This window comes from Mercenaria mercenaria, chromosome 5, assembly GCF_021730395.1.
Source record: "Mercenaria mercenaria strain notata chromosome 5, MADL_Memer_1, whole genome shotgun sequence".
Classification (NCBI taxonomy): domain Eukaryota; kingdom Metazoa; phylum Mollusca; class Bivalvia; order Venerida; family Veneridae; genus Mercenaria; species Mercenaria mercenaria.
In genome coordinates this window covers 2550910-2611857 of record NC_069365.1, presented here as the reverse complement: position 1 = coordinate 2611857, position 60948 = coordinate 2550910, and the positions used below count along the sequence as shown (strand labels likewise).

Here is a 60948-nt window from a genome sequence, read left to right as displayed (position 1 = left end):
GAAATGACCTCACAGAACCAGTGTCTACATAAGTGTGGCAGTTTTAACTTTGACGAATGAAATTAAACCGAGTGTTTTAATCACTAACTCGCTATTTTGCTTTTTATTCATTCCCGTCAATTATGTTATTTAGGGTTTAATTAGATAGTTGTCTGAGTTAATTTGAAAAGCTGGAGGGCTGTATGAATAACTTGTACAAAACAAAAAATGCTCGCGAATAGGTTAACATTTATGTAAACAATAATTGTTATGAGTATAAGTTATAGTTCTTTTAAACTGTACACTACAGAGAACAGTTTCATGAGTTTGTAGAAAATTATAAGATATAATGCAATTTTGTACAACGAGCTATAGATTTACACGCATTCGAGTGAGACACATTCATGCGTTATAGTCCATCTTCCTCCAATTATCAGAACATTTCTCTAGTATCCAGTCAGTCTCTGTATTCATGACACACTGACAACTCTCATCTTGACACTTTTGTTCACTATGTCTGACCATTTCACGTTTTTGAACTTTTTTCAATTTATCTAAAGACATATCGCACAGTTTTCTATATGTATACGGACATAATTTCTTTAAACTTTGTGTACTGACTAAGAGTCAAGTTTAAAACGGAAATATGTTTTAAAAAGCATAGGTACTTGGGCTTGATCTTGAATTATCTGTCCTTGAAAATAGATTTTTTTCAGAAAATGTTTGCCTATATACATATAGAAAACTGTGCGATATGTCTTTAATACATCGCTTGACAGGCATTAATTGCACATGTATTATATGTTAATTAATAGCAATTATACTGCTATGGTGTCTCTTCGTCTGCTTGAACTATTATTTTTTAGTTTCTCTTTAGTCCGTTTCCGGAGAGAAGCAATATTTTAGCATTATCGACGAATAAGCCAGATTCACCTTGCTGTATTTTGTTTTCTATTTGCTATTTCCCAAACCGTAACAAAGCTGTCAAAGATAAAGTAGAAATTAGGTAAAAGCTAACTAACTTATTCAGCCAATGGTCCTATAGTTTAGATGTTTTAAATCTTTATTCCCGTAAATCAAATTTGATAACAATGATCCTGTCATATAGCAGGAAATAGTTAGAATTTGATACTAATTGGAGGTTAGTGGTGGCCAGAATTAGGTTATAGATATAATACCCTGAAATCCCGAAAATAAGCCGGGGCTTATTTTAAATTTTCATAAGGATTTGGTGGCTTATTATCGAGACCGGCTTATTTTTGAGTCCGGCAAACTTTTGAGTACATATATCAGGTAACGGTTTAAAAACCGGCGTATTTTCGAGTACCAAAATACTGCAGATACAGATATCATAGTTTTTGCTTTTGAGTAAAAACATCGACGTCGGTAAATACTTCTGATATACCTGTTTTGTTACAATTTCTTAATGATTATAATCCGATGCTAACAGATAATTACCCATTAAAAAATTTGTCTGGCCTAACAAACAAATACACAAACAAAGATTTAATCGCCCAACAGGTATGAATAACTTACACTATACGTGATAAACACCGCATTGTGTTATCAATTTAACCGATGTACTTAGCGTTTTATTGGCTTTTTTATAATTAATAGAACTAACATGACAAGAAGTGCTTGAGACAGGAATTTTATTGCTTTTAAAGTTTTAATTTGTCCAGGGCTTTAAAAATCAACACAACTTGCATTGTTTTAAGTGGTTTTTATTCCACAGTGTGTTTTATTGCTATTACATGTGGAAATAGATAATTGGTAACTTTTGCTATCTTATATGGTGTCTTAACAAGGTCATTGATACTATTTCTGATACAAAACAAGCGGACGGCTTATTTTTGAGTGCGGCTAATTTATGAGCCCTTTTAAAATTATTCTTTCTTATTGAGGCGACTCTCTGGCTGAACGCGCTCTGCGGATTACATATTACTAAACCCAAGGGTGGAAAAGTGGCGTTGTTGAAACATGCCAAACATCTGATTTGTCACAAAGGTTACAAATTACTAAACCCAAGGGTGGAAAAGTGGCGTTGTTGAAACATGCCAAACATCTGATTTGTCACAAAGGTTAACATACGTCGTTAATTCGAATGCAATAAGGTCAATATGTGAAAACAAACCCCATTGCGACCCTCTCATTGTGCGCAACAAATTCACGCATCGAATGCCCAGATGTCAATCTCACAAGATTTAGGACAGAAACTACTAAATTATAGCCATGAATTACTTGATCAATTACCACTAAGTTTGTTGTGTACGAGGACGTAGACTGTTAGCGCATCAAATCACTACATTAGGATGCTAAAAAAAAATAAAGCGAATAGATTTCTATATGTCAATAAGGTAGAATGGTCTTGTCTTTGCGTCCAATCCTGGGGTTCCACACACTGATGGCCAATATTTAAAACAGACATTGCAACCAAAATTTTACAAGATGATCATTATATAGATGTGCCTTAGAAGGAACGTTTGCTATGCTTTAACTTGTATGTACGTGTATTCATCCATTCATGATAATGTTGAACGTCCAGCCGTCGATGTCCGGAAAGAGTGTATGATTCCTTCCCTCTTTTTCTCGAAAAATGCACGCATTTTTTTGAAGTGATTCCGAAAGTATCATCGGCATTTTGCCATTTGAATAGACTCAGTGTTTGACTTTATTGCAGAACGGAAGCAGTATAAATAGTGGGAACAAATCTGAACCAGATAAAGTTGCTTGATACATCAAGTAAAACAGAATGTTATTATGGTGGGCAGTATAATCAATTTATTTCTTATATCTGAACAGAAAACATCTTTACCGAAAATTTGTAACGTGAATTAATTGTGTAATGTATTTTATTAAGAGCTGTGTTGTGTTTGAGTGAATAAGGATCTCAGTTGTGATTAAAGATAAATAGCTGATAAATAAATGTTTGTATTTCAGTGTTCATGTTCACTTACATTCAACGTTAAAAGGAAATATTGTATATATGAAAAGATGGCGGCAGTAGCAGACGACTTCTGAAAGATTTACACTGAAGAATGGCGGGAAGTTCGCCAATCACTGAGAAGCGAAAAGCACGACGAAGAGATAATATACCTTCTAATGCAAATTGTTAGGGTAAGATTTATGACTCATTTTTTTTTTCATTTTGCCAGGTTTAATTTAATTTAGATATACACCATTCATTATTGTTTGCCATTTACGTGATAAAATTCAAATAGGCACTTTGTAAGTAGTCCTCTATCCATTAAATCCGAATAGCTTGCGCTGGCCCATATTACAAAACAACAACAACAACAACAACAAAACAGCTGTAAAGCCCACTTACTGCATTTATACCAAACTAAGAATAGCCTTATTAGTATTTGAGTTGGCTCAGTTATTTAAAGGTCCAATATTAAGGAAAGTGAACATTTTAATTTCTTTTAAAAAGCACAGAAACTATTTCATTTTATTGGAAAATGAAAGTTGGTATGTAAAAATTCGAAATAAATCGCAGTATATGTACAATTATTTTTCTATGAAGTATGAAGAAAGTTAAAAAGACCTGGGGGTCATTCTGTCGATTCATTGAAATTTCAACATAATACACATACATTTCTTTGAGTTCCAAATACCTTCTGTAAATTTTGACCTGCCAATCTTCCTTATTTAGTGTCTTGCAGAAGTCTATGCACTGGCTATGAAAAAAATTGCCAACTCACTTCCCCTTAGTAATGGACCTTCAACGCCAGTAGGTACAAAACATGTATTACATCTATAATTCTAACTGTAGGTTTTAAAAATTTAACACCTTATTTAGTAACTGCAGCAGCAACTGCTTTAAAACAAAGATTTGAAGTTGGATGTCAATTTACCGATATAACTCTTTTGTGTTTGTTGAATTTCTTACTGTCTAACATTAAAACCTAAAGGTAAACTAAGATCCTGTCTAAAATATTAAGGTGCATAGTATCCAGTGGTACTCCAGTCATATTTCTATAAATCATATTAATTTAATAAAGTTGTCGATGCAAACAGTTTCAGTTATTTCTTCATATTTGCTGAAATTAGTATTTTTTCCCTTGTGGCTGTATTTGAAAAAATATCGAACGTTTTAGAAGATCACCAACAAAGGGTTGTGCAGTAGGTTTAAGATATTTTGCGTTGGCTTAATGTTGACATCACATAATTAACAAAAAGATATTGTTGCTATTTCATTCTGTAATTCTAAAAACACCATACTTTTCTCCAAATTAGTCGTGAACGTTCAGTATGTAGTTGTAGAACCTAAATCGAAAAATCAAAAATTGTTTGTAGATTTATCAAGTTTATCAAGTACATGATGTACATGCATAGGCCCTATGAATACAAATTAACATTTACATGTATAGAAGTATTTTCTTATAGCTTAGCTCTCGAGGTATCTTGGCTTTGTTCGATCTTTCTCCGGTCATGATTGGAATGGAGAGTAAACCAGATGCTCAAATGTTGTCGAAAACTCTATAAACTAATTATGCGTAGAAATAATCAAATTTCCACACCAATGGAAACTTCAACAAATAATGTTAAACGTATGGCAAGATAAAGATAACGTTTTATTATGTTGTTCGTCAGAACGTTTGCATAAAGGATGTTTACTTGTAAATTTCAGGGTGTTTACGATTTCTGTCTAGATGAAACAAAAGATTCGCGCCATAAAAAGAACAAAGAGAAGAAGGCAACAGAGGAACTGACCGAGGTTTTTAGTTTTATCTATTTTCTGTTTTATTAGAGTAGCAGGACATTCTAGCATGACGTAAAATTGTCATCAGCTGCCAGAACGTGATAATTTCGAATACTTATGATTTGTTAATGATGATGTCTGCTTGCAGAGAGACTTGAAGAAATAACATACAAACATATTACGCATTAAGGTAATGGACCAGCAATGACAATAACATACAAACATATTACGCATTAAGGTAATGGACCAGCAATGACAATAACATACAAACATATTTTTTACGCATTAAGGTAATGGACCAGCAATGACAATAACATACAAACATATTACGCATTAAGGTAATGGATCCGTAATGACAATACACAATAACATACAAACATATTACGGATTAAGGTAATGGACCCGCAATGACAATAACATACAAACATATTACGCATTAAGGTAATGGACCAAATGACAATAACATACAAACATATTACGCATTAAGGTAATGGACCAGCAATGACAATAACATACAAACATATTTTTTACGCATTAAGGTAATGGACCCGCAATGACAATAACATACAAACATATTTTTTACGCATTAAGGTAATGGATCCGCAATGACAATAGCATACAAAGATATTACGCATTAAGATAATGGATCCGCAATGACAATAACATACAAACATATTACGCATTAAGGTAATGGACCCGCAATAACATACAAACATATTACGCATTAAGATAATGGATCCGCAATGACAATAACATACAAACATATTACGCATTAAGGTAATGGACCCGAAATGACAATAACATACAAACATATTTTTTACGCATTAAGGTAATGGACCCGCAATGACAATAACATACAAACATATTACGCATTAAGGTAATGGACCCGCAATGACAATAACATACAAACATATTACGCATTAAGGTAATGGACCCGCAATGACAATAACATACAAACATATTACGCATTAAGGTCATGGACCCGCAATGAAAATCGGCATTTTCCGTGCGGTGACGTATTCTCTGAGTGCGGTCTCGACATCCTCCGCTTTTTAAGGAAAGCCAAGTTCTCGTTGAACTTTATTTCGTCCGAAGAATGCCGAAATAACAAACAGGAGTATTTAATGGCACGGAAATAGCCGATTGTTATTGCGGATCCACTACCTTAAATTACCATAGGTTGTTTCCTAACTTTAGTCGTTCTCTCAGATTACGATCACATGATCTCAGACGGTATATTTAAGTTGACAGCAGTGTGTCATTAGATAAGGATATATTAAAACGAAGGAAAACGTACCAGTCTGACCAAACTTTTGGTTCGCAATGGTTGGCTGTCATGATCGTCTTTCGCCCTGTTGTCTGTCCGTCCACTCGTCCACTCTATATATATACGACTTCATCCTTAAAACCCAGGCTAATGTGATTGCTTTTCTTCGTTGGAGCCACTGGGCAAATGTATATTAAACTATATCAAATATATCCTGTAGAGGGTTTGTTGTTTTGATTTTGGCAACATTTCAACAATAAATGTATTTGTATACATCGAAACAGATTTTTAAATGTAAGATATAGAAATAATTAATAGGCAAATAAATTTCAAAACTGGAATTTTGCTGCGCTTCAAATCATTAAATATTTTTTACATTTTTCAGACATACCTTCACCATAAATTGCCACCATCATTCCACAGGGACCATGTGACAAATCCAGTTAGGTTGTTCGTACATCGTTGTATAGAATGTTTGTATCAAATGTGCTTACTGAAACATTCCCCAATCTCTATTCACTGGATCCCCAAGGGAGAGGTCATTGATAAACAGAAGTTTGACATAGAACGTGGTAAAGACGAACATGTATGTGACTGGACAGTGTGGCCTGCAGTTATACATACAGATGGAACTGTATTGAAGAAAGGGGTTGTCATTCCTGTTTAATAAAGCCACAGAATTTATTTTCAGAATGCTAGGTTATGATCGAATTTGAGTCTGCAACACAGTTCAGTTTAATACACAATTAATGAATAATTAGGAGACTAATTTCATTTCCTTGTTGTACAAAGTAAAGCCTTGTTCATAGTAAGCTTTTATTGCCTCGGTATTTTTGAGTTTGTTTTACGATTTGATACTTTGATAAGCTATGTTCAGATGTGCAGCAGACACAATGCAGCGTTAATAAGATCTTGTGTTGTGTTTAGGCATACGTTATATTTGTTTAACCAGTTTTTTGATAATCCTTGTGTAATCTATATGGATACTACGGAAGAGCATTAGTGCCAGATGTGTTTTATTAATTAAATCGAAATGTCGAGATACTTAACTCGAAATTTCGAGATACTAACTCGAAAATTTCAAGTTAATAAGTCGGAATTTCTAGTTGAGAAACTCGAAATTTCGAGTTAATAACAGGAAACTTCGCATTTGTATCTTGCCCTCACATCCGAAAGATCTGTTCGTCTGTTCGTCTATCAAAGGCCAAAAATGTAATGGACGACTTTTGACTCTTCGAAGTGGAATCATCTACGAGCTCTACACAATTCATATATTGTACTCAACATTTATCATGCCATTACTATAACAACTGCCTGATAAATCCTGTCTGAGAAAAGCAGACTTTCTTAGGTCAGTGTCTTGAGAACACTTTGTACTATTTAAACCTATGATTAAATCCAAGGACATCAGATTGTGTCCATTTTGCATTTAAAAATTATTACGCCGTCATAGATCTAGTCATACGACACTGAAATAGGTCTTTAAAGTCCCAAAATATAAAAAAAAGCGGAAAAAACAACAAATGCTAACCTTGTGTTTTGTAACCACATCTCTGTTTTGCTGAACACGAAAGAATAATTTCAATTTGTTGCCAAGTGAAATTTTATCCGAAGTTCAGTTGCTAGACGTATACCCATTCTTACCAAGCAAACGTTTGAAGTGATTTAAATACACACGTCATAACGCCGTTTGGCAGAAAAATAGGCAGTACCGTTTCACCTACCGTTGATTTTATTCCATGAAAGTCCATTCCAGATACAATATTCCATAATGCAAGTGCAGAGAGCTAAAATCCTGAACAAACGCTTTGCATGAGTCATTTTCCGTTTTCTTCGAGCGTTTCCGTTATAAAAACATTTTTATGGTAATTGCAAATATGGTAGGCATACGCTATACATTAGTGACATTGTCTCACGTACCTATTAAAAGCGCGTTTATGAAAATATTGGCGTAAATGTCTTTTAGCAGTTATTCTAAAAAACAAGATTGCGTCATTTTGAAGAAAAAAAAACAGAAAAAAAAAGAAGTCCGGCAAAACAGCAAAATTTGGTCCACACCTACTTTTGCACTTTATTTCGGATAATGGTATGATAAAAGTTGTTAATAGATTATGGCATGATAAATAGAATAACAGGTTACTGTCTTTTGAGACAGGGATTTCTCAGACTCGGCTAGATATGGTCCGGAAGGAGCTCGTCAAGCCTCGCTCCTTCCAGGACCATATCTAGCCTCGTCTGAGAAACCCTTTCTCAAAAGACAGTAACCTGTTATTCTCTATGTAGCGATCTGAATATGTATGACCTACCCCATAGCGTCTAGAGGTACTCCAGATTTCAAACTGTATCCAGGATATATACCTTAATTTACATGTATTATATGTTCAGATGGTAGGGGCTCAAACTATGTCAAAAGTGTTCCAGATATGGTCAAAATAGTGAAATATTCTAAGTTTGATAACTTTCCGGTCACCTTTATGGCCTCTCCTCAAAATCTAGATCCATCCAGGTACCCAATCTTGGTCAGACTCATTACTACACGTTCATGTAGGGTATGTCTATATTTCCTTGCCATAAGGGTTAAAACTAGTTGAAAACCCTCCAGACTTAAACATGGTTTAAATAGTGATATTTTTATGAGAAAACGCTGCCCGGTCACCTTAATCATGTGACCTTGTAGGACTACCTGATGGATACACCAAGTACCTAATCTTGGTCAGGACCTATACATCAACGTAAACTATTGTAGTTAGTAACTCGAAATTTCGACTTAACTCTAAATTTCGACTTAGTAACTTGAAATTTCGAGTTAATAATTAACATACACCTGGCACTAATGCTCTTCCTTTGGATACAGAATAACGTCCAAATGCGAAAAAGACACACACAGGTTAACGATGATATTTTATAACCATCGGCATTCTTGATAAAAAAAATGTTGTGTCCGTTCTGTGCGGCGGTTTTACTAAAGAGAGAGGGAGAAAAGTATGTCAGTTATATTACTGAAAGTTGGCATTGTTATAAAGGACCAAAATGTTATTATAAACATTTTATGTTTTATTTCTTTTGCAACCTCAAAAAGATATAGCTGCCGTGGCAACACATTATACATAAGACGAAAACTTAAAAGAGATGTTTCATGAGTTATGGTCCATGCAATGTAGATAATATGAAGAATGTAGTAATTAAGAACTTATATATCCCAATTTATTTTTCTGACTTTACAATTATTACTTCATAGCGTTAGACGGCATAGCGGCGCGCTGTGAAAGAAGTCAACAGAAATCAGGCAAATATTTGATGGATATCATCAAGGACGTACATAGCAATTCTTGATAACGTGTTAGAATCGAAATAATATATCCCAAACAGTGACTTGCTCGGGAATGAAATCATTGTTCGTCGTTCAGATGCTTCGCCCTCGTGCTATAATTCATTCGTATCTAAACTCTAAACATTGATTTTATTCAATGACAAATCACTGTTTGGGATATTTTATTTCTTAAATAACATACATTTTTTCAACCTTCTTTGTTTAATAGGAAAACAAATCGGGTCGTGTTAGAATATCAATTAATGCTAAACGTTCAAATAAAAATGTTGGTTCAGTGCTTAGTTGTGTCATGCAAACGTTTTGATACTCGAAATGGTTTATTCAAGGCACGATTTACTCTTCTAGAGTCCATGAGAGGTGGACAAATCTTGCTTCAAGCTACCTGCACAATCGAGCTAAAATTACAGTGATATAGTCTAGTCAGCCGATCGAGCACACGTAAATGCCTCATAAGTTCCTTAAACAAAGTGACCTTTGCTGGACTGTTGTATTTAAAGGTCTGTAACCTAAAGCTTCTGTGGTATTGTTATTGCGAATGTCTAACACGATATTAATGCCGTATCGTCGTACAGCCGGTACCGGTACCACGACCACACGATGATGTTGCGGGTACGGAAACGTTTATGGGCCTCGCAATGTCGTGTTAGATAACGCAGATTTCGACATATTTTCGCGAGAAATCAACATATTATCACAACAAGTCGATATATCTTATTGACATGTTGCATTCCTTTTTTCAATGTTTAATCATTTTTACTCGAGATCCGCGTAAGCTGTAATGATATCTCGACATATTATGTCGATATAAACCATCCCTTTCTTGATTTTCAAACGCAAGTTCTCGTCTTAACCCGACTATATATAAACAAATTTTTTCAAAGACAGTGACCAGGGGCGTAGGAAAGGTGAGGTTGGGTTAAGGATTCAGTATGTATGCGTGGATCTTGGGTCTCGTCAAGCAGAGTTTTGTTTGTTTGTTTTGGATTTAACACCGTTTTTCAACAGTATTTCAGTTATGTAACGGCGGGCAGTTAACCTAACCAGGGTTCCTGGATTCTGTACCAGTACAAACCTGTTCTCCGCAAGTAGCTGCCAACTTCCCCACATGAATCAGAGGTGGAGGACGAATGATTTCAGACTCAATGTCTTTTATCAAATCGTCACGGAGAACATACGCCTCGCCCAGGGCTCGAACTCACGACCCCACGTTCCGTAGATCTGCGCTCTCCCTACTGAGCTAAGCTGGCGGACTGTCAAGCAGAGTAAACAATGAACATAAATATAAAATAAAAACGTATAGTAATTCCAGAATAAAATGCGGATTCACTGTGTATAGGCAGTTTACGAGTACTTAGGCACCAAATATTCACTCGGCGGATCATTTGCCTTTCTATAAAGGGACTCGGTAAAGCTGCTAGTTATAGCAAGACTAAAAATTTATTTCTGGTTTACGGCAATTTGTAAGTGCTTTAATGCTACTCGTTGACAGATAGTATGAAGCAGAGAATAACTGCATACACAGTCTGGTTTGTCTGTGAACAAATAACATATCACTAGTACATAACACATTTTTATAAACATTTTCTGAGAAAATTAAAAATTAAAACAACCTCACAGTAAAATATCCACAGTTTTACTTTCACAACAGACGTCCGTCAGATGTTGTGAAAGAGAAGCAATTCTTTGAAAATTATTTTTTCTATTTCTATGGATTTCGTAAATGAACACCAAGAAACCTTTGTATTAAATAGCAAAAATGATGTTTTTCATAAAGCAGATCTAGGTTCAACATGGATTTCATAAGAAAAAGTAAATATTCAAATTAAATGAAAATACAATGATTATGTTTTATGAATGGATTTCATTAAAAAACGTCCGAAAATAACAACAATGTTTTTAATTAAAAATATAAATAAGTTCATCTAGAATACAGTCGGATTTCCTTAAAAAGGTGATTAAAGGAAATGAATAAATAAAATGTTGATGTTTTTATATGAAGAAAATTAAGACTGCTTGGATATCCTAAAATATCTGTAGCATTGCATTTGACGGACCAATGTGTTTGTAACACTGTCTGCTATCTGTCACCTCACATGGATTAGGAACTTACATACTATAAGTGGTCAACTTTAATAGTGTATACTTTTATTCATGGCAGGAAATATGGAACTTGTTTTTGTGTACATTCATATATCTTTTGTGTGTTGTCAGAATTCAAAGGAATCATGGTAACGTTACTGCGGTTTTTAGGAACCGCTTTTTAGGACATTGCGCTCCCAAAAATTGCAAACTAAGTGCTGTAATTGTTAAAGTACAGTTTAAACTTCACTACGGTCACTTTATATTGGTGGTAAGCCAGGCTTCTAGGAACAGGGTCAGTGCAACAATTCCCAAAATAATTTCCAAAATTGCGTTTATTTTACTAATTAAACTTCCAACTATTTAATTTGTCTTACTATCATGGTATTGAAAATGCCCGCCCAATATGAAAATACTTTCTACGGGCCTGTAAACCCAAATTTCATATTTCTAAAGAGAGCAATTACTATGTAGGGATAACGCATGTTTTTCGTGTTATAACGTTTGCAGAATCCCTAGGGATTGTTTGGTGCCCGAGCCTGTAGGGCGAGGGTACCAACGTATCCCGAGGAATTCTGAAGATGTTATAACACGAAATGAACATGCGCTAACGCTATTCTAGCGAAAAACGCGGAAAAACCCTAATAAATGAATACATTCTACCTCAACGTCATTAAATTTCCATGAAAAGCGCGGGAATATCTGAGTTGGTTTTTCACGTTGACGTCATTTCCATTTGAATTATTCGTTTGGAGCCGTAATACGTTTACGCTTTGCCACGGAACGCGCATATATAAAAAGGTGTTATAACAGCACGTGAGCGCGAACATCTCTCTGTTAACACACGTCTTTTCTCTTGTTAAAACACCCCCAAAAAGTGACAAGAACAGCAGTTTTATGCTAGAATATATTACGAGAACTCACTTTAGTAAATCAAGAAAGGGGCGTTTTATATCGTCATAGTATGTCGAGATATCTTTATAGCTTTCACGGATCTCGAGAAAAAATGATTAAACATTGGAAAAATGAATGCAATATGTCAATAAAATATATCGACTTGTTGTGATAATATTTCCGTATGCGGGATAGTAATGTCGTACTTTCGATTTTCACAGCAGGACAACAATGATAACGTATGGTGGCATACTTCTGCCACGAGATAGCTAGGAAGGTATCACGATAATTTTCTAACTTGCCGGGAAATGTGTACATTATTTCTGAAAACATTTCAGCAGTAAATAATATTTTCTAGATATCTTTATTCATTTCCTGAAAATATTTTAGCGCAAAATTTCGCGTTAATGCTTGGAACTGCCACGAGATGCTCGGTAACTATCACTATAATGTTTTAAACTTTCCAGCAAAGCTGTGCATTTTTTCTGAAAACATTATCACAATAAATTCTCGATATACCTTTTATTTCCAGGAAACTTTAGGCTGTTGCGATAAACTTTTCAGAAAAGTTCGAAATATCAAGATAATTTCTGAAGGTATCGAGAAAGGTAATCTAGCTAATAAATGGCAGTTGTGGGCACTTACACAAAAAGTATCGAGAAAATAATGTAAATTATCGCAATAATATTTCCAAGAAACCTTCCACTATTGAGATAATCTTTTCAGAAAAATTCGCTTTATCAAGATAATCTTTTGAAGTATTGCGATAGCTACTTAGCTATCTCGTGGCAGAAATATGCCACCATACTAACATGATGCGATATCATGACGTCATGAATACGACTACACTACATTACGAAAAGAGAATGCGATATAAATGCCATTCTGTCGCATCGTGTTATCGCTGTACAGTCCTGACCTCGACAGTGCGACAGCACGTTGACCCTATCGGAACACCGTACCACAACGATTGCGTGTTTTGACTGAGTTTTTGGTCGTTCACTGCAATCAATTTTTATGACTTAACTCTTATTTTCATTGTACAAACGGCTAATACTTATTCAATCCTGCTCAATATTTAGGAGAGAACCGTCTCTAATGTTGTTAAACCTTGTGACACGATGGATAGATGGATGGATGAAATACTTGTAAATACTTATAGCATTTTCAATTGCGGACGGAGTACGGACGGAAGCGAGGATGGAAGCAGTGACGGACGAAAAGCCGGACGGACAACACCAAAACAATATCCCTTTTCCTTCGGCGGGAGATAATAATTTGTCAAATTGAACTGAAGTCGTTCATGTTCAAGGTTAGACAGCTCTTAATTCCAGACATCTAATGAAAGCGTACAAGTCTTCAATAGGTCTAGACAATTAATGACATAGCAATGAAATGTCCTTATTAGGATTGCGTGAGCCTGTAGACTAATAACGTCGTCTTGAACATCATGTCAAGTCGAACAGTAATAACAGTTTGGCAATGCAATCACTTACTGCAGAATCATCGTTGAAAATTGGAAATTTGTCTTGTTTGTATGAATATTTTGAAGTAATTAAAAGATCAAATGAGAACACTTTAATGCAATGTTTATATTCATGTGCTCGTAAAGTAAAAGTGAATTGATTGTATATATGTACTTGGAAAGATAGCAGACGGAAAAAAATGGCGGTAAAATGGCGGTCGTTATTTAATAACTGATGAAAAATTCAAGAATTTCCAAGATTGATGGCGTTTCACTACAAATTGAGTGAGCACAAGAGCATCAAATAGATACGGTATACAAATTATGACAAATAAAAGAGCAAATAGTCAAAAACATAAACAAAATCAACAGAGAAATGCAAAAAAGGCGAATGTAAACAAACCCCCACCCACTACCTACGAACAAAGAGGGCAAAGTGCGAAAGAAAAAGTACATACAGACACAATGAATAGTGGTAGTGCAAAACATAAAGATAACTCGAGAGACATGAACCCAAATGCTGAGTGTTTTCAATTAAATGCAGCCTTACAAAATTCAATGACTACAAATTTTAATAACAATATGAATAACTGTGAAATGAATTACGGACAACAAACGAGTGACAATGCTACATATATTACATCAAATTCCCTCCAACAAGCCAGAGAGACACTTTATTTCCAGCCTTTACCCCCCTATCAACCCAATAGAAATGACCAAACTAATTCTGAAATGAGCCAAAGTCCAAATCAGTATTATCAGATGAGACCAATGCAAAGCAATGTTTCAATTAACAGTTTATCAATGAATGACACCACAGGAGCCCAAAAAACAAATGCAAATATGTCCCAAAAAAAACAAAGTGCATCAGAACAGTGCAACACAGAACAAGACATCTGATGATACACCACAATGGGTAAAAACAATGATGAGTGAAATGAACAATCAATTTAAAATGATACATTTCCAATTTGAAACTCAAAACCAAAAATGGAAATCAATGGAAGAAAATATGCAGAGACAAAATAGTATAATAACAAATACTGAACACAAAATGCAACACTTTGAAAGTTTAGATTCAAGTGTAAAATCAATGAAAATCCAAATAAATTCTATGGACTCTTCAATCAAAGGCAATCAAAAGAAAGTGGAAGAGATGGAGGCATCAGTAAAGTTCACTGATATTATCTGTGAAAATATAAATAAGAACAATGAATCAACACAACAAGACATAGAATACCTCACAAAAGAACTGAAAAGTGAAATTTCAAACATGAATAAAAAACAATATGATCAAAATGAGACAATACTTGACATTCAGACAAGAAGTATGAGTCATAATCTCATATTCATGGGGATAGAAGAACCAACCTTACAGGAAGAAGAGCATGAAACACCGGAACAAACTTTAACAGATTTCCTGGATGAACACATGGGTATTAAGAGATATTTTGATTTTCATTCTGTACACAGGATTGGAGACAAAAGACAAGATAAAGAAAATCCAAGACCAATAATAGCAAATTTTGTGAACTAGAAAGATAAAGAGAGAGAGAGAGAGAGTGAAATATTCAGGTAATGTGCTGAAAGGTAAAAAGATCAGTGTAGTTGAGCAATTCCCGAAAGAAATAGAGGATAGTAGGAAAAAATTATATCCAGTCATGAGAAAAGCAAAAGAAAATAAACAGAACAAAGTGAGACTTGTAAAAGATAGGCTATACATAAACAATGTCCAATATGAACCTACAGAATTAGATGAAATAGAGTCAAGACATCAATTTGATCAAAATAAAGCACATGTGAGAAAAAACTGGAGAAATGAGGAAAGATATAGTGCACCAAGACAAAGAATATATGAGTATGATCATTATAGACGATCAAAAACCTACTATCAAACCAAGAGAAAGGAAAGTACACAAAATGCCACACCCATACCAAGCTTTGAAACACTAAACAGGTTTGGAACACTCATTCGAAAATGATAGTGAATGGCCACCAATAAATGTTAATAGAGAAAAGAAGAAGGCTACATCACCATTAGACAGAGAAATCTTAACAAAAAAGCAAAATGAAAGTAGTGAAAAGTCAAATTCAGATAGTGAAAGTGAAAAGAGTGTTATAGATATTGATTCACAAGATAAAAATGTACCTGATCATGCATCAGGTTTTCTAGATCATGACAGTCAAGGGAGCAAAGATGAACACAATACCAATAGAAACAGCACAAGAAAAGAAAAAATAGATACCAGAGAGACTCAGCAAAGAGACAGCAGTGACACAGCAGAATCTTCACAGAATATAAATGGCAATCAATAGCATGTAACAGAGAACAATTTAGAATATCAAATAAATGGTGAACTGAACATATTAGGTGTAAATGTTTGTGGTTTAAAATCAAAGTTAAACTGTCCAGAATTTATTGACTTTATCAATAGATATGACATAATTGGGCTACAAGAGACAAAGTTAGGTGATATTGACAATGTAAACATAGATGGTTACTCAGTATTTACTTCAAACAGAAAGTCAATTGCTAGGTATAGATCAGGAGGAATTGCATTACTTGTTAAAAATGTGTTATCAAATCAAATAGAAATTTTAGGCAGTGACAGTAAATTGATACTTTTGTTCAGATTTAAAAATGAAAATGTGCAAAATAGTATAGAAATAACTTGTGGTATTATATATATTCCACCTATAAGAACAAGATATGCACATGATGATCCATTTCTAGAATTGCAGTTAGAAATAGACAAATATAATGGCAAAATTTTTTTGTTGTTTGGAGACTTTAATTCCAGAATTAGTGATGGAAAAGACTATACTGAGATAGACAATTTTATTTATGACCTATATGGCAATAATGAAGCTGTAGAAGAAAACAAAGCAATGTTTGAGAAATTTGAACAATTCAATGTTCCTCTTGACAGACATAATATTGATAGTGTAAGTAATGAATATGGTACACAACTGTTGGAATTTTGTAAAAGTAATGACCTATTTATTCTAAATGGCAGGCTCAGTCCTGACTATGTAAGATGTAAAACAACATGTAAAGGAAAGAGTGTTGTAGATTACTTTATAACAAATGTGGAATGCTTTGAATTTTTGAAATCACTGTTTGTTCATGATTTTTGTTCATTATATTCTGATGTACACAGCCCTGTTTCACTGTGCTTGAATCTGCAACATATAATTGAAACTGAACAATTAAATTTAGAGTATAGTGAACCTGTATTAAATACATGGAAAGAGGGTGCAAATGATATATTCTTTGAAAATATGAATATGAGAGATGTTGCTAGAATTTACAATAGATTATGTACAGTATGTGAAACTGATGAACCTACACAACTTGATGTTGATACAATTGTAAATGATATTAACTTTGTATTTGAAAATTGTTGTAAAGAAACATTTGGGTATAAGGTTCCTCATTTTGTATCAAACAACAGTAAAAAGAAAAAATGGTTTAATGCAAACTGTAGAAATATGAGAAATAAATACCATAATGCAAGAAAATTGTATAATAGATATAAAACTGAGGAAACAAAAAATGTTTTGAAACAAGTCAGTAAAGAATACAAAACAACAATCTCAAAACGTGTAGGTCTTTACAAACAAAACAAAATAAAGTCACTGAGAGATAGTAAATATAAAAATAGTAGAGAGTTTTGGAAGATAATTAATTCAGTTGATAAAAAAATACCTGAAACTACTACCCTAGATAAATTGTACAACTTTTTTAAAAATGCAAATGGTAACACATTTGACAGAGAGGAAGATATAGATGTTGACCCCCCAGATAGTACAAATGAGGATATTAATTTACCCATTACAGAAAATGAAATTTTAAATGCTATGAAAACTTTAAAAAACAACAAAAGTCCAGGTATTGATAATATTGTAAATGAGCATATAAAAAGTACCATTGACTGTATGTTGCCTATATATGTCAAGTTATTTAATCTGATTTTTGATACATCTGTCATACCTGAAAGCTGGACAAGTGGAAATATACCAATATATAAACAAAAGGGAGATAAAACAAAACCTGAAAACTACAGACATATTACTTTATTAAGTTGTGTTGGTAAATTATTTACCGCTATCACAAATAATAGATTGAATAAATATGTAGAAGAATATAATGTTATTAATAATTGCCAGGCTGGATTTAGAAAGAATTTTTCAACTATTGATAACTTATTTGTTTTACAATGTCTGACTGATTTGTTAAAAGCCAGTAAGAAGAAATTGTGCTGTGCTTTTATAGATTTTAAACAAGCTTTTGATTCAGTATGGAGACAAGGATTATGGCATAAACTTTTAAAGTATAATATCAATGGAAAGTGTTTTAATCTATTAAAAAATATGTATGCAAATATCAAGTCAAGGGTTGTTACCAAAGGTGGTGCATTATTGTTTTTTCCATGCTTAACAGGTGTAAGACAAGGAGAAAACTTGTCCCCTCTTCTATTCTCATTATACTTAAATGATCTGGAGGGTTTTTTTAAATGAAAATAGAGCAAAAAGTGTACATAGTATTGCACAGACAGATGGGTTTTACCAATTTTTAGAAATATTCATTATATTATATGCTGATGACACAGTTATTGTTAGTGAAAATGAAACTGATCTGCAAAATAGTTTAAATGTTTTTGAAAACTACTGCAAGCAGTGGAAATTAACTGTAAACGTCAGCAAAACAAAATATTGTTAATAGGTACAAGAAGAAGAAGTTATAATCACAGATTTGTATTCAATGGTCAAGAATTAGAGATAGTTAATGAATACAAATACTTGGGTATATATGTTTCAAGAAGTGGTAGCAACCTAGCAGCCAAAAAACACATTGCTGAGCAGACTAACAAAGCAATGTTTTCACTTTTAAGGAAAATAAGAGTGCTTAATTTACCCATAGATTTACAAGTTGACATTTTTAGTAAAACAATTAGACCAATATTATTATATGGGTGTGAAATATGGGGTTTTGGAAATTTGGATATAGTAGAAAGAGTACAGCTAAAATTCTTCAAACTTATTTTGAATCTCAAAAAAAGCACACCATCAAATATGTTATATGGAGAACTAGGAATTATGCCTTTAGAAGTAGAAATAAAAAGCAGAATTGTTGCTTTTTGGAGTAGATTACATAATGTTGAATGTAACAAATTGTCTAGTAAGCTCTATCTTAATATGTTTGTTAATCAGACTCAAGTTAAATCCAAGTGGCTTGAAAATGTTAAAAATTTAATTGTATCAAATGGTTATGCATATTTATGGAACTTGTTTGCTGATGTAAATGCCAAATGGTTAGCATCGACATTTAAACAGAAAATTAAAGACCAATATATGCAAAATTGGAATGATGCTATTTCACAAATGTCTAGTGCAAATTGTTATAAGCTTGTCAAGGCAAATTTTACACAAAGTAAAGTAAATATATAAAATTGTTGCCTAAGAAATATTGTAAAACAATGGTAGCCTTTTATGTAGGAACCACAGGTTACCAATAGAGGTAGGGAGATGGCATAGTATTCCCTTATCAGACAGAAAATGTCAGTTATGTAATCAAAATATTGGAGATGAGTTCCATTATGTCTTAGAATGCAAACATTTTGTAGATGATAGAAGGAGACTTATTAAAAGATACTATTTTAGATATCCAAATGTACTGAAATATAATCAATTGTTCAATAGTGATAATAAGTTTGAATTAATTAAACTTTGTCAGTTCCTCGATATTATAAAGAGAAATGTAAAAGCTAGTTACAATTAGCCATACATATGAAATGTATAAAAATGTATAAATGTACATATGTATATGTAAAAGCAATATTTATGTTGCAGTTGTATTAGAAATGCAAATGATATTATTTAATTATATAATTAAATGTAAATAATATGTAAATGCTGTATAGGCATGCATGTACAAAGTTTTCTTACATTTCGTTTCGGTAAGATCACTTGTGAGACTACATTGACTTGCCTAATCTTATACCACAAAGTCACTTTACTTAACAAAAAATATCTTATTAACAATAACTAAGAAATGTAAGAAGAAACCAAGACCGACAAGTTCAATTATCCCAAATATCGAGCATTTCTATCTCCGACTTAGTCCTCCACCAGAAATATGTACCACATAAAAACCTCCATCTGTAAATACATGCATGCGTATACATTTGAAATTTGGTTACCATCTATTGTACTATTGTCAAATAGCACATGACATGCTGTATATAGCCATATATTAATGCAAGCCAATTTGCTTGAATGATGTAAAAATTTACATACACTTTGTAAACGGACCGTAGACAGAATCAGGCATCATTTCAACAGTTTGAAATATTTTAACATCACAACAATAAGCACATAAATTAAAACTACTTACCAGCTTACACTGTGAGGTAAAATAACCAGTAGCCAGTCTGACAGCAAAGCAACCGCATATCCATTGTCAAATATCCGCACCAGTCAAATATAATATCCAAACACACTTATTAGAATACATAGTTGGACAACGCAAGTACAAAGTTCTCTCAATATATAAAGCACCACAGCATAATAAGAATACTAGATAGATGACATTAAACACACATCGCTTATAAGCCAATCACGGATATAATTTAACAACATCCTTCACCCTTCCTTCATAATATCCAAACTGAAGTTACACACTTTCAAAATAACACACAGGAACGGCAAGTCCAATCTTGTGTATCAGCTTAACATAAACTACAAAAAAGCATGTAATCCATGCATCACGCACAACTAACCATAAAATTTAAATATACACATCATAGCAAGATTTCTTTCATGTAAAATTGAAATAGAGTTACAATTAAATTTTAATCTGCTTTCCAAAGTATTATATAAATTTGAATGAACCACCCAAAGCTATTATTCATGAACAAAAGACAGACGGTCAGTATTTTTACAAGAGATGTCACTTTTAGACAGTCTGAAATATACACAATTTCGTGCCAAATACTAGATTCAAACCAATCTGTAATTCGACAAAACAAATATATCTGGTCAAATTAATTATTCCAATAACATAAATCCGAAATTTGCATACCGATGATTGCTAAAATAGTAAAAGATAAATACACTCAGCTACGGACTCGTGCTGCGTGCGGTGCTGGGTCTGGGGTGGTGAATCTTTTCCACATGCGACATACATATACTGTCCTCATAACACAGATTTATGATTAATAATATTGTAAAAAGAATTGTAAACAATAGATGGTTACGTTTTACTAAAAAATATATCCTGTTTGTTCTCTGTAAATTAGATTTGCCATGTACCGCTGTTTAAAACGTATTACTGTATATATACCTCATGTTTGTATCATGTATGATGCACTGAGTGAATAAATTTGATTTGATTTGATTTAGCAGAAGTAGACAACCTGTTGATGTGATATCTTTATTAGCATGAGGTTGCTGAAATAAATATTTGTACGTCAGTGCTGATTTGGCTTGAGTTTGGTCTTTTTCCGAAAACCTTTACAGTAAATAACATGACTCATGCATTCTCAAACAGTCAAAACGTCACAAATCCGTAACAGTCGACATCAAACTCCTATTTATTCTTTAAAGGTTGTGTGTGTAACATATTTATCTAGGTACTCTCAGTAATGAAATATGGTTAACTAATAAATTTTCCTAAAAATAGTAGTATTTTGTCATTTTGACTGCTCTACTTAGTCATTTTTGCAATGTTTTATAATGTACATTTTACCTATTTTGTAACATTTTCAACATTGGGAGTACCTAGAGAAATATGTTAGACACACAATAATAGAAGAAATAATATCAAAATATTTCTGAAAAAGAAGTTTGATATTTTCTACAAAAAAATAATTTGGACAGCTAAAGTGACGTGATTCAAGAGAAAATGTATTATTTCAAACTGAACAACCTCTCTTCAAAGACACTAAAACTAAGGCGTATGAGACGTGAAAACATAAAACAAAAATTCACCCGGGGGACAGTTTCAAAACACCTTACACGAAAGTATCAAAATTATCCACTTACGCCTTATCCTAACTTGATTTGTTGTATTCTTGCATCCTATTATACTGCACCTGTGATACTAAATTGGAGTCAGTCCTGTTTTGATTTTTATCTTTGAGGAATTTTTATACATCTTCCTTGAAAGTAGTCTGCAGAACGTGTTCGTAGGTTATGTTTATTCAAACAAATTATACTAAAACAGAATAAACCTTAGGAACAAAATAAAATAAAGTAAGCTTGAAAAAAGGTGGAATTCTAATGACATGAAAACCGAGGCTTACGTGTTTACACGTTAAATGAATACTGAGGAATATTTTAGAAATTAGAAACAAATAAGACTAAAAAGTAAATAATATTATTTTACTTTCTACGCTTCTTTAGGATTTTTTAATAGATTTTATTATAAGAGACACAGATTATTTTCGTTTCAGCTGCTTAAATATCATATATTTCTGCCATTCTTCGAAATCTATCAATATTTTGAGATATAAAAGAAAATATCAAACACATGTGCAGGTCATTTTGTTTATTAAATTATTTGATGCAAATTTAGCATCTGATGATACTAGATGTCTGTGTGACATCCACGGCATATCTAGATTGAATTCTGCTATTGCATGAACATATCAGCACATTGACATGTCCCTTGATACAGATATAAACTGCAACATAGCTGAAAATGCATTTCATTTGTATGCCAGGATTACGACAGTCTATATGTCAGGTGGATTTTGCTACAGGCCTTTTTACGATTTGTGCATTCATTTCATTAACCAAGACCACCAGCCGTTATGTTGACAAGGGAAATGTAATAATTGTCTTGTCTCACTGTCCAATCATATATTAGTCTGTAGGAAGTGCGGAATCATGAAAACACAATGATATAAGTCCATACAATATCTAGTCTAATACAACTGAAATTGCACTTTTTGCATTTTAGTGCAATGTAGGCGAAATTTAGTATGTTCAACTCGTTTTAGAAATATATGTTCATCAAACACGGAGGAGGCAACAGTTTTTACACTACAATGGCACCGTAGAGAAAAAATTAAAGTTGTAATCTCAAATGTTTTAGCGTAGGCATGCACTTTATTTATAATTTAGAGCTAAATTAAGTCTCAGTATGGGCAATCATGTATAGATTGATTTTGAAATTCAGATTTATTATTTCTCTTTGCCACATAGCAATCTTCACTTAACGTGATTCATCTGTTCATTGTAATTTCTCTAAATAAGTAGTCTGATAAAATTATACCCAAGAGGGCTGTTTTAATATAACATTCCACACTGTATGTGTATACAGAGGAATTTAAACATTTGTTACACATGCATATATTGCAAAGGTCTTTGCCAACATTTGAAGGAAGCTCATTTTTTCAAAAAGAAATTGACAAAGTTACCTGTAATATAGATATGTAAGAAAATACAATGTAAGTGTATTACAGAAAGTGGCAGACATACGTTTGAAAGACACTATTTAAGACTGAAAATCGAAATAATTAAATCGTTCTAAGGTTTCATATTAGTTCTAGCACATTTGCACAATAATCATTACTACAAATATTTCTACATAACTGTTTCCTGTAAAATTCGTCTTTTGCATTATTTTACCACAGTTGAAATGTGTTTATCTTTTACATTACTATACTTTCCACCTATGATCAGTCTGTTGCACATAGTACGTATTTCTTATGTTTTGCGTTATTATAGTAATGAAACATGTAATTCTGTGCGGTACTCCTCGAAGTTTTGGAATATATTAAATGACGCTGATTGAACAATTCCCTTTTATTAATAAACGAAAACCTACCATTTAAAGTCCGAAATATATCAGATCTTCATATTATAGTACGAAAGTCCTCTTACATGATAATGAAGATGTTCTCGTACATGTGATGTAAAACTTGACTAATACATAAACATTTTTATTTTAAATCCAATTAATTTACTAAACCTACCATTGCTTGTGTTATCTTTGTTTCTGATAACCTTTAGGTTCTGAAAAATCGGACCATTTTCTCATAGTCAAAAAACTCATATTTGTAACGTTTGTAATAGGGCCATGGCATATAGAATGCTTAAAATGTTTTCAAATAATTTTATCTTCATGAATATTAACAAAGCAAAGATAGAAATAGAATGACAATTTTGAATTGTACGAAGGACTGCATATCTGTACAATAGTATGTTACTTGACTATACTCACAACTGTGTCTAAGACTAGGAGAGTTGCAATACAGACATTGGTGTCCCACAATTAAACATAGTTTGCAGAACTAAATTCAGTTAAAGCTATTGATATTTCTACATCTTTAAATTGAAATGTTTACAAAATTCAAAAAGCAGCATTTTCATCATTTTATGATTGATGTCCAGAAATGTTCTGTTATTTCAGAAATGTGTTTGTTCAAACACAAATACAAACTCGTATTATCTGAAAAATAACAGCGGTCCGATATCACTAAGAAGCGTTGTCGTAACTTTGAAGCCTTTCTAGTTTGCTGTTATACAAAACGAACATCATAACTTTCAATGGAAATGAATTATTATTGTTTGCTGTTTTACGTGATGAAATTCAAATAGGCGTTTTTAAGTAGTCTTCTTACCATTAAATCCGAATATCTTGGTGGATTTTCCAACGCTGACTCATATTACAAAACAACAACAACAACAACAACAACAAAACAGCTATAAAACCCATTTACTGCATTTGTAGCAATCCAGGAATAGCGTTGCTAGTATTTGAACAGGTTCAGTTATTTATGGGTATACATTTGTATATTCCAACATCAGTTGATAGAAACATGTATTACATCTTTTATTCCATCTGTTGGTTTAAAAAAGTAACACCTTAGTTTTTTTACTGCAATTTCAATTTTTAGCAAGTGCAGCAGCCACTGTTTAGAAGTTGGATGTCAATTTACCAATATAGCCCTTTTGTATTTACTGAATTTCTTACTGTCTAACATTACAACTTCCAGCTACACTAAGAACCTGTCTCAAATTTAGGTCATAGTATTCAGTGGTACTCAAATCATATTTCTATAAATCATACTAATTCAATAAAGTTGTTGATGCACAAAGTTTCAGTTATTTCTTCAATTTTGCTGAGATTATTATTCTATTCCTTTGTGGCTATATTTGGAAAAACTTTTTAGAAGATCACCAACAAAGAGTTGTTTCAGATATTTTGACTTGGCTTTATGTTGACATTATATAATTAACAAAAAGACATTCACTTATCAAACATGTTGCTATTTCATTCTGTAATTCTAAAAACATCATACTGTTCACCAAATTTAGCATGTAGTTGTAAAATCTAAACGGAACCTTCAACAATTGTTTGAAGATTTAAATGTAGATAGATTTATTATAGAAGTCTGTCTTTTTAGCCTGGTTCTCTGGATGTATTGGCTTTGTTGAATCTTTCTCCGGCCATGATTGGAATGGAGAGTAAACCAGATGCTCAAATTGTGTCGAAAACTATAAACTAATTTTTGTAAGAAATAATCAAATTTCCCTTCCAATGGAGAATACTACAAAGAATGTTAAACACATGGCAAGGGATAGATAACGTTTTATTGTGTTGTTCGTCAGAATGCTTGAATAAAGTATGTTTATTTGTAAATTTCAGGGTGTTTACGATTTCTGTCTAGATGAAACAAAAGATTCGCGCCATAAAAAGAACAAAGAGGACAGGACACCAGAGGAACTGACTGAGGTATTTAGTTTTGATCAAGTGTCTGTTAGACAGCTCTGAAACATGATGCACTGATTACAGTAGCGGGGCATTCTAGCATGAAGTAATTGTCATTAGTTACCAGAACGTCATTATTTCGATGTCTTATAATTTGTTAAAGATGATTTCTGCATCCAGAGAGACTTGAAGTAATAACTTATATGAGTAAAGGGACATGGAAGATAATCGGCATTTTTCGTCAAATATCCACTATTTGCGATCTCGGCTCCTTCGCTTTTTAAGGAAAGCCATGTTTTCGTTTAGCATTATTTCGTCTGGTAAAAGTATTTTGCTGCGCTTCAAATTATTAAAGGATATTCTTTCCTTTTTCAGACGTACCTACATCATAAACTGCCACCATCATTCCATAGGGACCATGTGACAAATCCAGTTAGGTCGTTCGTACATCGTTGTGTAGGATGTTTACATCAAATGTGCTTATTGAAACATTCCCCTCTTTATATTTACTGGATCCCAAAGGGAGAGGTCATTGATAAACAAAAGTTTGACATAGAACGTGGTAAAGACGGACCTGTATGTGACTGGACAGTGTGGCCAGCAGTAGTGCATACTGATGGAACAGTATTGAAGAAAGGGATGGTCATTTCGGTTTAATAAAGTTATAAAATTTTCAGAGTGATTAGTTTTATGATCAAATTTCAGTCCAAGTTTATGCAGTCTGCAGTTCAATCTAATACACAGCAATGAATGAATAGAATAGGAGACTTATTGCTCTTCATTAATGTCGTATCGTCGTACTACTGCGCGAAGGTAATGTTGAACTTTCGATCACGACAGCATGACAACACGATTTGATAACACGGTAACACGATCCGATAGCACGACATCATAAATGCGACAGCATGTACGATATTACGATAAGAGGACGCGATAAAAATGCCTTGCTATCGTATCATGTTGTTGCGCTATTGCATCGTTTTATTGTTCTGTGTCATCATGTAATCATATTGTCGCACCATGTTATCGTAGTACAGTCAACTCGAAAACTCGGAAACTGCTTTTACTGTGTTAAGGATATTACAAAATGTGAGCAAAGGTCGTTTGCTAATTAATAATTATTGAGGTTTGTTGATTCTAACTGAAATACTTCCCGCCCTGGAAAGATTTCTAGTTGATTTACCCACTCTGGCATGGAGATCCCTGCATAAGTTTCGTGCTCTTAAAACTTATATAATGTAATGCATCTACACCATAAAAATAAAATAACCATTTAAAGACAATACAAATAAGAAAACAGATCTGTGAGACTGAAAGAAGGGGAAAATCTGATGACATGAAAATCGAGTTTCACTTGTTTAATGCTGAGACAGAAAAAAATAAGACTGTTAAATAAATGTTGTTATATTTTCTGGTCCTTTTGGATTGCGGGGTACATTCAGTTTTACTACAGAAGAATTCAGCTTAAGCCGGTGCTAAGGTCGAGAGAGGTGTTGTACTTCATTGTCTCCAACGAACAGACTCATTCATATTATTATTTTGCTTGGTTGGATCCTATGCTTCTACAGGATCTTCTAATAAATTTTATCATAAGAGAAACTATTAAAATATCAAAGATTTAACATTACCATCATTTCAACTGCTTAAATATCAAATATTTCAGCCTTTCTTTGAAATTTATTCATATTCCAAGATATAAAAGAAAACATTAAAAAGGTGTGTATCATATTATTTGATACATATGTAACATCTAATGATACTGGTTATGTGTGTGACATCCATGGTATACCAAGATTGAATTTCGCTATTGCATGAACAAATCAACACGTTCAACTCGTTTTAGAAACATGTTTATTAAACACGGAGGAGACATGCGATGGGCACTGTAGAGAAAAAAAGTTAATATCTCTAATAGTGTAAGCGTAGGCATGCACTTTATTTATAACTTAGAGTTGAACTATGGCTGAGTACGATACAATCATGTATAGATTGATTTTGGAATTCAGATTAATTTCTCTGTGCACACATAGGCTTAGCAATCTTCACTTAACGTGATTTATTTGTTCATTGCAATTTCTCTAATTGAGTAGTCTGACAAAATTAGGCCCAAGAGGGCTGTAGGAATGTAACATTTTATACTGCGAGCTTTTCTGTCACTTCTTTATTTCTGCATTGACCAAAAGTATATTAATATCTTTTTTATACAAAATGACACATGTATGTTTATACAAAGGAACTTAAACATTTTTAGACACGAAGACATTGCAAAAGTCTTTGCCAACATTTGAACGAAGTTCACTTTTTCAAATAGAAGATGACAAGGTACCGACAATATAAATATGTAAGAAAATAAAAACAATGTAAATATATTGCAGAAAGAGGTCGAAATAAGTTTGAAAGAAACTACAAAGTGTATTTAAGTTTGAGACTATGCTGGGGGTTCGTTTTGAGGAGGCAGCGCTTTTGGTGCGTAGCACTCCCTGTTTGATATTTTTCTTTGTTTTTTTTTTGAGATACTTATCGTTTTAAAACACTTTTAAAAAGTGCAACGTTTTGCTTGTTTCGTGGAAAGTTCATTTATAAGTTATCATTTTCTTATACATTTTAACAATTGTGACAAACAAGATAGAAACAGTTACTACGTTATAAGTACACATAACATTGACCAATTTCAGTGACTTCATGGAAATGTACAAATGATAACAATATTGATGCTTCACTCAATACAGTTAAGTTGTTTTTAAAATGCCACGAACATGAATCTAATTTATCTTCTACAAAAATGTTTCGATTTATTGGCATTCATTGTTGTGCTTCAGTTTCATGTTTCTTTTAAAACTAAGCAGATTTTAGAGACTATCGTGTTACAGCTTTTACATAGGCTCAACCATGAACATCATTCTAAAGTTCGCATTTACATTCAAGCAAGTAATTTTAAACTAAACAGGTAATGCACGAAGAGACTGGTTCTATTACCACGCCACAAAATTTAACATTAAAAGTTAGTCTCGTTTCAGAATAGCATTATTACTCCAGGAGAAAACCACGCATTGAACGTAGCAGACGCCGTGCTGTCGAAAATGCTGATAATACTGTACTACTTGTCATGACTTGAAATGTTTGAAACTTAATTCATGTAAGTCTTACAAGTTGGATTTACGATTTACGATTGGAGTTTTTCCTCTTTTTTATTCTTTTTTTTTGTGGGGTTGAGGGGAGGGGGGAGTTCACGATTCTGTTTACCTTGCTATCTGTGCAAACAATTGGCAAGCCTGAGAAACAGCTCAGCTATCATTGTTATTTTCTGAATGAAACGGCAACAAAAATCTGGAGGCAAGACGTATGAAATTGCTGCAAACTGTTGAAGCATAAAATAAATCATATAGACCTAAATTCTGCTTAAAAACTGTTTCTTTTTACGTGTCATCAGACTTTAGGAGTGTGCACTGAATGTTCTACATTTCAGTTACCAGTCATTGGAAGTTAAATTCCAAACGACATCTGGCGAGGTCCTCTCAAAATTACCCTCTTTTTAATCTAAGAGGTAGTGTGTCTACAAGACTTCCGAAATGGGGCCAGAGGATGGTAAAATATCAAAATAGAGTACATTGTTACTAGTACGAGAAAAATCATGTAAAACATAAAGTTGTGCTGACTTTCATTGGAAATCAAAGCGAATATTTTACATGTACTTAGCACATTACCGTTATATATTTTCAGCCTGTCTCTTCAATTGATTTTATGAAAACGATAAAAAGATCGGTTCAATGCCACTATATTTTAGGTAAAAATAGCCCAGGCTGTTCTGTAAATCACTGACCTATCAAACATCCAAAATTGTTTGACAGATCGTGCATGAATATTCAGCGTAAGCCTACACTTACACTCAAAGAGGACTGTTGCATATTACATTAACCCTCACATTATAATGAGAGACCACATGTGAACAATGACCCCTTTTATAATCTCACAAAATGGTATAAACAGACAAGCTTTGACTGTATCTCATTTTATTACAAAAATAAAGCATTCCTGATGTGGTTTGTACTGATATCTTCATATCAATGTAAAATTCTGCTATTGCAAGGACATATCCACAGATTGACATTTCCCCTGATACTGGTAGAAACTGCGACTTATTGGAAAAGGCGTTTAATTTGTATGCATGAATTATGACTGTCTAGACAAAACAACCTCCAAATGTCTAAGTCTGATTGATTTTGCCGCAGACCTTTTATGTCCTTTCGCAAAGGCCTCTAACCGTTTTGTTGACCAGGCTATATACTGGCGATGAACTACATAACTTCTGATAAATAATGATATTTTACTATACATACGTATTTCTTTCCTGTACAGTAGAACACAACTGAATAACGCACAAATGTCACATTTTAGTTATAAAATTATGCCACCGAACCATATTTCATTTTCGCGCAAAATGTCCAAATGAGCTGAGGTCGTTCATGTTCAATATCAGATAGTTGATTTAAGACATGTAATTAAAGCGGACAAATTCCCAACAAGTGTCTAGACAAGGGGAGACATCTTTTGTTAGATTTGAGTGATTAGAAATAAACTAGGCCGGATACTGTTGCATGTAGACCAATAGCATCGTCTCAGACATCACGTTTAATCTGTCAGTAATGACTTATTGTCATAAGTAAGACATCTTTGTCTAATGGAGTGTTGCTTCTGATTTACAGGTAAAACGTAATTCTTAGATGAAATGTTACCGTTATAATATTTATGTTTTGTGGTCTAGTGCTCACAAAGTCCCTTTTAAAAGGGTTATACTGATACAATATGACGGCTGCAGGCAGTGTTGGCACTGGTCAAATAAAACAATAACAAAAAAAAAAAAAAAAAAAAAAAAAAAAGAAAAACAAACCAAAAAACAGCATCAAAACAATACCAACATAAGTAATAATTTGTGGGCGAGGATTTCTTACTTTACCTGTCAATAATTTTGAAACATTCAGCATTTCTTTGTAAACATATTTCATAGTCCGAAAGGCTAGTTTAGTTTTTCTTTGGAATGTCTGTGGAAATACGGAGGAAACTGGAATTTTGTTTTAGTAGGAAAAGGACTCCACAGAGGGAGAATCTCAATCAAAATTCTTATTAGCTGTGACAATATTATTGTACTAGATCTATTTCATCTAGAGACAAATGTCTCTAGAACAGAAAAATATGAATCTCGTTGCGGTATAAATGACTGTAATTTCTCTAATCGCACTTCCCCGAATATATTAGACCCAAGAGGGCTGTATGAACATATTATTTCTGACTATCACATGATTTGCTACCTGAGCTTATTTGTCTGCTATTTCCATAATTTTGCACAGACAATGTGTAGAATATAACATCATTCAGTAATAGAAACTCGCATTTGACATACCTATCAACACGTGCTGAGCTTCTAATGTATATTTGTACAGGTGCGTTCAAATAATGTTGTATATGTGCACATATTGCAAAACGCTTTGCTATTATTGAAAAAGGTTAACGCAGTCTATGAATTAAGAGACGAACCGTGACTTAATGGTTTCTATTGAGGTATGGAAGAACCGACATATTTAAAAGGAGGTCGAGGACGAAGACCTCTAAATGTACTTTAATACAAACTCGTTTTTTTTTCATATTCTGTCAAATGAAAATTAGTGAACCTAAGGTTCATGTATTATATCTGTGTATTATGGAGGCAGGAAACGGTCTTCAGAGCTTCTCGGACTACAATCGCCTACTTGACTATCAAAACCACACAAAAAGTCTGCAAGCACACGCCTAGAATTCAAATATTGAAATATATACATCACTGTATCTGTTTCATAACAAACCATAGGCAATACATGTCTTTTACAAGCCCTTAATTTGTGCTCTCTCGGTTGAAAAATTCTGATGACGAAAAGGGCTAAATTTTCCAGTTTTAATCTTCTTTTTGTAAAACTCCCCTTTCAATGATAGCACCAAGTGCTATACGGTTTCTTGCTCCAGTAACACTGTAGAATCTGAAATTAAGCTCAAATATATGTGTCATCCGTACCGTATTTTCACTATTTGAATTTTCCTCAGGCTTCTGCAAAAATGACTGCTCCACTTGAAGTTAGCTCTACCAAGGCATGCATTCGCTTCTGCAAGTCACTACGTCATAATTTCACGTTCAAGGCCGCTCTACTAATTTTTACTCAATAACAAAACACTATTCTTACCAATGAATTTTCAGTTCTAGCAATTATCATTATTTCAAAGTACAAATTAACTATGCACTTTGGTCCGTACATTTCCTCTTATTTATAAATTTGACGGGGCCAGTTCGACACTAACAGATGAAAACTGTTTACTGCCTCCTATATCTACAGTTTTGTTTTCTTTGTTTTCTCTTTCTTTCACATTGCTTTAATTTGTCCACTGCTGTGTACTTCTGGAATACGACAAAAAGGCATGTTAAGGTGGTTGTTTAAATAGCAATAATGTTTTATCTAGATATTGACAAATCGTTGAAGAGTTTTTTCTTTGGATAATATATCCGAGTGTTAAGGTGACTTTTTCTCGTCATTCTCTTACCGGCCATCGCTTCAACCGTTGTATGAAGCCTGTTTTCTTCTTTGTTTAACTGGAAATTAAATCGAATTATGTTAGAACTGTTTTTACAGGCTTGACTATGTTCTCCTGAATCTCTGCAAAGCGCTGCCACTTTACTCTTTCTAGCAGATATTGCATAAAAATAAATATTTTGCTAAAAGCTGCAATGTATATAGACTTTCTATGATACAAATATTAACGAATTTCACGGACAGGTGTTAAGTCTGCCTTTTCAGAACAAAAGTAGACTGTACAATTCATTTCTTTTATCAGATGTGGAAATGCTATATTGTAGACTTCACGTTTGAGTTGCAGATCTCACAACATGTATTAAATTTGAAAATGAATAACACGACTATATTTTCTATGTTTAAGCTTGAAATCCACGTACAATTCTTTTGTCCACAAAGGAGAAGAATTCTGTAGGACTTGTCTTATCATTTCATGCGTTGTTTTGATTAAAGTGTGACATATGTATCAATGTACGTTTGAATAAATATGTTTGAACTAAGATTTTACATGTCATACGCACTTGAATTTACACCAAATTGTACCCACGTGCTAATTGCATGTTGTTTCATAAATTACGAAATCTGCAGTTCAGAAACAATTTTAAGATATTACTTTGAAACTGTAAAATGTCTACAAAGCCTTGAACAAAATAAAAGGAAGCATGACTTAAATGGTTTGTACTTAACAGAATAAGTTACAATTGATGTCTACACTTCACTGTTGAAGGTTGTTTGGCACAGTATAGAGAAGTTCCTGAGTCAGATTCACGATGTCATAAACCTTTTAAATGTTCAGGAGATAATCTTTTTATTCGAAGTGGACGTTAAGTTTTATATTGTAATGAAGCAAAGGAAATAAACGAAATTATGCTCATTTATTCAGAACACTTGACAATCTATCATTTTTTAATCATCCTCATTCATTTTGCGGAACATTTTATTGCTTTTACGCATGTTTTGTTTTAGTATTAAACCGTGTAAATTTTATTGGGAAATGTTTTTGGTACATTGTTTTCGTATGTTTTACCGCGCATTCATTCTTGTATGTTTTTCTGTAGTAGATCGTCTTCCACCTTGTGGCATTGCAGGCAGATCACTATTAAAGTGTCCTTTCTAGCAAACTTGAAGCATCAATTTCCACTTTCGTCCATAACCAGGCTCAATCAAACAGCCTGCAACATTTTCGTTTTTGTCGTGTTGAACAATCTTTGGAATCTTCACGTTTTCTGTTGAAGTTATTTTTATTTTTCTCACTATCTTTCGTCTTCAAAACAACAGAGGCCTGAAATACTGGCAAAATGAAAACAATGAAAGTTTATCTACGATATTTCAAAAATTATCTGAGCGTAGGTGTGGATCTCTGGATCTCTGCAAATATCAAATCAGCCTGGTGTTGCCTGCTGCAGCTTTACTCAACTGCTTATGCTGGTCAATAGATAAAGAATTGAAAGCGCCCACGTCACTGAAAACTTCGAAGTCTTAGCATTATAAAATGGCTTGTGCGGAACTCTATTACCTAAGCGTTAAATGGACTCCATGATTCCGAATGACCAGGAAATATAACAACCTAACATATATAGTCAGCGGATCGAGCACAAGTTATTGCCTCGTAAGTTCCTTAGACACAATTGACTTTTGCTGAACAATTGTATTTAAAGGCTTCTATGTTACTGTTACTGCGCAAGTCTAAACGTAACGCGATAACACGATATTTATGAACTTATTTTCGAATGTAATATGACGTCGAAAGAAATTGAGAATAAAACAAAAAGGTAACACTTTCCTAAGAGATATTCTAACTTCATGGTTCAAAATGAATACGGAATATAGTCATTCAGAAAAACAAACCAGCCATATTATCTGGAATAACTCTGAAATAAAGGTAAAAGGGAAAACAAGTTTCTGGAAATGCTGGTATGAAAAAGACATAAAATATATTGAGCAATTGTTCAATTTTAGAACAAATACATATTACAGATTCGCAGAAATTAAGACTCTGTATCTATTATAAGAACAAGACTTTCTTGATTACTGTAAACTGATAACAAGCATCCCTAAATGTTATAAAACCAAACTCAACCAAGAATTTTGAAACAACTCAGAGAAGAATCAGTATTCCAAAGGATAAAGAACTGTAAAAAAAAACAAATCAGTTGTTATATAATATACAGATAAAGAATGAAAATATAGGAACTAGTAAATCTGAAAAAAAAATGGAACAAAATTTTTATATATGACAGTTTAAATTGGAAACAGTTATACAGCAATCCATATTCAACAACAATTGATACACTATTGAAAAATTTCCAATACAGATTCTTAAGGGGTTTAATACCAACCAATAAATATCTCTTTACATGTTAAGTAGTACCATCAATCCTCTGTGAGTTCTGTAACATGTATATAGAAACTGTTGAACACTTTTGTTGGGAATGTCCACATGTACAAAATGTATGGTCAAAGCTTATCAGTTTTTTAAGTCTAAATGCTTAAACTACTGTTTAAGTTACAAAGATATTTGTTTTTGCATATTCGACAACAGAAGAAATAATGATGTTGTCAACTGTATTATAATTCTTTGCATTATTTTATATTTAGAATGAAATATAGGAAAACAATTCCAACATTTGAACACTTCAATTTTTTTCTTGATAATAGAATAAAGAAGAAAAAGAAATTGCACTAGTAAAAATAAGTTAGAAAAACACAATCTGAAATGATTTGTCTGTTTTCAGTTTCTGGCATATCGTAGTTTACCATAAGATTAAATTAATAAGTATTAACAAAGATGGAAGCGATCAAATACTTTTTCTTTTTCCTTTCTCTCCCTTTTCAACCTGACCAAAATTAAGTGATATTATTTCCTTAGTATGTTACTGCTGTCTCCATTTTATTTGTTGTTCCGAGGAAAAGTAAGCAATTTTACTAAAAGGTGCACACTACATTTAGCTTTATCTACGTTGCAAAATCATATTTTGGTGAAATACAAGAATACAATATATTTTAACATGAAAATGTAGACAATATAACTGTCAATATTATGACACTATACTTTCAAAATGTAAATGTGTACCTGTATGTATGTACAATAGATATAGAACATAAACGGAGTTACCCGAAAGGGGCTCAAAACAAAACCACGATATGAATGTCGCATCGTCGTACAGCCGGTATCGACACCACGACAACACGATGCTATTGCGCGATGGTAATATTCTACTTTCGATCACGTCAGCAGGACATCACGATTTGATAACGCGATAACACGATCCGATAGCACGACATCACGAATGCGACAGCAAGTACAACATTACGATAAGAGAACGCGATAATAATGCCGTGCTATACCATCGTGTTGTTGTGCTATTGCATAGTTTTATTGTTCTGTGCCAAGAGAAGGGTAAAACTTGACTTGACTAAACCATTTTGAGTATCAAAACGTTAGCATGAAACAAACATGCACTGAACCAAAATTTTTACTTGAACGTTTGGCATTAATTGATAGTACTACATTCTTCATATTGTTATATAGCTGTCAATGGACCATAATTCACGAAACATTTCTTTTAAGTTCTCGTCTTATGTGAAATGTGTTGCCACGGCAACAATATGTTTTGAGGTTGCAAAGGAAATAAAATATTAAAAGTTTATAAGAACCTTTTGGTCCTTTATAACAATGCCAACTTTCAGTAATATAGCTGACAAACTACTTTTAAAAAAGTGTTCGCATATTGCTGTTTTGCGGACGGAAAGCCATCAGGCAGATGGGCAGTTCGCCCAATTTTATAATCGGTACAGGATCAAAAATATAATAAAACTGTACACTTGTTTTGCATTTCTTTTACTAGTAATATAATATCATGCAACATCTATGTATGTACGAAACGGGCAAACTACTTCCGGTTTATATTAAGCACCTATTGATATGTAATGTATTAGAAAAAACAGTCATATAAATGTAAACAAAAAAACATCCAATCTACTGTAAAACCCCGTCTAATGCACAAAATCAATTCAAAATAAAACGCTGATAATAAGAGCTCTGCTGACGGGGCATAATATGGGCGCATGCAAGAAGACTTGGACAGGGATCTAAAGATATACTGAGAAAAGCACGAATCTGCAAGTAAAATAAAACAAGCTTTTAAGGGACAATATGTGCGGGGGTAAGGGATTTGGATAACGAACACATGTACCTGGTAAAAATTAAAATTAAAAACTAGATGTTTGTCCATACCCCACTCCTGTCAATGTACATGATTTCACGACTCTAGGTAAAATATTTTTTTAATATGAATTAACACAAACTTTTAAGCACTTTATGTGTTTTTTTCACTAAGCCAGGACCATAACTCTGGTCTAGCTGAGTGGAATCCCAAAGAAAATGCTGCAGGTGCACAAGTGTCTCATGCTGTATAACAATCCTTTAATGTTTTATTACTCAAAGGTCAAGTACATTTTGAGGTGCATGGGACACAAACTTTATTTTTTGACTAAAAACAAAGAAAAATATCAAACAGGGAATGCCACGCACCAAAAGCGCAGCCTCCTCAAAACGAACCTCCCAGCACGCAAACGCGTGCACCACACACACACACACACACACACACACACTCAAAGCTTACACATCAGGACAAAACGAACAACACACACACACACTCAAAGCCAACACATAAAGACAAGACGAATAATAAGCATACACACACGCGCACACACAAAGTCAAGAGTCAAGGGCAATTACTTGTAAGGTGAAATAAAAAAAAGATCAGGTGCACACATTAGGATAATATTCCTATGATGTTTCATAACCCTACGTTAAATACTTTTTAGATATGTGCGACACAAAAATTTATGCCCTTTTATACATATTTTTTGTAAAACGCTAAAACCATTTTCAGTCTCCAGGTCACGGTGACCTTGACACCTGGTGTTTCCATCAAAAGTTTTTTAATCACAATTTAAATTTCGAAAGCTGTAGCTACATTTTGTATTATTTGGCTTTGTTGACTGACGACCAACGTCGTTACATAACTACTATCGGGTTTTTCCCTATCTCTGTACAGAACAGACTCAACATTTTTTATCAGGAATGCCGGTGGATTTGAAATATTAATTATGTGTGTGTGTTTTCTTTTCTCATTTGGACGTTATTCTGCATCCAACGGAAGAGCATTAGAGCTAGGTGTATGTTATTTATTAACACGAAATTTCGAGTTACCAAGTCAAAATTTCGAGTTAATATCTCGAAATTTCAAGTTACTAAGTCGAAATTTCGAGTTACTAAGTCGAAATTTCGGGTTATATATCTCGAGATTTCGAGTTATTTAGTCAAAATTTCGGGTTACGTGTCTCGAAATTTCGAGTTACTCACTACAATAGTTTACGCAGATGTATAGGTCCTGGCCAAGATTAGGTACCTGGTGTATCCATCGGGTAGCCCTACAGGGTCATATGATTAAGATGACCGGGCAGCGTTTGCTCATAAAAATATCACTATTAAAACAGTGTTTAAGTCTGGAAGGTTTTCGACCTTGTTTGAGCCCATATGACAAGGAAATACCGGTACAGACATACCCTATATGAACGTGTAGTTATGAGTCTGACCAAGATTGGGTACCTGGATAGATCTAGATTTTGATGAGAGGTCATAGAAGGTGACCGGGAAGTATTCAAACTTAGAATATTTCACTATTTTGACCATATCTGGAAGGTTTTCGACCTAGTTCGAGCCCCTACCACCTGAACATATTATACATGTAAATGAAGGTATATATCCTGGATACAGTTTGAAATCTGGAGTAGCTCTAGAGGCTATGGGGTAGGTCATACATTAATGTATGGTAGTATATGTTCAAGTCGCTACATGTTGGGTACAATATATGGATGTATAGATAGATGATTCCATTTCGAAGAGTCAAAACTCGTCCATTAGACTTTTAGCCTTTGACAGACGAACAGACGTTCAAATTTTGCGGATGAAAGGGCAAGATACGAAGTCGAAATTTCGAGTTATTAACTTAGTATCTCGAAAATTTGAGTTAATTAATAAAACGCATCTGCCACTAATGCTCTTCCGTAGTATCCATATAGATTACACAAGGATTATGAAAAAACTGGCAACACAAACATAGCGTATGCATAAACACAACACATGATCTCATTAACACTGCAATTTGTCTGCTACACATCTAAGTATAGCTTATGAAAGTATCAAATCGTAAAGCAAACTCATAAATACCGAGGCAATAAAAGCGTACTATGTACAAGGCTTTACTTTGTACAACAAGGAAATGAAATAAGTCTCCTAATTATTCATTAATTGTGTATTAAATTGAATGTGTTGCAGACTGAAATTCGATCATAAAACCTAGCATTCTGAAAATAAATGCTGTGGCTTTATCAAACAGGAATGACCACCCCTTTCTTCAATACTGTTCCATCTGTATGTATAACTGCAGGCCACACTGTCTAGTCACATACATGTTCATCTTTACCACGTTCTATGTCAAACTTCTGTTTATCAATGACCACTCCCTTTGGGCTCCAGTAAATATAGAGAGGGGAATGTTTCAGTGAGCACATTTGATACAAACATCCTATACAACGATGTACGAACGACCTAACTGGATTTGTCACATGGTCCCTATGGAACGATGGTGGCAGTTTATGGTGAAGGTATGTCTGGAAAAAGAAAATAATACCATTTAATGATTTGAAGCGCAACAAAATTCTTTAACCAGTTTGAAATATGCCTATTGATTATTTCTATATTTTACATTTAAAAATCTGTTTCGATGTATACAAATACATTTATTGTTGAAATGTTGCCAAAATTAAAACAACAAACCATCTCCAGGATATCTTTGATATAGTTCAATATACATTTGCCCTGTGGCTCCAACGAAGAAAAGCAATCGCATTAGCCTGGGTTTCAAGGAAGAAGTCGTGTATACATAGAGTGGACGAGTTTACGGACAGAGAACAGGGCGAAAGACGATCATAACAGCTAACCATTGCGAACCAAAAATATAATCAGACTGGTACGTTTTCCTTGGTTTTAATATATCCTATTATAATGACACACTGCTCTCGACTTAAATATAACGTCTGAGATGATAACAGAAATTGCCGATTGTCATTGCGGGTGCATTACCTTAATGCGTAATATGTTTGTGTGTTATTACTTCAAGTCTCTCTGCAAGCAGACATCATCATTAACAAATCATAAGTATTCGAAATTATCAAGTTCTGGCAGCTGGTGACAATTTTACGTCATGCTACTGTAATAAGTGTCTGTCTTTCAGAAAATTCATAAAACTAAATACCTCGGTCAATTCCTCTGTTGCCTTCTCCACTTTGTTCTTTTTATGGCGCGAATCTTTTGTTTCATCTAGACAGAAATCGTAAACACCCTGAAATTTACAAATAAACATCCTTTATGCAAACATTCTGACGAACAACAATATAAAATGTTATCTTTATCTTGCCATGCGTTTAACATTTTTTGTTGTAGTCTCCGTTGAAGGGGAAATTTGATTATTTCACAGACTAATTAGTTTATTGAGTTTTCGACAGCATTTGAGCATCTGGTTTACTCTCCATTCCAATCACGGCAGAAGAAAGATCGAACAAAGCCAATGTATTTAGAGAGCTTGACTAAAAAACATATATTAGTAAATGTTAATTTGTATCCATATACATTATAAATAGAGTTGTTAGCTAAATTTAAATCTACAAGCAGGTTTTAAAGATTCCGTTTAGGTTTTAGTTTAGTTTATACTAATTTTTGTTTAGCTCGATCTTTACAGCTACATACTGCACGTTTATGGCTAAGAGTTATTGAATGCAATCGCATTACATTTATCAGTGAAATCTTTTTGATAATTATGTGATATCTCAAAATACCTGAAACTGACCGAGCAAATCTTTATTGACAATCTTTAAAAAGGTCGATGTTTTTGCCAAATAAAGCCTGTATCAAAACAAGAACAATAATAACCTGAAGTAACTCAAACTTTTTGCGTCAACAAATTTATTATATTAGTATGATTTCTAGAAATATGATTTGAGTACCACTGAATACTATGCACCTTAAGTTTAGACAGTATCTTAGTTTACCTTTAAGTTTTAATGTTAGACAAGAAATTCAGCAAATACAAGAGGATTATATCGATAAATTGACATCCAACTTCAAACCTTAAACAAAATTTTTTACATTTTTAAAACTACAGGTTGAATAATATATGTAATACATGTTTTTCTACCTACTGGCATTGAAATATATACAACCAATTCAAATACTAATAACGCTATTCCTAGTTTGGTATAAATGCAGTAAGTAGGCTTTACAGCGGTTTTGTTGTTGTTATGTAATATGGGTCAGCGTGGAAAATCTATCAAGCTATTCGGATTTAACGGTAAGGAGGACTATTTACAAAACGCCTTTTTGAATTTGATCACGTAAATGGCAAACAATAATGAATGGTATATATATATATATATATATATATATATATATATATAAAGTTTTATTGTTCTGTGCCATCATGTAATCATATTGTCGCATCGTGTTGTCGTACTGTTGCATCATTTTATCGTAATACAGTCACCTCGACAGTACAACAGCGCGTTGGCCCTCTCAGAACACCGTACCACATTGAATACGTGTGAATATTAAGATTTATTTTTGCTGTTACCGAGTGTTTTGTTTATTAATTGATATCAAAATACTTATTTTAACACTTTTAAGATTTTCTTTTATATAAACAAAGAAGGATTTTACCGTGTATTGTCTTGTCGTTTAAAACACGTTTTGCAAAATGACCTACTTTTGGCTATTCCGGTTTACTGCGTCCATTAACGCCTAAAAAAGGATTCCAAATTAGTATCCCTTCCTAGTGTAATTCGAACGTGTTAGAATGGAAATAGATCTTTGTTGACAAATAAAACACGATTTTTTTTCGTTCAGATGCATCGTAATTAATCACTTAAGCCTTCGGCCTTCGTGATAAGATTACTACGCATCCGAACTCTTATTTTCAGTGTGCACTTCTGAATTATAAGCATTTTCCCCCAAACATTTCAAGGAGGAAACTGTTTTTACTATGGCAAGGGGGATATTACAAAATGTGAGCAAAGGTCATGAGCTAATTAATAATTAGTGAGGTTTGGTGATTCTAACTGAAATACTTCCTGCGCTTGGAAAGCTTCCTCATATGACGACACGACCAGAGCCCGAACCCAAGGAAATGATGGGTGATTTTAATCGCTCTGTCATGGAGACCCCCGAATAAGTTTCTTGCTATTAAAACTTATATAATGTAATGCAACCACACCATAGAAATAAAATAAAATAAAACAGGGTGTCTGCAAAATATTTAGAGACAATTCGAATTAGAAAACAGTTCTGTGAGTTGGAAAGAAGGGGGAAATCTTATGACATGAAAACCGAGGTTCACGTGTTGAATGCTGAGGAAGGTTTTATAAAATAGAAAAAAAACAGTAAAAATGTTGTCATATTTTCTGGTCCTTTGGGGTTGTGGAGTACATTCAGTACCCCCTCCCCCACCCTCTTTCTAACCCTTACCCCTTCCTCCCTCTCTATCTATATTTTGCATAAAATTAAAATGTACTTGTTGGATTTTTTAAGCAACCCATCTGTAATATGTTTCCGTTACAGCTTCTTTTTGTTGTGGGCTGACTTTGCAAATGCATGGCTCTTGGACTGTGTTTGCGGTGCTCTGTGCTTCCGAGAAATTTACCCTTACCTTAAATTATCTTTTTACTACAGTAGAATTCGGCTTAATCCGTTGCTAAGGTCGAGAGAGGTGTTGCACTTCATTGTCTCCAACGAACAGGCTCATAGATGTTATTATTTTGCTTGGTTGGATCCTATGCTTCTATAGGATCTTCTAATAAATTTTATCATAAGAGAAACTATTAAAATATCAGCTGCTTAAATATCAAATATTTCAGCCTTTCTTTGAAATTTATCAATATTTCGAGATATAAAAGAAAACATTAAAAAGGTGTGTATTATAATATTTGATACACATTTAACATCAGATGATACTGGTTATCTGTGTGACATCCATGGTATATCAATATTAAATTTCGCTATTGCATGAACAAATCAACAGATTGACATGTCCCTCGTTACAGATATAAATTGCAACTTAGCTGAAAATGCATTTCATTTGTATGCCAGAATTACGTCTGGTGGATTTTGCTGAAGCCGTTTCTTTAACGATCTGTATATTCTTTTCATGGACAAAGATCCCTTCCGTTATGTTGACAAATGTCTTGTCTCCGTGTCCATGAATACACAATGCTATAAATCCACGCAATATTGACACAATTAAAATGCATTTTTTTCCATATTTTAGTGCAATGTAAGCGAAACTTACTTTCAGTAATTTCCTTAATTTTGCACAGACAATGTGTAGAATATAACATCGTTCAGTAACATCAACTCGCATTTGACATACCTATCAAAAAGTGCTGGGCTTCTAATGTATATTTGTACAGGTGCGTTCAAATAATGTTGTATATGTGCACATATTATTTAAAAAATTAACGCAGTCTATGAATTAAGAGATGAACCGTGACTTAATGGTTTCTATTGAGGTATGGAATAAACCGACATATTTAAAAGGAGGACGAGGACGAAGGCCTCTAAACGTGCTTTAATACAAAATCGTTTTTTTTATATTCTATCATATGAAAATTAGTGAACCTAAGGTTCATGTATTATATCTATGTATTATGGAGGCAGGAAACGGTCTTCAGAGCTTCTCGGACTACAGTCGCCTACTTGACTATCAAAACCCCAGAAAAATATCTGCAAGCACACGCCTGAAATACAAATATTGAAATATTAACATCACTGTATGTGTCTCATAACAAACCATAGCAATACATGTCTTTTTACAAGCCCTTAATTTGTGCTCTCCCGGTTAAAAAATTCTGATGTTGAAAAGGGCTAAATTTGCCAATTATCAAATCTCTGTAAAGTCCCCTTTCAATGACAGCACCAGGTGCTACACAGTTTCTTGCTCCAGTAACACTGTAGAATCTAAAAATAAGCTCAAATATTGTGTCATACGTACCGTATTTTCACTATTTGAATTTTCCTCAGGCTTCTGCAAAAATGACTGCTCCACTTGAAGTTAGCTCAACCAAGGCGTGTATCCGCATCTGCGAGTCGCTACGTCATAATTTCAAGTTCAAGACTACTAAACTAATTTTACTCAATAACCGAAACTATTCTTGCCACTGGATTTTCAATTCTAGCAATTATCATTATTTCAAAGTACAAATTAACTATGCACTTTAGTCATTAAATTTCTCTTATTTGTAAATTTGACCGGGCCATTTCGACACTTACAGCTGAAAACTGTGTACTGCTTCCTATATCTACAGTTTTGTTATCATTGTTTGATCTTTCTTTCACATTGCTTTACTTTGTCCACTGCTGCGTACTTCTGGAATACGACGAAAAGGCATGTTAAGGTGTTGTTTAAATAGCAATAATTTATCTAGATATTGACAAATCGTTGAAGAATGTTTTCTTAGGTGTATATGGATAATATATCTGGGTGTTAAGGTGACTTTTTCTCGTCATTCTCTTACGGTCCGCGCTTTTACCGTTGTATGAAGCCTGTTTTCTTCTTTGTTTAACTGGAAATTAAATCGAATGATGTTAGAATGTTTTTTTACAGGCTTGACTATGTTCTCCTGAATCTCTGCATAGCGCTGCCACTTTACTCTTTCTAGCAGATATTGCATAACAATAAATATTTTGCTAATAGCTGCAATGTTTATAAATTTTCTATGAAAATTAACGAAATTCATGGACAGGTGTTTAGTCTGCCTTTTCAGAACAAAAGTAGACTATACAATTCATTTCTTTTGTCAGATGTCCACAAAGGAGAAGAATTTTTTAGGACTTGTCTTTCATTTTTATCATTTCCTGCGTTGTTTTGATCAAAGTATGACATTTGTATCACGTTTGAATAAATATGTTTGAACTAAGATTTTACATGTCATTCGCTCTTGAATTTACACCAAATTGTACCCACGTGCTAACTGCATGTTGTTTCATAAATTACGAAATCTGCAATTCAGAAATAGTTCTCTCAATTCTAAGATATTACTTCAAAATTGTAAAATGTCTACAAAGCCTTGAACAAAATAAAAGAAAGCATAGCCTAAATGGTGTGTACTTAACAGAATAATTTACACTTGATGTCTACACTTCACTGTTGAAGGTTGTTTGGCACGGTATAGAGAAGTTCCTGAGTCAGATTCACGATGTCATAAAACGTTTTAATGTTCAGGGGATAATTTTTTTATTCGAAGTGGACGTTAAGTTTTATATTGTAATGAAGCAAAGGAAATAAACGAAATTATGCTCATTTATTCAGAACATGTGTTAACACTTGACAATCTATTATTGTTTGACCGTCCTCATTCATTTTGTGGAACATCTTATTGCTTTTACGCATGTTTTGTTTTAGTATTAAACTAAATAAATTCTACTGGAAAATGTTTTTGGTACATTGTTTTCGTATGTTTACCGCGTATTCATTCTTGCATGTTTTTCTGTAGTAGATCGTCTTCCGCCTTGCCTCATTGCAGGCGGATCACTATTATTTCAGTGTCCTTCTAACAAACTTGAAGCATCAATTTCCACTACCGTCCATGAACAGGCTCAATCAAACCGAGCCTGGAACATTTTCGTTTTTTTGTCGTGTTGAGCAATCTGTGGAGTCTCCACATTTTCTATAGAAGCTATTCTTCTTTTTTCTCACTATCTTTCATCTTCAAAACAACAGAGGCCTGAAATACTGGCAAAATGAAAACAATGAAAGCTTATTTACGATATGTCAAAAATTAACTGAACGTAGGTGTGGATCTCTGGATCTCTGCAAATATCAAATCAGTCTGGTGTTGCCTGCTGCAGCACTACTCAACTGCTTATGCTGGTCAATATATATAGAATACGTCACAAAAGGTTTACATGAAAACTGCTAAGATTTGCATGAAAACTGCTAAGATTTGCATTATATAACGGCTTGGGCGGAACTCTATTACTTAAAGATTGGACTCCATGATCACGAAGGACCAGGAAATATAACAACCTTACACCCGCCTCCCTCCCATTCTTGGATTCAGTGTTGTTACAGGGCCGTAGGAACGGGGGGAGTGGGGGGGGGGGGCAGGGGGCCGCCCCCTCCCACAATAATTTGACCGATTTTACATTATCTTACATTATTTTACATTATCTTACATTATTATATAAATGCAATCAAAACTTAATGAAATGAGAATAAGAAAAAACTTAGTCGGGCAAAAGATGAGGGCTCTTAGAGAAGAAATAATGAAAGAAAAAATTAGAAAAGCTACAAATCGTGATATGTACACTGAAATTTATAAACCAATTACTGAAGGAAATAGAAAGTCAAAAAGAAAAATTAACAAGTCAGTTAAAAGCATTACCTGGAATTAAGGAGCAATTCGCGTTACTTCCAAAAAGTATATCAGAAGATATTACTGAATTAACTTAAGGAATGCAAGAAGAATCTAAAAAACAACAAGCTTTAAAATCAACTCCTTATACACCGATAGATTGGGGAGATGAACCTGTTGGACGGGTTCCTCTAGATGAATTTGAGAGTTTAGAAGATTATGGAAGAGAAAAGATGGGAATGACTGCATGGCCGCCACCAGCAGATATGGGCTAAGCACACACAACTAAAAATAAAAAACTGATTTTCAAAATGTGTGCCCCCTCACCCCCCAACCACCGCCCAATCTAAAAATGCTTCCTACATGCCTGTGTTATATTTTCTGGTCATTTGGGATCATGGAGCGCGTAATTACGTTTCCCTCAAGCCGGCGCTAGGGGGGCGCGAGTGGTGTTGCACATTTCATTACCTTCTTGAACAGACTCAGTGAAACCGACGCTGCTATTAGTCTGTTTGATTGCATTTTACGCTGCCAAAGGATCTTTTTACAGATTTTATTAACATTACGTTGACGTTTTTTTCCACAGTTTTGTCACGCTTTTGACTTAGACATTTGGTTTACATGTACGCTGGTGCTTCAGCAATTACCTGACAGAATGCTAAAATTACTTGGACATCACGAAATGACCTCACAGAACCAGTGTCTACAAAAGTGTAGCAGTTTTAATGAAATTAAACGAAGTGTTTAATCACCGTAACTCGCTATTTTCCTTTTTATTCATTCCCGTCAGTTATGTTATTTAGGATTTAATTAGATAGTTGTCTGAATTAATTTGAAAAGCTGAAAGGTTGTATGAATAGTTGGTACAAAAACAAAACATGCTCCTTTGATACAAAAATGCAATATTAAAATATAATTGTAATGAGTTATACGTTATAGTTCTTTTAAACTGTACAATACAGAGAACATTTCATGACTTCATGAAAATGATAAGATATAATGCACAAAAGTTTCACAATTTTGTACAACGAGCGACATACTTACACGCATTCGAGTGATATACATTCATGTGTTATATGACATTTTCCTCCAATTATCAGAACTTTTCTTTAGTATCCAGCCTAAGGTTTTCATGACACACTGACAACTCTCGTCTTGACACTCACATCTGTTCACCATGTCTAATCATTTCAGGTTTTTGAACTTTTTCAATTTATTTAATACATCGCTTGACAGGCATTAATTACATGATTGTGTATTATATGTTAATATGTGTCTCTTCGTCTGCTTGAACTATTTTACTTTTCAGTTACTTTTAAGTCCGTTTCAGGAGAGAAGCAACATTTCAGCATTATCGACGAATAAGCCAGATTCACCTTGATGTAGTTTGTTTTCTGTTTACTTTTCCAAAACAGCAGCCAGGTAACGAAGATATAAGGTAAAAACTATTTAATGTACTCAGCAATTGGTCCTACAGTTTAGATGTTTTAAATCTATATTTCATGTAAATAGAATTTGATAACAATGATCCTGTCATATAGCGGGTAATAGTAAGAATTTGATACTAATACGAGTTTAGTGGTGGCCAGAATTGGGTTATAGTTATGATAGGTTGGATTTAATTTTACTGTGTGGAAAAATAAAATTGAATCCAACATGCATTTCTGCATATTAAAAATAAATTACATAAACACAAAGCTTGAAATTATCAAAAAAATTAATAAAACACTATAATCATCAGACATGTACAACACGATATCCATATCACGGTGTGCATTTAAGCGTCTCAGTGCCGAACTGACTTCAGCTCCCACTTCTACTCACCATTTCAACAATTATATGATATCATATATATTACGTGCATTTACCCATTCCTAATAATGTTGAACGCACAGCCATCAATGTCCGGAATGTGTGTATGATACCTTCCCTGTCTTTCTCGAAATGCAAGCAATTTTTTGAAGTGATTCCTAAAGTATCATCGGCATTTTGCCATTCGTATAGACTCAGTGTTTGATTTTATGGCAGAACTGAATCAGTATAAATATTGGGAACAAATCTGTAACAGCCTTAAGACCGATAAAGTTGCTTGATGCATCAAGTAAAACAGAATGTTATTATGGTTGGCAGCATAATCATTTTATTTCTTATATCTGAACAGAAAACATCTATATCAAAAATTTGTAACGTGAATTAATTGTGTAATGTAGTACTTAATTAAGGGTCGTGTTGTTTTTGAACGGATGTGATTAAGGATAAATAGCAGTGTGTTTGTATTTCAGTGTTCATGTTCACCTACATTCTACGTTAAAAGGAAATATTGTATATATGAAAAGATGGCGGCAGTAGCAGACGACTTCTGGAAGATTTACACTAAAGAATGGCGGGAAGCTCGCCAATCATTGAGAAGCGAGAAACACGATGAAGAGATTATATACCTTCTTATGCAAATTGTTAGGGTACGATTTTTATTATTTTTTTCTGTTTGCCAGGTTTAATTTATTGTTTGTATATAAATCATTCATATAACGAAATGAAATATTTTTTTCGCTGTTCAAGCGAAGTGAACGACAGAATAAGACCGGCAAATCCATGAATCATGAACTGCGGAAAAAAAATTATTTTGTTATATTTACATTGTATTTCCTTTCCATCTGTAAACAAATTAATATTATAAATTGCATATATTTGCTTGCATTTAACATTAAAATCAGCTATCCGGCCATTCCGTTCATCAGATGGAACAATGCCAACGTCATCTAAGGAACGTTCTCCCTGACTATACGCGGACGCTGTTATCGCTAAGCAGTGTTGTCGTAACTTTGGCGCCTTTCTATTTTGCTGTTCCTACAAAATGCAATGGAAAAGAATTGGGCGAATGTAAATATTATTGTTTGTCCTTTGCGTGGTCAAATTCAGATAGGCGTTTATAAGTAGACCTGTTACCATTAAATCCGAATTTTCCAACGCTGACCCATATTACAAAACAACAACAACAACAACAAAACAGCTGTAAAGGCCATTTAATGCAATTATACCAAACTAGGAATAGCATTATTAGTATATGACTTTGCTCAGTTATGTTAGGGTATTTATTTCAACACCAGTAAGTAGAAAAACATGTTATACTAGAACATCTGTAATTCCATCTGTAGGTTTAAAAAAAATAACACCTTAGTTTTTTTACTTTTGCAATTTTTAGTAAGTGCAGCAGCTAGTATTAGTCATTAGTATTTGAACTGGTTCACTTATTTAAGAGTTTATATTTCAATTCCAGTACGTAGAAACATGTATTGCACCTATTATTTCATCTGTAGGTTAAAAAAGTAACACCTCTTTTTTACTAAGTGCAGCAGCAACTATTTAAACAGTTTTGAAGTTGGATGTTAATTTACCGATACAATCTTTTTGCATTGGTTGAATTTCTTACTGTCTAACATGAAAACTTCCAGCTTCACTAAGATCCTGTCTAAAATTCAGGTACATAGTATCCAGTGGTACTCAAATCATATTTCTATAAATCATACTAATTTAATAAAATGGTTGACACAGAAAGTTTCAGTTATTTCTTTCTATTTGCTGAGATTATTATCGTTTGCCTGTGCGGCTATATTTTGAAAAATATCGAACTTTTTAGAAGATTATAAACAGTTGTGCAGTTTCAGACATCAGACATTTTGAGTTGGCTTTGTGTTGACATCACATGATTAACAAAATGATATTCACTTATTTAACACGATGCTTTTGATTCTGTAATTCTGAAAACGCCGTACATTTTCACCAAATTTAGTATGTAGTTGTAAAACCTTAACTGAAACTTCAAAAATTGTTTGTAGATTTAAATGTAGGTAATTACTAGATTTATCATGTATATGGATACAAATTAACATTTTCATATATTGAAGTATTTCCTTTTAGCCTAGCTCTCGAGATTTATTGGCTTTGTTGGATATTTCTTCGGCCTTGATTGGAATGGAGAGTATACCAGATGCTCAAATGTTGCCGAAAACTCTATAAACTAATTAGTCGGTGAAATAATCAAATTTCCCCTCCAATGGAGACTACAACAAAGAATGTTAAACGCATGGCAAGATAAAGATAACATTTTATTGTGTTGTTCGCCAGAATGTTTCGTTAAATGATGTTCATTCATAAATTTCAGGGTGTTTACGATTTTTGTCTAGATGAAACAAAAGATTCGCGCCATAAAAAGAACAAAGAGGAGAAGGCAACAGAGGAACTGACCGAGGTATTTAGTTTTATCTGTTTTCTGAAAGACAGGCACTTATTACAGTAGCGAAGCATTCTAGTATGACGTAATTGTCATCAGCTGCCAGAACGTCATAATTTCGAATACTTATGATTTGTTAATGATGATGTCTGCTTGCAGAGAGACTTGAAGAAATAACATACAAACATATTACGCATTACGGTAACGGACCCGCAATGACAATCGGCAATTCACGTTAGATGGCGTATTTCCCGTTTTAAGGAAAGCCAAGTCCTCTTTATTTCGTCCGAAGAATGCCGAAATAACAAACAGGAATATTTAATGGCACGGAAATAGCCGATTGTTATTGCGGATCCACTACCTTAAATTACCATAGGTTGTTTCATAACTTTAGTCGTTCTCTCAGATTACGATCACATGATCTCAGACGGTATATTGACAGCAGTGTGTTGTTACATTAGGAAATTTCAAAACCAAGGAAAACGTACCAGTATGACTATATGTTTGGTTCGCAATGGTTAACTGTCATGATCGTCTTTCGCCCTGTTGTCTGTCCGTCAACTCGACCGCTCTATATATAAACGACTTCTTCCTTGAAACCCAGGCTAATGTGATTACTTTTCTTCGCTTTCTTCGTTGGAGCCACTGTGCAAATGTATATTGAACTATATCGAATATATCCTGGAGAAGGTTTGTTGTTTTAATTTTGGCAACATTTCAACAATAAATGTATTTGTATACATCGAAACAGATTTTTAAATGTAGAATATAGAAATAATCAATAGGCAAATATATTTCAAAACTGGTAAAAGAATTTTGCTGCGCTTCAAATCATTAAGGGATTTTTTTTCTTTTTCCAGACATACCTTCACCATAAACTGCCACCATCATTCCACAGGGCCCATGTGACAAATCAAGTTAGGTCGTTCGTACATCGTTGTGTAGGATGTTTACATCAAATGTGCTTATTGAAACATTCCCCTCTCTATATTTACTGGATTCCCAAGGGAGAGGTCATTGATAAACACAAGTTTGACATAAAAGGTGACAAAGACGAACATGTATGTGACTGGACAGTGTGGCCTGCAGTAATCCATACTGATGGAACAGTATTGAAGAAAGGGGTGGTCATTCCTGTTTGATTAAGTCACAGCATTTATTTTCAGACTGCTAGGTTTTATGATCGAATTTCAGTCTGCAACACATTCAATTTAATACACAATTAATGAATAATTAGGAGATTTATTTCATTTCCTTGTTGTACAAAGTAAAGCCTTTTACATAGTACGCTTTTATTTTCTCGGTATTGCTTTACAATTTGATACTTTCATAAGCTACATTTAGATGTGCAGCAGACAAATGCAGTGTTAATAAGATCTTGTGTTAGGCATACGCTATGTTTTTTTTACCAGTTTTTTCATAATCCTTGTGTAATCTATATGGATACTACGGAAGAGCATTAGTGCCAGATGCGTTTTATTAATTAACTCGAAATTTCGAGATACTAACTCGAAATTTCGACTTATACGTAACTCGAAATTTCGAGACACTAAGTCGAAATTTTGAGTTAAGTAACTCGAAATTTCAAGTTAATAACTCGAAATTTCGACCTCGTATCTTGCCCTTTCATCCGCAAAATTTGAACGTCTGTTCGTCTGTCAAAGGCTAAAAATGTAATGGACGACTTTTGACTCTTCGAAGTGGAATCATCTATCTACGCATATATTGTATCCAACATGTAGCGACTTGAACATATACTACCATACATCAATGTATGACCTACGTCATAGCCTCTAGAGCTACTACAAATTTCAAACTGTATCCAGGATATATACCTTCATTTACATGTATAGTATGTTCAGGTGGTAGGTGCTCGAACTGGTCGAAAACCTTCCAGATATGAAATAGTGAAATATTCTAAGTTTGAATACTTCCCGGTCACCTTCTATGACCTCTCCTCAAAATCTAGATCTATCCTGGTACCCAATCTTGGTCAGACTCATTACTACACGTCCATGTAGGGTATGTCTATATTTCCTTGTCATATGGGTTCAAACTAGGTCGAAAACCTTCCAGACTTAAACATTGTTTAAATAGTTTTTTTTTTCATGAGCAAACGCTGCCCGGTCATCTTAATTATATGACCCTGTAGGGCTACCCGGTGGATACACCAGGTACCTAATCTTGGCCAGGACCTATACATCAACGTAAACTATTGTAGTTAGTAACTAAGTCGAAATTTAGAGTTAATATCTCGAAATTTCGAGTTACGCATTTCGAAATTTCAAGTAACTAAGTCGAAATTTCGAGTTATTTAGTCAAAATTTCGAGTTACGTGTCTCGAAATTTCGAGTTACTTACAACAATAATTTACGTAGATGTTTATGTCCCATGCACCTCAAAATGTACTTGACCTTTGAGTAATAAAACATTAAAGGATTGTTATACAGCATGAGACACTTGTGCACCTGCAGCGTTCTCTTTGGGATTTCACTCAGCTAGACCAGAGTTATGGTCCTTGACTTAGTGAAAAAATACACATAAAGTGCTTAAAAGTTTGTGTTAATTAATATTAAAAAGATATTTTACCTAGAGTTATGAAATCATGTACATTGACAGGAGTAGGGGCACCTGTGACCTATGAACAAACATCTAGCTTTTAGTTTTGATTTTTACCTTGATATCATTTCTAATTACATGTGTTCGTCATCCAAATCCCTCACCCCCGCACATATTGTCCCTTAAAAGCCTTTTTATTTTACTTACAGATTCGTGCGTTTCTAAGTATGTCTTTAGATCCCTGTCCAAGACTTTTTGCACGCGCCCATATTATGCCCCGTAGGCGGCGCTCTTATTAGCAGCGTTTTAATTTGAATTGATTTTGTGCATTAGACAGTGGGTTACAGTAGATTGGACGTTTTTGTTTACATTTATATGACTGTTATTCCTAAAACATTGCATATCAATGGGTGCTTTATATAAAATGGAAATAGTTTGGCCGCTTCGTACATACATAGATGTTGCATGATATTATATTACTAGTAAAAGGAACGCAAAACAAGTATACAGTTTTATTATATTCTTGATCCTGTACCGGCTCCAAACCGTGTTTGATTTGCCAATAAAGCACGCAAAACTAGAATCTATTTCCCAAACAACTCTTATTTTCGGTGTGCACTTTTGAATTAACTATAAGCATTTTCCCCCAAACATTTCAAGGGGAAAACTCTGCTTTTACCAGTCAAGAGGAATATTACAAAATGTGAGCAAAGGTCATGTGCTAATTATAATTAGTGATGTTTAGTGATTCTAGCTGAAATACTTCCTGCGCCTGGAAAGCTTCTTCATATGACGACACGACCAGAGCTCGAACCTACAGAAATGATGGGTGATTTTAATCGCTCTGTCGCGGAGGCCCCCGCATAATTTCCGTGCTATTAAAACTTATATAATGTAATGCAACCACACCATAAAAATAAAATAAATAAATAAATAAATAAATAAATAAATAAATAAATAAATAAATAAATAGGTTTCTGCAAAACATTCAGAGACAATACAAATTAGAAAACAGATCTGTGAGATTGAAAGAAGGGGGAAATCTTATGACATGCAAACTATATAATATCATAGCCAAACAAAATAGAATATATACACTTCGTAATTAATGAGCTAAATATTGGTTATAATATTTAACAGAACAGAACTGTTCGGGTTATAATATTGGTAGAATGTAAATAGAATTTTTAATAATGATTTTTAATAGGGATGTTTTATAGTCTCTTATAATTCCTATGAAGGAGTGGCTTTGTGTTATGTTAATGGTTTTATCTGTATATTGTAATGTACACAAAGATGAGACTCTAATAAAATATGACTTGACTTGACTTGCAAACCGAGGCTCACGTGTTGAATGCTGATTAAGTTTTTATGAAATAGAAAAAGAAATAAGACTAAAAAATAAATGTTGTCATATTTTCTGGTCCTTTGGGATTGTGGAGTACATAAAATATTACTACTGTACAGTAGAATTCGGCTTAAGCCGGCGCTAAGGCTGAGAGAGGTGTTGCACTTCATTGTCTACACCGAACAGGCTCAATGAAACCGAGTCATTTATTATTTTGCTTGGTTGGATCCTACGCTTCTGTAGGATTAGCGTTAGGGTTAGGACAGAGATATTGTTATAATATCAAAGATTTAACATTATTATCGTTTCAGCTGCTTAAATGTCAAATATTTCAGCCTTTCTTTGAAATTTATCAATATTTCGAGATATAAAAGAAAACATTAAAAAGGTGTGTATCATATTATTTGATACATATTTAACATCTAATGATACTGGTTATATGTGTGACATCGATGGTATATCAAGATTGAATTTCGCTATTGCATGAACAAATCAACAGATTGACATGTTCCGCGCTTCTTAGCTGAAAATGCATTTCATTTGTATGCCAGAATTACGACAGTTTATATCAGTCTGGTGGATTTTGCTGAAGGCGTTTCTTTTACGATCTGTATGATCAAATGCCAAAGTTTCATGGACAAAGACTCCCTACCGTTATGTTGACAAAGAAAAAGTATAATAACTGTCTTGTCTCCGTGTCCATGAATACATAATGCTACAAGTCCACGCAATATCCAGTCTGACATAACTAAAATGCATTTTCCCCATATTTTAGTGTAATGTAAGCGAAACTTAATTTCAATTTTTGCGCACGTTCAACTCGTTTTAGAAACATATGTTTTTTAAACACGGAGGAAACAATATTTTTTATATTGAGGTGGCACCGTAGAAAAAAGTTTCTTAAGTGCTTTAAGCATAGGCACACTTATCTAAAATTAAGGCCCCAAAAAAAAATTTTGGAACAGTTAATTCCTTGCCACATAGAAATTTCATTTAACTAAATTTATCTTTTCATTGTTTTTTTCTCAATAAATTCGAAAATTTTGACCCAAGAGGGCCAAAACATAATATTTCACACTGTAACGGGGCTAGAAATGTACCCCCAAAGGGACTTTTTTAGCAAACGAGCGGGTCTGGCATCCTTAGTTCGACTAACAAGATAATAGATAAAACGGGGGTTCGGGACCCCTTTCTTAAATTTTTAATTAGCCACCCTTTTCCAAAAAACCCAAAAGTCGCCAATTTAAAAAAACAAAAGTTTTTAAATAAATTATTTTTTAAAAATCTTTTTTTTAAAAAAAAAGAAAAAACAATATTTAAAAAAAAAACCCAAAAGGGAAAATTTTAAGAGATCAAATTTTTGAACTCCACATTAAAATATTTTAAAATTTTTTAAAAAAATTGTTTTTCTTTTACTCTTTGATTGTTAACTTTAGTTTTTCTTACAATAAATCATAAAAAGGGTACTTTATTTGAAAACATAAAAGAAAAAAAAAATAATACCACAGAGTGTACTTTTTTTGCTTGATATGTGGATTTAAATTAAAAAAAATTTTTAAAAATGATTTTACAAAAAAAAAATATATTTTGAAAGAAAGAAGTTTTTATGAAATATAAATCCTCATTATGTTAAAACAAAAAACGGAGAAAAAAAAGGGGTATTTGTTCGTCTTGTAAAGAATGAAATCAAAGTTTTTTAAAAGTACATGACAGCAAAAATTTAACATCCAAAAAGCAGTTTTCCCTTTTACCAAAAAAAGGGTTAACACTTCCAGGATATAACTTTTTGGGGCCGGGAAACCCTTTAGATAAGGCCTCCTGTCAACAACTGACGATATGAAAGACCCACACTTTTTAGACACGGCAAAAGGGTAATGTGCAAACAAATTTTCCCAATTAAAAACACAAAACAAAAACATTTGGAAAAAGATTGAAAAAAAACTTTTATTTGAAAAACCTAAATTAAAACAAATATAAATTTTGGTTTTGGGACAAAAACAAAGTCAAAAAAAGGGAAAAAAGGGGAAAAAATACACCCCCGAAATAACGCCAAGCACCACGGTGATGAATTAGCGAAGAATTACATAGCCAATTAAAAAGAAAATTTCAAACACGATGTTTGTCAATGATATTGATGATTCTTGGTTTGGTTTATTGTTTGCAAGTTTTTCAAAAAAAAAAAAGGGAGTAAAGTACTTGTTAACCGTTATTGATATTTCGTAAATATTTTTGGGGTTAACCCTTTAAAAGAAAAAACCCAGAATCTTTACGAAGCATTTGAAAAAATAATTTAAAAATAGAATTGGGGGACAAAGTCCCCGAAATGAAAGGGATTCCAACAAAATTTAGGGTAATGAAGAAAAATTTTAAAAAAAAAGTTTGAATCTTTTTTGAAAAAAATAAGATAACATGTATCAACTTTTAAAAAGGAAAGGGCCGAGAACAAAAATTTTAATAAAGTTTAAAAGAATAATGTGGAAATATTTTACAGCAAAAATATTTATACTTATTTAGAAATTTGCGGGAAGGGTTTTGATAAATAAACAAAAACGAAACACTCATAAAAAAGACCCCAAAACCAAACCCATAAAAACTTAAATAAAGGATGTTTATTTTAAAACTTTAGGGTAATTTAAAGAACCAAAAGAAAGAAAAATTTTAAAAATTTGGGTGATAAGTTCGTTTAAGCAAACGAAAACATTTTAAAAAAAGGATATACACCAAAGGACAGAGAAAAATTTTTTAAAATTCATGGAATAAAATACAATCCCAGAACAACACTTAAAAGTTTTAAATGAGAAAAAATTTCGGGTTTTTTACAAACAAGAACTTTTACCTAGTCCCAAGAATTTTTTAGTTAAAAAAAGTTATCAGCGAGACTTAAAAAAAAAAAAACTTAGTAAAATAAAAAGGAAATAAAAATTTTAATATTGGGGGTCCGTTTATAAATTTGGGAAAAGAAATTTTAAAAATTGAAAAAAATTTATATAAAGAGTAAAAAAATCAATCTCAATAAGAATAGAAAAATAGTATTTTAATTATAAAATTTAAAACTAAATAGTGCTGCTTACAAAAAAGTTTAAATTTTGGGGGAAAGAAAATACAATTACAGATTACAGCAGGATTTTGGGGTTGTTCGTGCATTAGCATTTGTTCCCCAATTCCTATATTTGTAATTTGGGGGGTTTTCCATCATAATTAATATTTATTAATAGACTAAAAGTTTGCGACAAGAAATTTATTTTAAAAACAAATCATACAAAATAAAAAAACAATAACAAAGCAGGATTGCAGCTTTAGCTGTTCGTACCCCAAGATCCGGGAAAAAAAGAAGAGAAAAAAGTTATTCAAAAATTTTTTTTAAAAAAATTAAAAATGAAAAAAAAAAACATTCAATGCCTTTGAATGTAAAGAAGGAATTTAAATTTAACGGATAAAAAGAAAAAAAGAAAAAGAAAATTTTAAATTTTTATGTGTATTTTAAAGATTTTTTCAAAGTAAAAATATATGATGGTTAATAAAAAAGTAGATAGAATGATTATGTCAAATTATCTATATTTTAGGAGAAAAAATAAATCCAGACAAAAATTCATATAAAAAAAGTTTTTAAAAGAAGAAACGTTTTTAAAATAAAAACTTAATAAAATAGTTAGCGATGAATATAAAAATTCATGTCATTGAAAAATTAAAAAATTTTATAGATCCTTATCTTTAGAAAAAATTTTATTTGAATGGAATTTTTCTATTAATGAAGAAAAAAATTACTAAAAGGTTATGTGATTGCCCAGACCAAATAATTTATCAAAAACAATCCTAAAAAAGTTATGAAACCGATTGGGATAAAATGAAGAAATAACTATAAAAGCACTTACAAAGCACCCAAAAATTTGGTTTTAATTTGGGTTAAAAAAAAGGTTGTGAAGGAAAAACCCGAGAAAATTGGAAAATAAAAAGTTAATGAAAAAAAGTTTAAAAATTTTAAATATTTTTTTTCTTCTTAATTTATTTTTTTTATTTTTTTTTTTAATTTTTTTTTTCTTGAAGTTTTATTTTAAAAAAATATATAGATGGAAAATCGAGAGAAACAAAAATTATTAAAAATTGAAATTAAGATTGAATATAGACAAATCCAAAAATAAAATTTAACTATAAAGCCCATTTTTTTTTTTTTTAAATCCGAACAAAAACTTTAAAAGGATAAAAAAAAAGGTTTGTTTTTAAAAAAATTTTTTTTAAAATGAAAAATATATAAAATCAGCTTTTTTTTCAATCAAAGGCTTTAAAAAATTATTAACACAAACAAATAAAAAAAATTTTACACAACCCTTTTTAAAATAAAAAAAGTAAATTGGGAAATTTGGTTTTAAAGGGAAGTGTTCAGAATAAGTCTTGAGCTCTTTATACAAATAATATAAGTAAGCCCTTTGGGCCTTTCAAGTTTTAAATCCCAAAAACCCATTCAGAATCCAAAGAAAGGTTTAAAAATAAAAAGAATGAGATAACGAATTTTTTTAGAGTGTCATTTTCTTACAAATTTTCCCTGCAAAAAAACATTCTGAAAGGTTTCAAATTATAAAAAACATTAAACATTGATTTACTGGAATTAAATTTCCTATTACTTTAAAAATCAATCCCAAAAAATAAATTTTTTAAATTTATATTTCTTTAAATTTTTTTGGTTATAAAGAACCTAGGGGGAATTATCCATTGTACATATAAAAAATTCAAACAAGAACACTGTGAAGTTTTAATCATAAAGAAAAGAAAATGGAATCACCAAAAAACCCCGTCCTCTTTATTTTTGGATAAAAGACTTTAATAGATTAATGTTTAACAAAACAAAACTAAAAAAAAAAATTTTTTTTGAAAACATTTACAATGTTTTTACACAAGAAAGAAATTAAAAAAACATTTTAAAAATTGTTTAGTACAATGGTGTTCAGGGTTTTTAAAATGCCCCCGGGGTAGAAAAAGTAGAATTAAAAACCCCACAAACAATTAAATCCCCCTTTTATCTATGCTGATTTGAATCAAAAAAAGAAATTTCAAGGCCCACCAAATCCAAATCTTCTTTTTACCAAGAATATAAAAAACATATAATTGGGGAAAGGGGACAAAGTTTTTTTTGTTAGAAAAAAAATATACAAAACCAAAGGGTTTTTACAGAGCCCCAACGCAGTTTTAAAGTTTTAAAAAAATGCTCGAGGAAAAGAGCATTGTAAGGAAAATTTTTAATGAAAACTTTAAGAAAGTTTTGAAAAATGTCTAAAAAACATAAGCTTTATTTAAAAACAAACATCTTGCATATCTTGGGGAAAAAATTAAAAAAAAATAAAAACACCATAAAGCCCTTTGTCATATAAGGAAAAATTTAAGGGAAGCCCATCGAGTGAAATATTTTTTTTAGAATAACGAAAAAATTTCCCGTTTTTTTCTAATTAAGGTTATGACGCCTTTTTTATGCAGAAATACAAAATTTCAAAAACAAAAATTAACGATTCCAAACAATAGGAAAAATACATGCGTTTATATTTCTGTTTTATTTTTTTTGACAGTTTCCATTTTGGGGAGGGGAAAATTTTATAAAAATCACCCAGTTTTTAAAAATTTTTTCCCAAAATTTTAAAAATAAACTTAATTTATTAAAAAAAAAAGGGGTTTTTATCCTATGTTTACGGGACATTAAAAAAAATTCAAAGAAAAAAAATACCCCCAAAAGAAGAATTTAAAATTTCATTTTAAAAAGAAAAAAATTTTTCTGATAATAAATAGGGGACTGCAAAAAATAACGGGAAAAAATTTAAAAAAAACAATGGGAGTTTACCATGATTCTCCCCTAAAAACTGACGAACTGTTTCTACCAGACGATGAAAATTTAAAAAGGTTGTGTTTTTCAATTTAAATAAACCTGCCTTTTTTTTTAGTAGTCCGGGGTTCCCTGGGATAAATGTTTAAAATGCCCGGGAATTTCAGTTAATTTAAAAAAGATATCGATATGTATTTTATTTTTAAAAAAGGGGTCTTAGAGATGGAATTATATATTTCAAACAGATATACAAAGCAAATAAAAATAATGAAGTTACAATCCAAAAAAAAAGTAAATACATTATGACCCGACGCCAACACCTTTACGGTTGGGCCATGTCGCACCTTACCCCGGAACTTTAAATTCATACCGAAAAACAATAAAAAATTAATGAAAGTAAAACTAATTTTATAGTTAGTTGATTTTGACTACCAGAAAAAAAACATTCTTTTCACAGCGAATCCTTAGCCCAAAAAAAAATTAAAATCCCAGATGAAAGGGTTATCAATTACAGTAAAAATTTTAAAAAAAATTTTAAAATAGAAAAAGAATGAAAAGAATGGTTCCAATTTTAATTAAAAAGGAAAAATAGTTTTTTCTTTTTAAAAATTTTAAAACTGTAAAACAAAACCGGGTTAAAAAGTACCAAAATACATAGAAAAATAATTTTTGATAAAAACCCCCGGGTTAAAAGAATATTTTTGACTTTAATCAAGAAAAGATCGAACAAAAAACCATTTGAAAAGGATTTTTTTAATTTGAGAAAAATTTTTGGGTAAACATGGAAATTTACGAAAGGGGGTAATAAAAACTAACTCATGATGAAAATTTTTTTTTAAAACATGTTCCAAAACCCATCATTTTTTAGTGCAAAAAAATTTAACGAGAATTTTTGGGGGATTCATAAAATAAAGAAAGTTTATTTTTAAAAAACCCTTTGTTTTAGTCGGAAGTGCATCTAACTTATTTTTTACTGACACAGACTCATTGGTTATAAATTAAAACAAAGATGCTTAAAGACTTTTATAAAGAAAAAGAATTTTGATAATAGTGATTACAAAGAATTCAAAATTTTTACTTCGGTAATTATAAAAAAGAAATAGGAAAATTAAAGATGAAGCTGGGGGGCTTCATATTTGAGTTTGTTGGATTCGGATAAAATGTATTCATATTTTTAAAAAAAATTTCATGTGAGCAAAAAGCCAGTTTAAATTTTAAAAAAATTAAAAGGAAATTAAAAAATTTTGTTAAAAAAAAAATAGTTCATAAGTTTAAAAAGATACTTTTTTTAACTCAACACAAAGTATGCATAAATTTAATTTATAAGATCGAAAAAACATAATTTTTTCTAGTTATTTAAAAAATAAAAATATTATCATTTATAGAAAAAAATATATCCTCGAGAATGGGGTTTACTACCGGCTTATAAAAAAAAAATTTAAAGATTTTATACACTTTCAATTTTAAAAGAACAATTTTTTATTTTTAAATTTTTTAAA

General features: G+C 32.7%; 3 protein-coding genes across 3 annotated transcripts; all 3 read left to right on the top strand.

The window, feature by feature from the left end:
* The first annotated feature begins 2855 nt into the window (after positions 1-2855).
* Positions 2856-6618, top strand: LOC123556221 (uncharacterized). The gene is made up of 3 exons (XM_045346812.2): positions 2856-3096; positions 4613-4699; positions 6337-6618. Exons 1-3 carry the CDS (start codon positions 3082-3084, stop codon positions 6616-6618), a joined length of 384 nt encoding a protein of 127 aa, XP_045202747.2. The 5' UTR covers positions 2856-3081.
* An 18740-nt stretch (positions 6619-25358) lies between these two features.
* Positions 25359-26490, top strand: LOC128557106 (uncharacterized). The gene is made up of 2 exons (XM_053543811.1): positions 25359-25466; positions 25818-26490. The coding sequence occupies exons 1-2, from the start codon at positions 25359-25361 to the stop codon at positions 26097-26099; spliced, it is 390 nt and encodes a 129-aa protein (XP_053399786.1). The 3' UTR covers positions 26100-26490.
* Positions 26491-47516: 21026 nt separating this feature from the next.
* Positions 47517-53221, top strand: LOC123556220 (uncharacterized). Its single transcript, XM_045346810.2, has 4 exons — positions 47517-47627; positions 47788-47964; positions 49668-49754; positions 50597-53221. Exons 1-4 carry the CDS (start codon positions 47598-47600, stop codon positions 50876-50878), a joined length of 576 nt encoding a protein of 191 aa, XP_045202745.2. The 5' UTR covers positions 47517-47597; the 3' UTR covers positions 50879-53221.
* The last annotated feature ends 7727 nt before the right edge of the window (positions 53222-60948 follow it).

Bases quoted from the DNA above. Each gene is read 5' to 3' on its own strand.
- LOC123556221 (XM_045346812.2), top strand. The intron at 4,700-6,336 runs GTTTTTAGTTTT...TACATTTTTCAG, and splicing joins CAACAGAGGAACTGACCGAG to ACATACCTTCACCATAAATT.
- LOC128557106 (XM_053543811.1), top strand. From the start codon at position 25,359: ATGTTTATTTGTAAATTTCAGGGTGTTTACGATTTCTGTCTAGATGAA. The intron at 25,467-25,817 runs GTATTTAGTTTT...TTCCTTTTTCAG, and splicing joins CACCAGAGGAACTGACTGAG to ACGTACCTACATCATAAACT.
- LOC123556220 (XM_045346810.2), top strand. From the start codon at position 47,598: ATGCATCAAGTAAAACAGAATGTTATTATG. The intron at 47,965-49,667 runs GTACGATTTTTA...CATAAATTTCAG, and splicing joins TTCTTATGCAAATTGTTAGG to GGTGTTTACGATTTTTGTCT. The intron at 49,755-50,596 runs GTATTTAGTTTT...TTCTTTTTCCAG, and splicing joins CAACAGAGGAACTGACCGAG to ACATACCTTCACCATAAACT.